Here is a 72,089-nt window from a genome sequence, read left to right as displayed (position 1 = left end):
AAAATAGGCGGTATCACATCACAGTTTGCGATACAATTCTCCCGATTTGCTTTTTACTTCAATAATCATGTCACACAAAGTGGGACATAATTATAGAATGAGGGTTACAGGTTTAGCCTGGCCTGTGCTTGTAGTGTAGCGTGCATATGCAAGGCAGCGAGGGAGAGTCTGCCGTCTCAGAAAGTCATGTGTAGAGGAGCCTATGTGCAGAGGGAAGAGCACGGAAAGGGCTGTACGAGTCACAGCTCGGCTGCCCAGCCATTGTGGATGCTGTGGGTATGCCTGCAGGCTTGTGATCAGTGCAGGGTACTCTAAAAGTTGTGCAATGATAAAACTGCCTGCAGGCACATGGTCCTCTTCATGTTCTTTGAAGCTGGGACTCCAGTGATTTGCTGCCGTCCCGCACTTCAAAGAACATTTTAGAATGTCTTATCAGGCTGTTTTATCAGTGCGGGGCTCACACAGACCCTGCACTGATAAAACAGCCTGCAGGCATATTGCTTTCTCTATGTTCTTGGAGCATGGTACTACAGTCAGTTGCTGCCGTCCCACGTTTCAAAAAACATTTAGAAAGCCTTGAGCTGTTTTATTAGTGCGAGGCTCACACTGCCACAGCACTGATAACACTGCCTGTACGCAGGGAAGTGTCCAGCATTGCAAGAGTGGGGGGAAGGGGCCAAGCAATGAAGAACATCCTGCTACATTCCCCACACATGCAGTGCACGCAATTCCATATGGTCTCATTTGCGCCCACTTCCACCCACCCCTGCCCAAATCTACTTTTTTGGTTGGTAACATTAGTGGTAGATTGCATTTTAACACAACAAATATAAATACAACTGCAGAATCATTACAGATGGAGGAAACTCATCCATTAGAGCTCTGTCCAGGCGCTCTGGGGCAAAATACATACAAACCTCCTAGTTTACAGATGGCTTGCAGCAACAGAAATGATTTCTCAGAAAAGGGCATTGCAAGGAGCATCATCAGTCTTTGATACTTGGAGGCCCCATGGAAGTTACCATAAGTAAGCCAAGTGGCAAATAACTTTGTGGTGCAAAATACCTAAATTGCACTGTTGTTAGTTATGGAGCAACTCTATAGTCAGTTCTCCCAGCGGGACACCTTTCCAGTTGGGCACCCTCATTGAGGTGCCGAATGGGAGAGGTGTCCCAGTGACAGAATTCCCGGTCAGGCTCTCAAAAGAGCCTGTGAAGGGGCAGCTTGCCCTCCCATGCCCCCCCCGCTCGGTACACCACTGCCTGTAGCTATGGGTGCCAAGTTTCGATTCTCGTTACAGGGGCAGAACCAAATTTCGCGATGGGGGGCAGAAATTCCCATACTGTGAAGTGAGGGGGCCAGATCCACCCACCTTTTTAAACCCATTTGCAGCATTTATAGGCAGGTCTAAACCTACAACAACTCAGCAGCAGTTGCCTAAACTGCTGGGCTGGCTTTGCAGTATTCTGCTTTTCTTATTCCTACTTCCCTGACAGCTCGGCATCAAACAGTTTGGCCTGTCCACCACCTACTCCCAATCAAGGCTGACCACAATAAGGCAGTCGTGCCCCCTTTGAAGTGAGAAGCACTTGCTATTTTTTCAAGATGCCTATAAACACTTCACTAAGCCAAAGCCAATAGGAGAGGAGGCCAGCCTGAGTGATTCAGAATAGCATGCAAATCAATCTGGATTCTTTATGGTTGCAAAATGACACTCCTGCCCCTGTTGTTCAAAGAGAACACGCAGGGGGCAAGGGAGTGACAAGTGACCCTCTGCCTGAAGGCATAGCCTTCTTAATGTTCTTTGAAAAGTGGGAGTACAGTGATTTGTCTGCACATTGTGGTTCAAGCAACATTTACATGATCATCTGCCTGCAGGCAGACCTGCCTAATTTTGAAAATAAAAAACCCTGTGATTTCTGCAACCCAGCTTTTATAATTACTGTAAACTCGGTCTTTGCCTTTCCCTATATTGAAAAAGGGGACAACCACTTAAAAATAAGCCACAGAATTGGGTGATGTTAGGCAGATCTGCCTGCATGTTGTATTATCAAGCGGTTATGTGTTATCAAGTGCCTGGAAATAATATTTCTCCTGCCTGATGATTGGTAGAAGGTATTCCAGCCATTTGCTAATGGTCATCTTGGCACTGAAAACACAATCTAAAGTCATGAGTCGTTCTAGATGTCTTTAAAGTGCCAGACTGCAGCAGGGCTGGCTGAAGATTTGACATGGCTCGTGCAGGCCCATTTCAATCTGATGTTTGGCGGCCCCTTAGCCTGGAGCAGAGACAAAGTCTGAGGCACCCGTGGGGTGCAAACATTCTTTTTTTAAGTGTTTTACAGTTTACAAGCAACTTTTTCACTTAAGTAAATTAGAACACATAAATACAAATGAAATAATACAACCAAACATAAATTCTAATGAAGACAAAGAAATACACCTTGTGAACAGAGGAATCAGGTTAATACCACAGATTATTACAATACTGCCAAACAACGGGGAACTGAAACACTAAACTTCCACTCAAAAGCTATTAATGCATCTTTAGCAGCAAGGGTCTATTCTGAAGCCAGCTGGCTTACAAGGCAACAATGTGATAACCCTTCTACATACAGAGGAAGCCAAGGAAGGTGACGGCCTTAAGGACTCCAGCAAATGCAGTTTATGTGTGTAATGTGTGCACTGCAAAGTACGCATTTAAAGTATGGAATATAAGAAATATTTTGCAATGTCATAAGATTCCTGACTGCCAACATGGGGACAGTTGTTGGTGGACTCTCCCAGACTTGGGCTCCTTTCAACTGAAAAGGTTGAAAAGCCCTGAGACCTCTTGTGGACTGCAGTGATTTACTGGCGTCCGACGCTTCAAGGAACATTTAGAAGGCATATACTTGCAGGCTGTATTCTCAGTGCAGGGTTGTGTGCAATGTGGTGTCTGGGAATAATATTTCTCCTGCCCGATGATTGGCTAGAGATACATTAATCCCAGCCATTTGCTAGACGTCCCACACGGATAACATCCTGCAGGCATGAGGCCTTCTAAATGCTGTCTGAATATCCATGTGATATATGAATTGTGCCTGCGCTGCACGGTTAAAAAGGCCCAGAGATAACCTCTGTAAAACATTTTTTGTTAGCTGCAACTGCGCCTTATTTAGGCAATTGCCATGTTGCAATTAACTGATCATCCCTTTAAAAATAAAGATATAAAAATTGCTGATCATTTAGGTTGGATTGCTAATGAATTATTTTTTCCTTAGCAAATTCAGCTAATCAATTTTGCAAAACTAATTTATGCCTTGGGTCATACATGTCAAATACACACGTAGCTCATTTCCTAACAATTCTGCAGTTGACTGGGCATCACTTCTTCTCCTTAAAGGAGGGGACAGGGCATTCTCATTCACCTTCCTGTCACTAAACCATGCAGTGTGAGGTGGTGGTCCCACCCAGGCAGATTTCTTAATGCATATAATGCAAGGTGCAGACAATATAGCCATCCCTTCTTCAATGTCAATTTGAGTTTAGCAATTCTTTCCTTGAGAAGATCATTGAGTCTCTCACCTACACCGTTCGCTTGCAGGTGATAAGCAGAAAAAAACTTGTCTTTTATACTGTGCAATAGGCTATTCTGTTCAAATGCTTAATTAGCAAAACGGGGCCCATTGTCGAATCTCAGAACCTCACATACTCCCCATCTAGGAAGGACTTCTTGGACTAAGAACTTTGCAGTGCAAGTGGCATCAGGGTGTGTACATGAAGCAGCTTCAATCCATCTCAAAAAGGAGCACACCACCACTATCATAAACATATATTCACTACATACTTGCAGCAGATCGACATAGTCGATATGTAAATACTGAAAAGGACTGTTCGATTGAGGAATCACTCCTCTGATTGTTCGCAGTGTGTGCCCAGAGGTAAACCTTTGACATAGTGTTCTGTGAAAGTTGCATTTAGAAAGTGTTCTGTAAAAGTTGCTTTTAGAAGTGTTCCCAATAGCCACTCTGGAAAGTTGAATTTAGAAGTGCGCCAAATAGCCTCTCTGTGAAAATTGCATTTAGAAGTGTTCCCAATAGCCACTCTGTGAATTTAGCAGTGCGCCCAATAGCCTCTCTGTGAAAGTTGAATTTAGAAGTGTGCCCATTAGCCCCTCTGTGAAATTTGAATTCAGGAAAGTGTTCTGTGAAAGTTGCTTTTAGAAGAGTGCCCAATTAACCTCTTTGTGAAAGTTGCATTTAGAAGTGTTCCCAATAGCCTCTCTGTGAAAGTTGCATTTAGAAAGTGTTCTGTGAAAGTCGCTTTTAGAAGTGCTCCCAATAACTTCTCTGTGAAAGTGGCATTTAGGAAAGTGTTCTGTGAAAGTTGCATTTAGAAAGTGTTCTGTGAAAATTGCTTTTAGAAGTGTCCCCAAAAGCCTCTCTGTGAAAGTGGCATTTAGAAATGTGTTCTGTCAAAGTTGCATTTAGAAAAGTGTTCTGTGAAAGTTGCTTTAAAGTGTTCCCAATAGCCTCTCTGTGAAAGCTGCATTTTAGAAGTATTCCAAGTAGCCTGTCTGTGAAAGTTGCATTTTAGACGTGTTCCCTGTAGCCTCTCTGTGAATCTAGAAGTGCTCCCAATAGACTCTCTGAAAGTTGAATTTTGAAGTGTCCCCAATAGCACCTCTATGAATTTAGAAGTATTCCCAATATCATCTCTGTGAAAGTGGTATTTATAAGTGTTTCCAATAGCCTCTCTGTGAAAGCTTCACTAAATCTATTCCCAATAGCCTCTCTGTGAAAGCTGCATTTTAGAAGTGTTCCCAGTAGCCTCTCGGTGAATTTAGAAAGTGTGCCCAAAAGCCTCTCTGTGAAAACTGCATTTAGAAGCGTTCCCTGTAGCCTCGCTATGAATTTAGAAGTGTGCCCAATAGCCTATCTGTGAAGGTTGCATTTTAGAAGTGTTCCCAGTAGCCTCTCAGTGAATTTAGAAAGTGTGCCCAATAGCCTCTCCGTGAAATTGCATTTAGAAGCGTTCCCTGTAGCCTCGCTAGGAATTTAGAAGTGCTCCCAATAGCCTCTCTGTGAAACTTGCATTTAGAAGTGTTCCCAATAGCCACTCTGGAAAGTTGAATTTAGAAGTGCGCCCAATAGCCTCTCTGTGAAGTTGCATTTATAAGTGTACCCAATAGCCACTCTGGAACGTTGAATTTAGAAGTGCACCAAATAGCCTCTCTGTGAAAATTACATTTAGAAGTGTTCCCAATAGCCTCTCTGTGAATTTAGAAGTGCGCCCAATAGCCTATCTGTGAAAGTTGCATTTAGAAGTGTTCCATTAGCCACTCTGGAAACTTGAATTTAGAAGTGCGCCCAATAGCCTCTCTATGAAAGCTGCATTTAGAAGTGTTCCCAATAGCTACTCTGAAAGTCGCATTTAGAAGTGTCCCCAATAGCACCTCTATGAATTTAGAAGTATTCCCAATATCATCTCCGTGAAAGTGGTATTTATAAGTGTTCCCAATAGCCTCTCTGTGAAAATTGCATTTAGAAGTGTTCCCAATAGCCTCTCTGTGAATTTAGAAGTGCGCCCAATAGCCTCTCTGTGAAAGTTGCATTTAGAAGTGTTCCAATAGCCACTCTGGAAAATTGAATTTAGAAGTGCGCCCAATAGCCCCTTTGTGAAAGTTGCATTTCGAAGTGTTCCCAATAGCCTCTCTGAAAGTTGAATTTAGAAGTGTCCCCAATAGCACCTATATGAATTTAGAAGTATTCCCAATAGCCTCTCAGTGAATTTAGAAAGTGTGCCCAATAGCCTCTCCGTGAAAATTGCATTTAGAAGGGTTCCCTGTAGCCTCACTATGAATTTAGAAGTGCGGCCAATAGCCTCTCAGTGAATTTAGAAAGTGTGCCCAATAGCCTCTCCGTGAAAATTGCATTTAGAAGCGTTCCCTGTAGCCTCGCTATGAATTTAGAAGTGCTCCCAATAGCCTCTCTGTGAAACTTGCATTTAGAAGTGTTCCCAATAGCCACTCTGGAAAGTTGAATTTAGAAGTGCGCCCAATAGCCTCTCTGTGAAGTTGCATTTACAAGTGTACCCAATAGCCACTCTGGAAAGTTGAATTTAGAAGTGCGGCAAATAGCCTCTCTGTGAAAATTGCATTTAGAAGTGTTCCCAATAGCCTCTCTGTGAATTTAGAAGTGCACCCAATAGCCTCTCTGTGAAAGTTGCATTTAGAAGTGTTCCAGTAGCCACTCTGGAAACTTGAATTTAGAAGTGCGCCCAATAGCCTCTCTATGAAAGCTGCATTTAGTAGTGTTCCCAATAGCCACTCTGAAAGTCGCATTTAGAAGTGTGCCCAATATCCCCTCTGCGAAAGTTGCATTTAGAAGTGTTCCCAATAGCCTCTATAGGAAAGTTGCATTTAGAAGTGTCCCCAATAACCACCCTGAAAGTGGAATTTAGAAGTGTGCCCAATAGCCTCTCTGTAAAAGTGGCATTTAGGAAAGTGTCTGTGAAAGTTGCATTAGAAAGTGTTCTGTGAAAGTTGCTTTTAGAAGTATGCCCAATAGCCTCTCTGTGGAAGTGGCATTTAGAAAAGTCTTCTGTCAAATTTGCATTTAGAAAAGTGTTCTGTGAAAGTTGCACTTAGAAAGTGTTCTGTGAAAGTTGCTTTAAAAGTGTTCCCAATAGCCACCCTGAAAGTGGAATTTAGAAGTGTGCCCAATAGCCTCTCTGTAAAAGTGGCATTTAGGAAAGTGTTCTGTGAAAGTTGCATTCAGAAAACGTTCTGTGAAAGTTTCTTTTAGAAGTGTCCCCAATAGCCTCTCTGTGAAAGTGGCATTTAGAAAAGTGTTCTGTCAAACTTGCATTTAGAAAAGTGTTCTGTGAAAGTTGCACTTAGAAAGTGTTCTGTGAAAGTTGCTTTAAAAGTACTCCCCATAGCCTCTCTGTGAATCTAGAAGTGCTCCAATAGCCACTCTGAAAAGTTGAATTTAGAAGTGTGCCCAACAACCTCTCTATGAAAAGCCGAATTTAGAAATGTGTGCAATAGCTCCGTCTGAAGGTTGAATTTAATTGTGGGCCCAATAAACTCTCTGTCAAAACTGAATTAGAAGCATGCCAAACAGCTTCCATGTAAAAGTTGAATGTACAAGTGCGTCCAGTAGACTTTCCGCGAATGTGGAATCAGAAAGGTAACAGCATTTTTGTGGGTGGGCCAGAAGCACAGCCCATTCCCCATTCCATTTCCCTACCAGGCAACGTTATAACGCACGTTCCTAGAATACTTTGTCATTTGGGTAAAGTGTTTTGACTGCATTATATTTTGATTTCTTTGTCAATTCAGAAAGACTTGTAACTGCTTTGTTTGTTTAAGAGTTTTCCTTATATAATAAGCGCAACGAGCAAGCACTCGTATTTTGTTTACTTTGCAACTTTGCTGCATTTCTTTTTGGAACTACTGTTCCCAGGTGCCCTTGCCGCCTACATCTAGACACGTCAGGCGCTTTCAGCGCCGGCGCTTTCAGGGGCAAGCCGGTCTACGCCGGTCCCGCCGGCCTCTTCATTAACCCCCAAGACACACGGTGTCCATTAGAAAGGTAACAGCATTTTTGTGGGTGGGCCAGAAGCACAGCCCATTCCCCATTCCATTTCCCTACCAGGCAACGTTATAACGCACGTTCCTAGAATACTTTGTCATTTGGGTAAAGTGTTTTGACTGCATTATATTTTGATTTCTTTGTCAATTCAGAAAGACTTGTAACTGCTTTGTTTGTTTAAGAGTTTTCCTTATATAATAAGCGCAACGAGCAAGCACTCATATTTTGTTTACTTTGCAACTTTGCTGCATTTCTTTTTGGAACTACTGTTCCCAGGTTCCCTTGCCGCCTACATCTAGACACGTCAGGCGCTTTCAGCGCCGGCGCTTTCAGGGGCAAGCCGGTCTACGCCGGTCCCGCCGGCCTCTTCATTAACCCCCAAGACACACGGTGTCCATTAGAAAGGTAACAGCATTTTTGTGGGTGGGCCAGAAGCACAGCCCATTCCCCATTCCATTTCCCTACCAGGCAACGTTATAACGCACGTTCCTAGAATACTTTGTCATTTGGGTAAAGTGTTTTGACTGCATTATATTTTGATTTCTTTGTCAATTCAGAAAGACTTGTAACTGCTTTGTTTGTTTAAGAGTTTTCCTTATATAATAAGCGCAACGAGCAAGCACTCGTATTTTGTTTACTTTGCAACTTTGCTGCATTTCTTTTTGGAACTACTGTTCCCAGGTGCCCTTGCCGCCTACATCTAGACACGTCAGGCGCTTTCAGCGCCGGCGCTTTCAGGGGCAAGCCGGTCTACGCCGTCCGCGGCGTTCAGGGCAAAAACCGCTGCTCAATTCTGCACTAAACGTAAGTTTCCTCCGCACAGGCAACCATGGGGATGCTCCCTTTTGACAAGCTCACATCAGACTTTAGTAAACTTGCGCGCATTAACCTGGTCAAAAAAGCGGTGGACTCTGTCCTTGACCGTAACAGTCAAGACACTAGAGAACAACTCGCCATTAAAAGGCCCTCAAAAAAGGAAAAACCGTCCACTCACCCCCCAACAAAGCTCGACCTAAAAATTTGCCTACTAAACACACGCTCCCTCAATAAACACTCACAATGTGTTCACGACAAGATTGTTGACGAACAAATAGACATCTTCTGCATCACTGAAACCTGGCTTAAGGACCCCATCGGCCTCACCTGCGACACTGCAGTACCAGAAGGCTATTCCATCTTCTACTCCAATAGAGAAGGACAGGGGGGAGGGGTTGCAGTCATTGCTAGAGACTACATCCACATGTTCCCAAACAGCATAACTTGCACAGGCTGTGAAACACTTCACCTTAAACACACTCCCACGGCCAATAGTAGCCTAAACTTGATAGTACTCTACAGGCCTCCCACGTCCATGCCAGACTTTAATGATGAAATAACTCACCAACTTAACATGCTTAAAGGACCCAATACAGCCACTCTAGTGATGGGAGATTTCAATCGCTGGTACGATGATCCCAAAGACAAAGAAGCTAGAAAATTACAAAAATCCCTAAACAACATTGACTTTGAGATCAATAATCAAGAGCCCACAATGAACAACGGCCACCTTCTTGACTGGGTCATCTCTAACAATCTAGAAACAAGAGAGTTCAAGACGGAAGCATGCATATGGTCCGACCACTACAGCATATCCTTTCACATCAGCTTACCCCTTCCTAAACCTAAAATCCCCAACAGCCCCATTCTCTCGACCTATCGGAATTACAAAAACATTGACAGGAACCATCTCATACACTGCTTGGCTGAGGTTGAAAAAAAGCAAGCTGAGAATGACACGTGAAACCATGCTAGTAAATTTACTTAGTCACCTCGATAAACTTATAGACCAAGTAGCTCCCCTCCAAACCAAGTCAACCAGATCTATCCAAAAGAACCAACAATGGTTCTCCAAAGAACTAGCAGAACAAAAAAGAGATAAACGAAACAGAGAAAATGCCTGGCTTAAAGACCTCTCGTCAGCCAATAAAGCCCTTTGGAAAGAAAGTGAAACAAAATACAAACACATGATAATCATAGCTAAAAAAAACTTCTATAATGAACAGATTTCCACAGCAGCCAACTCCACAAGCAAATTGTTCAATATTCTCAAATCTATAGAAAAACCAAAAGCTATCACCCCTCCTTTCTTACCTTCACAAGAAGAATGCAACACTACTCAGATCGCCTTCTTCAATAAAATTGCCAAAGCCAGGGATTCAATAATTAACTCTTTGTCTAAGAAACAAATTATAGAGACCCTGCCAGTCTAGATTTCAACACCAGGTATTGAAACCTTTAAATTCACAGAGATCAACAGTAGTGACATGATTAAGGTATTGACAACAATGAAACCTACGACTTGTGCAGAGAACATCATCCCTCCCAAAATAATACTGGATAACATTGACATATTCGCCCCCACCTTGACAAAGATCATAAATGCCTCCTTCAGAGATCAGAAAGTACCTGATGCCATCAAAAAGGTTACAGTAACCCCCCTGGTAAAAAAACGTTATAACGCACGTTCCTAGAATACTTTGTCATTTGGGTAAAGTGTTTTGACTGCATTATATTTTGATTTCTTTGTCAATTCAGAAAGACTTGTAACTGCTTTGTTTGTTTAAGAGTTTTCCTTATATAATAAGCGCAACGAGCAAGCACTCGTATTTTGTTTACTTTGCAACTTTGCTGCATTTCTTTTTGGAACTACTGTTCCCAGGTGCCCTTGCCGCCTACATCTAGACACGTCAGGCGCTTTCAGCGCCGGCGCTTTCAGGGGCAAGCCGGTCTACGCCGTCCGCGGCGTTCAGGGCGAAAACCGCTGCTCAATTCTGCACTAAACGTAAGTTTCCTCCGCACAGGCAACCATGGGGATGCTCCCTTTTGACAAGCTCACATCAGACTTTAGTAAACTTGCGCGCATTAACCTGGTCAAAAAAGCGGTGGACTCTGTCCTTGACCGTAACAGTCAAGACACTAGAGAACAACTCGCCATTAAAAGGCCCTCAAAAAAGGAAAAACCGTCCACTCACCCCCCAACAAAGCTCGACCTAAAAATTTGCCTACTAAACACACGCTCCCTCAATAAACACTCACAATGTGTTCACGACAAGATTGTTGACGAACAAATAGACATCTTCTGCATCACTGAAACCTGGCTTAAGGACCCCATCGGCCTCACCTGCGACACTGCAGTACCAGAAGGCTATTCCATCTTCTACTCCAATAGAGAAGGACAGGGGGGAGGGGTTGCAGTCATTGCTAGAGACTACATCCACATGTTCCCAAACAGCATAACTTGCACAGGCTGTGAAACACTTCACCTTAAACACACTCCCACGGCCAATAGTAGCCTAAACTTGATAGTACTCTACAGGCCTCCCACGTCCATGCCAGACTTTAATGATGAAATAACTCACCAACTTAACATGCTTAAAGGACCCAATACAGCCACTCTAGTGATGGGAGATTTCAATCGCTGGTACGATGATCCCAAAGACAAAGAAGCTAGAAAATTACAAAAATCCCTAAACAACATTGACTTTGAGATCAATAATCAAGAGCCCACAATGAACAACGGCCACCTTCTTGACTGGGTCATCTCTAACAATCTAGAAACAAGAGAGTTCAAGACGGAAGCATGCATATGGTCCGACCACTACAGCATATCCTTTCACATCAGCTTACCCCTTCCTAAACCTAAAATCCCCAACAGCCCCATTCTCTCGACCTATCGGAATTACAAAAACATTGACAGGAACCATCTCATACACTGCTTGGCTGAGGTTGAAAAAAAGCAAGCTGAGAATGACACGTGAAACCATGCTAGTAAATTTACTTAGTCACCTCGATAAACTTATAGACCAAGTAGCTCCCCTCCAAACCAAGTCAACCAGATCTATCCAAAAGAACCAACAATGGTTCTCCAAAGAACTAGCAGAACAAAAAAGAGATAAACGAAACAGAGAAAATGCCTGGCTTAAAGACCTCTCGTCAGCCAATAAAGCCCTTTGGAAAGAAAGTGAAACAAAATACAAACACATGATAATCATAGCTAAAAAAAACTTCTATAATGAACAGATTTCCACAGCAGCCAACTCCACAAGCAAATTGTTCAATATTCTCAAATCTATAGAAAAACCAAAAGCTATCACCCCTCCTTTCTTACCTTCACAAGAAGAATGCAACACTACTCAGATCGCCTTCTTCAATAAAATTGCCAAAGCCAGGGATTCAATAATTAACTCTTTGTCTAAGAAACAAATTATAGAGACCCTGCCAGTCTAGATTTCAACACCAGGTATTGAAACCTTTAAATTCACAGAGATCAACAGTAGTGACATGATTAAGGTATTGACAACAATGAAACCTACGACTTGTGCAGAGAACATCATCCCTCCCAAAATAATACTGGATAACATTGACATATTCGCCCCCACCTTGACAAAGATCATAAATGCCTCCTTCAGAGATCAGAAAGTACCTGATACCATCAAAAAGGTTACAGTAACCCCCCTGGTAAAAAAACGTTATAACGCACGTTCCTAGAATACTTTGTCATTTGGGTAAAGTGTTTTGACTGCATTATATTTTGATTTCTTTGTCAATTCAGAAAGACTTGTAACTGCTTTGTTTGTTTAAGAGTTTTCCTTATATAATAAGCGCAACGAGCAAGCACTCGTATTTTGTTTACTTTGCAACTTTGCTGCATTTCTTTTTGGAACTACTGTTCCCAGGTGCCCTTGCCGCCTACATCTAGACACGTCAGGCGCTTTCAGCGCCGGCGCTTTCAGGGGCAAGCCGGTCTACGCCGTCCGCGGCGTTCAGGGCGAAAACCGCTGCTCAATTCTGCACTAAACGTAAGTTTCCTCCGCACAGGCAACCATGGGGATGCTCCCTTTTGACAAGCTCACATCAGACTTTAGTAAACTTGCGCGCATTAACCTGGTCAAAAAAGCGGTGGACTCTGTCCTTGACCGTAACAGTCAAGACACTAGAGAACAACTCGCCATTAAAAGGCCCTCAAAAAAGGAAAAACCGTCCACTCACCCCCCAACAAAGCTCGACCTAAAAATTTGCCTACTAAACACACGCTCCCTCAATAAACACTCACAATGTGTTCACGACAAGATTGTTGACGAACAAATAGACATCTTCTGCATCACTGAAACCTGGCTTAAGGACCCCATCGGCCTCACCTGCGACACTGCAGTACCAGAAGGCTATTCCATCTTCTACTCCAATAGAGAAGGACAGGGGGGAGGGGTTGCAGTCATTGCTAGAGACTACATCCACATGTTCCCAAACAGCATAACTTGCACAGGCTGTGAAACACTTCACCTTAAACACACTCCCACGGCCAATAGTAGCCTAAACTTGATAGTACTCTACAGGCCTCCCACGTCCATGCCAGACTTTAATGATGAAATAACTCACCAACTTAACATGCTTAAAGGACCCAATACAGCCACTCTAGTGATGGGAGATTTCAATCGCTGGTACGATGATCCCAAAGACAAAGAAGCTAGAAAATTACAAAAATCCCTAAACAACATTGACTTTGAGATCAATAATCAAGAGCCCACAATGAACAACGGCCACCTTCTTGACTGGGTCATCTCTAACAATCTAGAAACAAGAGAGTTCAAGACGGAAGCATGCATATGGTCCGACCACTACAGCATATCCTTTCACATCAGCTTACCCCTTCCTAAACCTAAAATCCCCAACAGCCCCATTCTCTCGACCTATCGGAATTACAAAAACATTGACAGGAACCATCTCATACACTGCTTGGCTGAGGTTGAAAAAAAGCAAGCTGAGAATGACACGTGAAACCATGCTAGTAAATTTACTTAGTCACCTCGATAAACTTATAGACCAAGTAGCTCCCCTCCAAACCAAGTCAACCAGATCTATCCAAAAGAACCAACAATGGTTCTCCAAAGAACTAGCAGAACAAAAAAGAGATAAACGAAACAGAGAAAATGCCTGGCTTAAAGACCTCTCGTCAGCCAATAAAGCCCTTTGGAAAGAAAGTGAAACAAAATACAAACACATGATAATCATAGCTAAAAAAAACTTCTATAATGAACAGATTTCCACAGCAGCCAACTCCACAAGCAAATTGTTCAATATTCTCAAATCTATAGAAAAACCAAAAGCTATCACCCCTCCTTTCTTACCTTCACAAGAAGAATGCAACACTACTCAGATCGCCTTCTTCAATAAAATTGCCAAAGCCAGGGATTCAATAATTAACTCTTTGTCTAAGAAACAAATGATAGAGACCCTGCCAGTCTAGATTTCAACACCAGGTATTGAAACCTTTAAATTCACAGAGATCAACAGTAGTGACATGATTAAGGTATTGACAACAATGAAACCTACGACTTGTGCAGAGAACATCATCCCTCCCAAAATAATACTGGATAACATTGACATATTCGCCCCCACCTTGACAAAGATCATAAATGCCTCCTTCAGAGATCAGAAAGTACCTGATGCCATCAAAAAGGTTACAGTAACCCCCCTGGTAAAAAAACCCAATCTAGACCAAAGGGACCCGAACAACCTTAGACCCATAACTAATTGCAATTTCATTCTCAAAATTATGGACAAAATTGCCACCATGCAACTTCAGACATATGTGGAGGAGTCAAACGCCCTCCACCCACAACTATCTGGCTTTCGACCCGCCCACAGTACCGAGACAGCCATGCTAGATCTCCAGACCATAATGCTCGGCATTATTGACAAGGGTAAGACAGGCCTTCTTGTTTTACTCAACCTCAGTGCCGCTTTTGACCTCCTTGATCACAACCTACTCCAGGATGCTTTGAAAAAGTCCACCAATTGCTCTGATGAAGCCATCAGCTGGATAATGTCCTTCTTAAAAAACAGAATATCCAGGGTGCACTGGGGGGACAAGTTCTCTTTAGAAAAAGAAATCCTCTGTGGAGTCCCCCAAGGGGCAAGCATGTCACCATTGCTGTTTAACATCTACTTGAGGTACTTATGCCTAGTTCTTGACCATGTTAATACCTACTTCACTAACTATGCTGATGATACGCAGCTGGTATTTGAACTAAGTGGCGATTATCAGAAGGACAGTGAGCAACTCAACACGATTTATAATTACGTGGAGCAATGGATGGACTCCAATTGGATGTGTCTTAATGGGAAAAAAACGGAGCTCATGATTTTTGGCTCATCATACGCCCGAGCTAAGTTACCTACATCCTACGCATCCTTTCAGATCAAAGACACACCTACACCAGTATTAGGCAAGGTCAAAACCCTCGGTATGATGCTTTAAGCATCCTTAGGGGCAGAGGCCCAAGCACAATACGTTAAGAAAAACTGTGCTTACCACCTCCGTCTAATAAAAGCCATCAGACCCTTCTTATCAGAGGAAAATTGCGCGACCATAGCTAGAGCCACCATCTTGTCGCGCCTCGACTATGGCAATGCCTTACTTCTGGGTGCCTCCAAACGGTGCCTACAAAGCTACCAAGTTGTACAGAACAACGCAGTAAGAACTGTGAAGCTTAAATCTAGAACAGAGCACATCAGTGACTCCAGAAGGGAGCTTCACTGGCTAAAAATTGAAGATAGGGTGCACTTCAAGACCCTAACTATTGTCCATAAATGCATTCACGGAAAAGCACCAACATATCTAAAAACGAGAATCAGACCATACGTTCCAAATAGAACACTGAGATCATCTCAACTCGGCAAAATTGCAATAGCCCCACATAAACTTAAAAGCGGCCTAGGCAGAGCCTTTCCGTCCCTCGCAGCCAATCTCTGGAATAACCTCCCGGACCACCTAAGAATAGAGCCTAATTACATCCACTTCCGCAAATCGCTAAAAACCCACATCTTCAAATAAATTACCATACGTCCAAATTTCCAGCTGGAGTAATCTCTGCATGTTTCTGTCCCGTCCTTGCTGTTTGTTCTTGTCCGTCTGTCTATCGTGTTCTTGTCTCTGCGCCCCGAGGCTCGCGAGCTACCGGCGCAATACAAATATTAAATAAATAAATAAATAAAATAAAAAGAAGTGTGCCGAATATCCTTATAGTATAATACCATGCCGGACCGAAACGACTAATCTCCCTAATAACCACCCTGTGCAAAACCGATTAAGATTCATGCCTAATACCCTCCCTGTGTAAAGCTGAATTAAAAAAGTGCACCTATTAGCGTGCCCTAATCGAACTCACTAGTATCATTTAGCATCTCCGCACTTAGTCCAAAGTTAAAGTGTACACGACACCAGTGAGGTTAAGAAGCGTACCTAAATATCCTAATTATTAGTATGCCTAAAAATATATCTGTGTAAGGTAGAATTTAGAACTGTGCCCAATAATCTAATATCCCCACTATGCAAAATTCAATCTAGAGATAGACTTAATATCCTCTCTATGTACAGATGAACTTAGAAGTGCACCTAACTAATAACTAGTAGCATAACATCATCTGTGTACAATTCAACCTAGAAGTGCACCGAATGGTCTAGTATCGTCTCTGTGCAATTGAACTTGAAGTGTGCCTAAAACTGTGCCCCACAGAACTTAGAGCTACAATTAGAAAGCCCTCCTAAAATCCACCTAAAAGCGCGTACCAAGCATGAGTGCACCCACTTCACCAGAGTTCATCGGAAACGACCACCGTGGACTGCCCCTACTTCCCGATCTGCCTTCCCTCCCGTCCTCCCCTTCCCAAACCACCCTCCTTCGCACTCCCTGCCATTGCCCTCTCCAAACACCAAGCCAGAGGGGCACGATGGTGAGCCGACCACCCTAAGACCACTCCTCCCCTGAACACCACCACCGACCAGCCATCGTTAACCATGCCCGCTCCCATCACTATCATACCTGGCAAACCCACTCCCTGCCTTGTCCTCACACCCCTGCCACCTTCGCCCCCGGTCCGCACCCTTTCCCCTCCCTAAAAACGGCATGCCTAGCCCTTGCTAGAACTGAAGATGCATCCCTCTCCCCCTCTGACGCCCCTACCCTCTTTCACACCCCAATCGCAACAAGGAAACTAAAGAGGAAACGTTCCTGGTCCTCCTCACTCTCTCAGCACTCTTTGCCTCACCTGTCTCGACCCACCACCTCATTCCCGCAATCACCTCCTTCCCCCGCGGCTTCACCCTTCCTGAAACCCCTCTCCCTCGATTTCTCATCAAGTGCAACTGAAACTCCTAACCGTCCACACCACACCTTCAAATCCCCTGAATCAAACCAAATCATCCTAACACACCAAGCCACCCAACCCCGCCTGAATTTTTCTGGCCGCCCACTATTCCCATCGACCATCACCCACCCTACCCCCCTCCCTCCTCCACTCTCTCCACCACCACCCCATCCAACTCCAGCACCGAGACCAACCTCGCCTGCCGATGTGAACTGCATCCTATTTAATGCCCGATCCGTAGCAAAAAACAGACACTGCATCTTCAACCTCCTCGCCTCTGTCAAATCAGACCTTGTTTTCATCACCGAAACTTAGTTCTCAGACGACTACGCCCCAATCGCTAATGAAGCCTTTTTCCCTGACTACTCCCTCATCTAACTGAACCATCCCTCCAGAGGAGGGGGAATAGCATTTGCCTTCAAGTCTCTCTTCCACGCCTCAATCATCGACAACCAACCTTCCATTCCTGCCTGCAAATCTCTCCTCGTTAAACTATCCATCTCCCCATCGCTCCCACACAGCTTCCTAATAATCTAAAGGCCTCCTGGCAACGATGGACAATTCACAAACAACCTCTGCGACTCTATTGCCACCCTTCAACTAAACCATCCCAACCTCACCCTTCTTGGAGATTTCAACATATGGCTCGACAACCCCACAAACCCTATGACACACTCTCTGGTTGACGGTTTAGATACAATTATCTTCCAACCCCGCATAAATGGCCCGACTCACTATAAAGGACACACTCTTGATGCCATCTTTACCTCCAACACTCTGATTCATCTAAAACCACCCACCCCTATCATCTGGTCCGATCACTTTATTCTCTCATTCACCTTTCCCTCACCCGACCCCCTTCCCGTTCTCGAATCTGAACCTCCGAATCTAGGCAAATGCTGGAAAAAACTAATAATCACACCGGCCCTAGCCGAGGCACACCTCCAGTCTCCACCACCTACCAACCCTCTCATCAAACAACTAACCCCTGACGCCTTTGACTTATGGCTCAACGCATCTCTGATGCAGCTCGCACCCCCGTGCAAACCATCAGCCCGCCGTGGCCTCTTCCCCAAATGGTTCACCCCTGAGTTGAAGATCACTAAACAACTATATAAATACCTAGAACGCAAATGGCAGAAAGACAAAACCCAGGAGAACAGGGCCACCTTGGTCCGCCACCTCTATCAGTACAAGGCCGAAATCCGGAAAGCAAAAAAATCCCACCACAACTCACAAATCCTAAACTGCAAAAACCCAAGCAAAGAACTCCACAAAATCATCTCCGAATTCACCAATCGAGCCTGCACCACGGCTGTCCCGACCCCCTCACAATCATTGTGCGACTCACAATCCCTCCACTTTTACACCACGGCTCTCAAAAGAACAAAAACCCTAACCACCAAACTGGCTCTCTTACATCCACCAGGCAATTCTCTGCCCGTACCGCCCAGCCCACCAGCTGCGACCTCTACGCAACCAACATTTGAATCCTTTAGCCCAATATCACCAGAGAAATTTCTCAAACTTCTATCTGCCCGCAAACCATTTGGATCGCCGCTCGACCCTTGCCCAGCCACAACCCTCAAAGAGATTTTCGCATCCACCTGCACAGGAGAACATGCAAGATCCATCATAAATGCCTCCCTCTCCTCTGGTATCTTTCCCAACGCATTCAAAATGGTTCACGTCAAACCTCTAATAAAAAAACCTTGCAGGACCCTCTCGAACCCAAAAACTATCGCCCCATCTCAAACACCAGGTTCCTTGCCAAACTCATTGACCGAACCGCCTACTCCCAACTAAATGCCTTTGTCGAAGCCAACCATCTCCTAGACCCCGCCCAATCAGGTTTCAGAGCCCGTCACGGAACAGAAACCACCCTAACCTCAATATGGGATGACCTTAAAATGACGTCAGACTCCACGGGATGCGCCGCGCTAATCCTTCTCGACCTATCTGCCGCCTTTGACATGATTAATCACTCAATCCTCCTAGACTGCCTGCACTCCCTAGGAACTCGTGGAACCGCTCTTAAATGGATTCTTCATTCCTCAAAGATAGGTACCAAATAACAATACTCTCCACCTATACCTCCCAAGCCCGACCAGTTGACACGGGAGTCCCACAAGGAGCATGCCTATCCGCCCTCTTATTCAATCTCTACCTGACCACCCTCCCACCGATAATCCGTTCACACAACATTCTGTGCTGCAACTATGCCGACGACACTCAGCTAATTCTAAAACTCCTGAACTCAAAACTCAATCTCCGACCTGACCTGGCCTTTTGCCTCCTTGACATAGAACTCTGGATGACCCAAAGCCACCTCCTGTTAAACCTCTCCAAAACGGAAATCATGGTATGTGGCAACTCCGAACTCCTGCCGCACCCACTACCATGGCCATCCGCCATGGGCAACTCACTGACCGCCTCCAAATCAGTGAAAAATCTTGGATGCACCCTTGACTCTGACCTAACTCTCTTGTGCCAAGTCAACAACATCTCAAAGTCCTGCCACTACCACCTTAAAACCCTTAGACGCGTCTTTCCATATCTCTCCTTTCCCAACAGACTCTCTGCCGTCCAATCAATCGTTATATCAAGACTGGACTACGGAAACCCCCTATACCTCGGAATCCACACGTACCAACTGAATAAACTCCAAAGGGCACAAAACGCGGCAGCTAAATTACTACTTGCGCTTGGCCCAAGAGACCACATCTCCCCAGTCCTTAAGACGCTTCACTGGCTTCCAGTAGCCCGAAGGGTGACTTTCAAAACCTTATGCATCTCCCATCGAGCACTGCATAAAACTGGACATGAATATCTTCAAGACAAACTAAAACCCTATCAACCCCCACGCACCCTAAGATCGAGTTCAGCCAGCCTCCTAGTCATACCGAAGACAAACTCAGTCAGGCTAGGCGGAGCATCATTCTCAGTCTTGGGCCCCACGCTATGGAATTCACTCCCACCCCACATCCGCCTAACTGAGGATTTAACGTCTTTCCGTAAAATGCTGAAAACCTGGCTCTTCCCATAAAACCAACCCGCACCATACCATCCCAAAACAGACTAACAACAACTCAATGACATCAATACAACAAACTACTGATGCGAGAATTTGACAACTAATAACCCTTACTTTAATCTAGAAGGACAAACAGAATTAAACAAATAAAGTAGATCAAAGCAGTATAAGGGTTAATAAGAGTAAATCATACGAAAACAGTAAAGAAAGTTAAACTGCTGAAATTGACAGATTGCATGTGGCGTAAACGAAGCGAATGGCTGGGATGATAGAGCTAGAATCGATGAAGCCGGTGGAACAGATGAATGCATGAGTGGAAGAACAGACAGCTATATAGCGAATGAAGGTGGAAATCAAAAGAATAAGTAAACCGGATGAGTGCATAGAATGGATGAACATGTTGAACGGATGAGTGTGTAGAGCAGATGGGTATGTAGTGCGAACGAGCGTGTAACACGGATGAGTGCGTAATATAGATGAGTGTAAAGAATAGATGACTGTAAACCGAATGAGTGTGTAGAACAGATGAGTATGTGGAACGGATGAGTTTGTAGAGCATGTGACAGCTCCAGGTCATAGTCTGCAGGTTTCCGCAGGTTTCTGCAAGAGAGGCAAGTAAAGCGCATGATTGAGTGGATAGCGGATGAACTCGGAAGTGCAAAGCGGATGACTGTATGGAGCTGATGAGTGTATGGAGCAGATGAGCATATGGAGCGGATGTGTATATGGAGCGGACGAGTGTATAGAGCAGACGAGTGTATAGAGCGGAGGAGAGTATGGTGCGGAGGAAAGTATGGAGCGGAGGAGTGTATGGAGCGGAAGAGTGTATGGAGCGGAAGAGTGTATGGAGCGGAGGAATGTATGGAGCGGAGGGGTGTATGGAGCGGAGGGGTGTATGGAGCGGAGGGGTGTATGGAGCGCATGGATGCATGGAGAGGATGAGTGGGCAGAGCTGTTGAAGACATAGAACAGACGAGTGTGCAAGATTGAATATATAGAATAGGATTTCACTGTTGGATGCGTGAAAAGTACGAGTGCTTAAAGCGGATGAGTGTGGAGAGCGGATGTGTCCATGGAGCAGAGGAGTTTGTGGAGCAGATGAGTGCGTTGGTGCGGATGAGTACGTTGGAGGGGGTGTGTGTGCAGAGGGAGTGTGTGCCCAGAGGGGGTGTGTGTGCAGAGTGGGTGTGTGCCCAGAGGGGGTGTGTGCGCAGAGGGGGGTTGTGCGCAGAGAGGGTGCGTGCGCAGAGGGGGTGTGTGCACACAGGGGGGTTGTGCGCGCAGAGGAGGGGTGCGCGCAGAGGGGGTGTGTGCACAGAGGGGATGTGTGCGTAGAAGGGGTGAGTGCGTAACGCGGATGAGTGCATACATTTCAGAGAAGCGGCTAGAACGCAAGAATGCGCAAACCGGATGAATGTGCAGAACGGATGAGCGAAAACAGGATGAGTGTGTAGAACAGATGAGAATATGGAGCGGATGAATAAGTAGACCCAACAAGTCTGGCTAGCTGATGAATGCGGAAGTGCGGAGCGTGTGTGTATCACCTTAGCGGACGATTGTACTGACCTGGCGAATGTATGGAGTGAATGAGTGTAGGAAGCGAATGAGGGTATGGACCGGATGAGTGTAGGCAGTGGATGAGTGTAGGGAGTGGATGTGTGTACGGAGTGGATGAGTGTAGGGAGTGGATCAGTGTATGGAACGGATGAGTGCATGGAGCAGATGAGTGTATGGAGTGGACGAGTGTTTGGAACGGACGGTGGAATGGAACGCATGAGTATATGGAACGGATGAGTGTATGGAGCGAATGAGTGCATGGAGCGGATGAGTGCATGGAGCGGATGAGTGCATAGATTGGATGAGTGCATGGAGCGGATGAGTGCATGGAGGGGATGAGTGCACGGAGCGGATGAGTGTATGGAGCGGATGAGTGTATGGAGCAGATGAGTGTATGGAGCGGATGGGTAAATGGAACGGATGGACGTATGGAGCGGATGGATGCATGGAACGGACGGGTGTATGGAGCAGTTGGGTGTATGCAGCCAGCAGATCGGTGTATGGAGAGATTAGATGTATGCAGTCAGCAGATCGGTGTATGGAGAGGTTAGGTGTATGAAGCCGAGGGGAGTATGGAGCTGATAGGCATATGGAATGGATGAATATATGAAGTGGATGTATATTCAGAGTAAATGAAGGTATGCAGCCAGCAGATCGGTGTATGGAGAGGTTGAGTGTATGAAGCCGAATGGAGTATGGAGCGGATAGGCGTTTCGAACAGATGAATATATGAAGTGGATGTATACTCAGAGTAAATGAAGGAATAGGACAGATAAGTGTAGAGATGAATATATATATATATATTACTGCTGGATACATGAAAATCACGAGTGATTAAAATGGATGAGTGCAGAGAGGATGAGTGCGTGGAACGGTTAAGTGCGTGAAGTGGGTGAGTCCGTAGAGGGGGTGAGTCCGTAGAGGGGGGGAGTCCGTAAAGGGACTGAGTCCGTAGAGGGGGTGAGTCCGTATAAGAGGTGAGTGCATAGAGGGGTTGAGTGCATAGAGGGGGTGAGTGCGTAGAGGGGATAAGTGCGTAAAACAGGTAAATGCATAGCACGCATGAGGGCATAAAGCGGATGAGCACCTGGAGCGATCGAGTGCCCAGAGTGAACTGACGCGTCGCGTAGAGCCAACAAGCACATAGAACGAACGAGCACTCACACATCCAGTACTGATGAGTGCGTAGAATGGATGAGTACGTTGAACTTCTAAATGCATAGAGCATGAAGCAGTCAGGAGTGCATGCCTGGGGCAGTCAAGAGTGCATGCCTTGGGCAGTCAAAGTGCATGTGTGAGGCAGACAAGAGGCCATGCGTGGTGCGGACAAGTGGACAGTCGTGTGGTAGAAAAGAGCGCATGCGCAGAGCAGACTAGACCACGCAGGGCGAACCAGAGTGTATTTGGACCTGACTGAGGTGCATAGAATGGATAGCTGTCCACGGTATGGACTGGAACGCATAAATATTGCGTGACGTATGTAGTATGGTCTAGAATGCAAAGAACATTTGAAAGAGCATATAACTCATCATTTCACACCACCATGCTTACTCTCTCCTTTACATCACCACTCAACTAGAACACAGAGATACTATGACACCATTCGGTATAACTGTTCTCATATCAACTCCGCCGCTCACCCCACATCATTCTAAGTTGACACTGCTGGTCCCCCAGCCAGGCGTTCTCCTCAGGCCTAACGCAGCCGCAGTCGTTCTGGATAAAACCTGCCTGAACGAACACATTCTCGTGACCTCTCAACCACCACACCTACCGCTAAGAAGCAGCTACTACATGGATATCGCACGAGCTGCACACATACCCGGTGCTCACATGCACCTTTTGACTCTCTCTACTCTCTCTACTGATTTGAACTTCAGTTCCCAAGGGCGTTCAACCTACCAGCGCCTTCAGACCATACCAATGGTATATAAGGCGCTATATAAATGCAAAATAACATAACATAACATAACATACGATGCAATTTACTACATAAAAAGAAACATGTTCTAACAAATTTGGTACAAACCAATCTTCTGCAATAGCTGCTGCAAGGCTTTCCCAAGTTACATGAACAGGGTAGTGTAGTTGTTCTAGCACTACCCTTAATAAGGCTACAGGCATCAGTGGTTTACCAGTGCTGTCCTGTCACCATAATGCTTCAGGGGGGGATGGAGAACACCCCCTTGGCGTCCATAGCTCCCTCTTTTCCTGTGGAGCACTGCCTGGAACTTCCATCAACTGTGTTCTAGACAAATGATTAAACCCTTCATTTACATTCATAATCGTGAACACATTTTCCTTTACATCTGGAGTATAAAAACTTGAAATATCTGGATAATATGCAACCCTTTTGGCCTCCTCGACTGTGGCTTTGTTCCCGCATGAGGTAAAACCCAGTGATCTTAGTATGTGCTGCACATTTAACTATTGCGATGGCTACTGGGAGTTGTAGTGCTTTAATAAGCCTGTCCAATAATGCGGCGTGTTGCACTGGAGTGCCGCCCGCTCTGAGGTAGCCCCTCCTTTTCCAACATGCTAGCCCTGCATGCACGGTTGATGTCACATAGGTGGAGTCACTGTACACCTTCAATTCCTGTCCTTTGTGTTTCTCGAGCGTGGCAATAAGTGCCACCAATTCTGCAGCCTGTGCTGAAAAGTGAGACATAGTCCTGCACTTGCTACCACCTCAAATTTCTCATTAGCTCTGTGTTTTACCACTTCTGAACCTTAATGCCTTTACCCATCAACTTGATCAATTTTTGAAGACCGTTCAAAAAAGAGAACCCCCCACTCCTGCTAGAGCATTCTCCTTTACCCTCGGGACCTCATCATAAAACTCTTCGTAGTTGGAGCAATCATGCACTTGTTCAAATGCTGCCACAAACGTGGCAGGGTCAGCTACAAACATGGTAGGGTTCACTATTTTACACCTGACTATTGATTGCTGGATTAGATATAACTACCCAATATACAGAAGCCCTCCGAGATGTGAATGTACCCTAGATTTCTCCAAAACTGCAAGCAAAGCATGCTCACCAAATAAAGTCATGGAACACCCCATCACAATGTTTGTAGACTTCTCAATAGTGAATGTGGCTGCTGCCAGCGATTGTTCATAAGGAAAGTATGCACTCATAACTGGATCTAGAATCCTGCTACAATATGCCAGAGGTTTGTACCCCTGCTGTCAGAACTGTTCCATTTGTGTGCAAAAACAGAAATAACTCCTCACAATAATTGGGAATTCCTAAAACTGGAGCTGTACAAATTGTTTTTTTCAATTTCTCAAAGCCTTCCTCCATTTCCTCAGTCCATTCTATGTTCTCCTAGTTCACTTGGGATTTCTTTAAAGCCTGCAAAAGGGGTCTTCTGTATGAACTATAATCAAATACCCATGCTCTAACATAGTTACACAATCCCTGAAACTTCTGCATTTGCTTTATCATATGCGGTTTTGGTGTTTTAGCTCTCTCAGGTGTAACTTTCTTTCCCTCATGCGAGAGTAACTGGCCTATGTACAACACCTCCTCCTGGCAATACTGCAATTTCTCCTTGTCTACTTTATATCCCTTGTCTGCTAGGATACTCATTAGCTGAATTAATCGAATCTTGACTGCATCATTTTATGTCACGCTTCAAACTAAAATGTCATCTAAGTACTGCAGCACAACACTTTGCAAATCAATATTGCTTCGGTCCATCTGCAGGACGACCTTAAAGGCCTGATTCATGGAATGTTTTCCTATGGGATTGCGCCATTATAAAACACTTTCATGAATCAGGCCCTGAAGATCGATGGAGTCTCACAGTACTTTTGGGGCAAACAAGTACTCTTCAGCTTAGTCTAAAGAAAAGTAAATGACGTGAAGTCTTGAGAGACCTTATGCAACGTGATTGAGAAAAACGCATTTTCAAGTCAATCACTGTGAAATATCATGCCTCTGTGGGGATAATACATAAAATCATTGTAGGATTAAGAACTAGTGGAAACTCTGCCTCTACAATCTGGTTAATTGGTCTCATGCCCTGAATTAATCTCCACGACCCCCCTTTCAATTTTTTCACAGGGTGCGCAGCAGAATTACATGGTGACTCTGACATCACCAAGATATCCTGTTTTATCATAGCTGATATAGTCTTAATACCCTTATCCGCCTCTCGAGATATTGGGTACTGCCTTACTCGAGATAAAATTGCTCCTAGCTTCAGCTTAATCTTAACTTCTTCCAACCTCTACAATAGGCCTACGTCACAGGGGCCTGTAGTCCCTAAAGATGTTGGCTTTTTTTCCACATCCTCATCAAAAAATGCTTGGCTCTGCCGCTCTATCACCATTCGCTGTGGGATTTCCCTTCTCTCTATACTACTTCATCATCTGATGGATCATCTTTAAACATATCTTTGTCTGTGATGTCAGTCAATCTATACCCTTCTGCAATAGCAATTATCATTTTCCAGGGCCTGACTTTGTCATTGGTTGCTTCGAGCATTGCCAATACCCCTCACACTATGGCTGCCTGTAACTCTAATGGAATAATCTGTCACCCCTCTTCGTCTTTAGGTACCTGTGGCCTGAAAAATAACTCATCAGGTATCCCCATAATCTTTCCCATTAAGCCGGGTAGCCATATCAACAAAATGTGTGCCCCATAAAGAAAGACGTCTGGCTCAAATGGCATTCCTCACAGAGCTATATGCCCTGTAAATGCCATTATAAATTCGCCCACATTTAAATAATGTATTTCAGGAGTGGAACACACTCTGCCTTCATCAGTAAAGGAAATTGTCATATTTAGCTTTGTCATTACCTCTCCGCCCAGAATATTAACTGGTGTCTGCCTTGAATACAATAATGGTACAGACATGTCACACTCTTGAGACTGGTAATTCATCAGTAAACGGAACTCTACTTGTAGCTCCAGAGAAGCCCTGAGCATTCATGGAATTTCCTGATGGCAGATATTTTCCCTCTCGTATACATGAGCGAGTTGCCGCAGTATCTACTAAAAAAGAAAAAGATGTACCTCCTATGGTAACATCAACCCTTGGTCCCTCTTGAGTATTTGGTGCCACCGATAGTACTGAACACATCAAGTCACCCTGTAAGCTGTCATATTGTAGGTACATGCTTATTCCTGTGCCTGTAAAAGGACTTGCTCCCATGACAGTGAGACTCCCTATTCTAGGTGTCAATACCTGTCCTATGTGTGCATTCTGCTGTGTGTGCATGGGTGCATGCTGTGACTGCCCTTGCAGCAGATTCAATGGTGCTTGCTGTGGTTGCAAAGCCTGTTGCATTTGCAGCACTTCTGCTTGATACAATGTCTGATCTTGGGCAAACACGTTGCTATTTTGTGAGCTATAGCTAGACAATAAACTGTTCGCTCTCTTGAAAATTGCCCATTCTGCACATACCCTTGGCTTTCACATGTTTGCACAATGTGCCCAGTCATGCCACATGTCCAACATATAAGAGGGAGCCTAATAATGTGCCCTCCTTGCATATTTTGATTATCATTTTGCGTATTCTGAAACCCACCTTAGTTATTTTGAAAGCCACCCTGATTATTCAGGAAACTACCTCTTCCTCTGAAACCCATTCCTCTGCCTCATGGCGTGAACCCATTTCCTCCTTGGTCTGATTGCCGTTGATTATTTGTCTGTGATATAACCACTGTTAGCTGCATTCCCAGCCCTTCTCCGCTTGTCAGTACTGCTCCTTCTATGGCGTATTTTGACAATTTCTTCTGTACTAACTTAGCCTCCTCAAGTTTCCTAGCATCCTCCTTTTTATTTTTTCTCTTGCAACAGTCGGAATTGATGTGCAATAGTCAACTGTATCTCTGTCCATGGCTTTGCTCCCATTCCCACTAGTTTCTTAATCTGTCTCTGTGCCTGTTCTGGCAATCCCTGACACAGAATGTGGTAAAATACTGGCACTGATTTCCCCCATGGCTCACTTGTTTCCAAGGTCCATCGTTCCTGAATATTTTGAATGTAAGCAAGTGGATCTTCGTCATATTTCATTTTACATGCCATAATTGCACCCATATTGGATGTATCATGATACTGTACCCTGAGCGCTTCCCAAACAGCTGCCCTACAATTTTTAAATGGCGCTCCGTCATGAGCTGTGTTCTGTGCTGTTACACTTGAGTAACCGGCTCTCATCGAAATGTCATCAGCCCTTTCACAAGAATGGCTGCTAAGAGACGCTTAATGTGCCCTATAGCTGGAGTATTTCCTCCTGTCACCTTTTCTAGTACATAAATACATTTTCCCGCACACACGTTAAACTAGGGAGTTTGCATCTTAAATTATCCTTGTCCATTTGGGGCCAAGGGATATACTGCGGTCTTGCCCCTCCAATAAGGTGAATTGCGTGAACTCAAATCAATAATCGGCTCACATCGTCTGCTTGTCCATAGTGGGGACAATGGTTCCTGATTGCCTTCTACCAGGCAATGACCTCAACCTGTTCACATATGGTGGCGATTCCCCCCTTTCCCCCCTCTCACTATGCAATCGTCCTTTAGGTTGCTTTGGGAACGCCATGGGGTCTGGCGTCCTATCTTTAGGTCTGTCTAAAATCCAACCATCTCACTTCCTTGTCTGTCTGCAGACATCCTTCGGAACCGCATGCACTTTCTCCCTCCTCCCAATGGAAGGTTTCTCTGTCTTCGTTTGACATATCCAGTGCCCAACTAGTATGGCTTTGTCTTTCTCATCCTTGTTTAAAATCAGCCTGTCTAAAGGCAAGGCTCTATGCTCAATACTAAATGGGCTTCCTTGCTTGCCTCTTGACTGGACACCTATAGATTGATCTTCTTTTCCCCTGCTTTTCGATTCACTTTTTGTCCTCACCTCCTGATAAGCTTTATCAATCCTATCCCCAATGCTTCCTATCTCAAAATTCTCATCTAGGTTTACCCTAGAAAGTCCTGGCAATTCTCCTTGCGACGGGAGAAACTCTTCTATGTTGCCCCATGATATTACTGGACTCGGTTCCATCAGCTGTTTCTGAATGCGATCAATGTCGTGTATCTCCATTTTTTTGTCTAATTCCCTTCGCTTCTTTGCTTCCCATGTAACGCTGTACTCCCCCTGTATTTTCTCTTCCCTTCTTTCATACTTCCTTTGTTCCTCTGCCCTGTCTTCCTTTCTTAGTTGTTCCTCCTGATACATCTGCTCTCATCTTTGTCTACTCTTCCTTTTATGCTCATCCTCTTTCAATTGTTTCTCTCATTCCCTGTCTTTTCTATCCTGTTCATCTTGATCTTCTCGTTGCCTTACTTCCCTGATACTCTTCCCATCAAGCTTGAGCAATATCTGTCCACCCATCCATTGATTGATTCTGTACGAGTGTAACCTTGGCAGCTTTATTCTTTTCTCCTTTCCATCCCTTAATTTCCCGTTCTATATCTAAGAATACATTTGGTTGTTCGCTTTTCTCCTCTTTGTCTTGTAAGACCTTAAAGATCATATCCTTTCCTTTAGTCCTGTATGGGCTCTCATCACTGCTACAAGCAGGCAGTTCATGTATTGGATTACTATATCGTGTCGCCGCTTTCAGTTCCCTTAATGGATTCAATCCTTCATCTTGTGTACTATCCCCATTTACTTCAGTCACGGTAAGGGGAGCAGAAGGCTCAATACCTTCCTCTGTACACTGATTCAGCATCCAATCCTCAGGAGGCACATCTTCTTGTTCCTCCTGTTACATTTTCCAGAGCTTTAAACTAGCTAACCTCTTTTGCAATTGTTTTTTCCTGTGTATGCATCATGCAGGTATGTGGTCATGTGTTGCACAACTGCTTTTGACAGTGATCCCCCTTCTGGCCATGGCATGAACATTTTATCTGCTGCACCCTTTACCCATTCTACACTATACTGTTTGATCTGGATGCATGTTTTGGCAGTTGCTTGCAAAGATGCATCAGTGGAGTAACATCCCCCATTGTAACAAGTCTCAATTCACTGTCAGTACTTACGGTTGCTTTACACAAAATACTTATCAGAAAAGTAGCAAATATGAGCTTGCACCACCCTCGCTGCTCAAAGCCTCTACTTCGTAATCACTTCAATCTACCTATTCAGTCGGCGCTGACAATGACTAAAAATATAGATATTAACTTTTGATCTCTACTCAACACAGCATATCTCGGTCGCTCTTCGACACTTCACTTTTTCAATACACCAAATACACAAACAGACAAAATAGTCAACTTCAACATATATCTCCTCAGCACTCTTCGCTGCTATCTCTTGCCCCTAAAATACTCTGATAGGAGTTTGAATCAACCCCTCTTACAGACCTTGTCCATGTGCTGCCTAAGTACCCACTTCAGGTTTGAAATGAGTCCTTCTAAAAGCTCCTTGAGCTTAGAATTCTGGGCTATACAGATGCTCCTCATCTAGGTGCTCTTTGTCATATATTCACCAAACAACCCACCATTACTTTCTATCACCATTCGCCTTTCAGCTCCTGACACCCGGGATCATCTCCTCCTCCAATCGGCCACAACGCCTTTGATCCGCTCAGCGCCTGTGGAAACCAGGAAGGATTTTGTGAAAGAGGCACCCATCCCACCTGTATCAGTCTGCTTGCAAGATTTCTATATTGGCCGCTATCCACAGCAAGCCTTGTGATCCTCCAGCTAAATGGCAGAGGACTCCTGATGTTCCAAAGTTTTAAAAGCCTACTAATTGATGGGTCTTTGTAACCATCCTCTCTCTGCTACCAAGTGAACCCAAGAGGGTCCCATAAGACGAGGTAACGCTGTCTGAGATGGATGGGAATGCAGATCTTACTCATACATCAATAATCAGACCGATTCAGGAAGTTGGCAAACATTAACTGTTTTAATAACTCGTTTTTAAAACAGGGAGTACAATGGGCATCAATGGATGCCGCACAGCTCACTCAACGAGTTCTTGAAAACATTTCATAAAAAACACAACTTTTTACTAAAAATTTGTCATGGGTGACTTCATACTACGTGGCAAAATAAGAAATCCATAAACAACATTAAAGCGCCTCTATGCTCTACGCAATGAGGCGCGCATAAATTCTTCCAATTTTAACTATGCCTGACAAACAGAGTTTAACAGAGAAGAACACAATAACCAAAAAATATGCATCTATCGCCCATACCAAATGGCTTTCTAATCAAACTGCAAAGATTTTAGTACCCACTTCCATCAATGCTGATGAGCTAACTAATGAAACTCTGGACAAACTAGGACATGACCCCATTTCCTAAGCTCCTCAAGCCATGCCTAATGAGAGAATCAGTGATGATCCAGGGCCCAAGAGTCTTCAGGACCACGAATTCCTCACTCTAGAGCAAAGGCGCAAGGAGATTGAGAAATCGCTGGCCAGTTATGCTGCCCTGCCCTCATCGCAAACTGGCTTTAACAAACTTTCCTTCGAGAATGAGAGCCCGAAATGGCCAACACAGAAAGTTGGCACTTCTATCAATCAGGCTCTTCCAACATCACTTTTGAAGCCTGGGGTACAAAATCAGCCCTTCCCATTGCATAATGCTGTTGTTGAGCACTCTAGACAGTTGCAACAAAAACCAACAAGGCGATATAATACATCTGCTCATTCTCTGCCAACACACCATAATCTTATTTGGCAATGCAGAGACGGTTCATATCTAACCTATGATCTCAATAGTGTTAGCATACTGAACATCTTCAGTGATTTATTTTTAAAGTATTTTATTGCCATTTATAAGTGCCGTTGTTCATACATCAACTGCGTACATCATGGCGAAAATGTCCGTACATTCCTTGCAACGTTTCAGTACAAACAAAGTAACAAACAAATAATTCTTCACTTTTCTGACATTGGGTTGCCATCTGTTTTTTGTGCTCGTAGTGATATAGACAGTCTTGAGGACTTAGGTTCTTCGGACATAGCTCAAGTCACATTTTTACATGATGATGACTTGACAGTCGAAACACTCTGGATCCTATCTGGCATAGTCGTAAAATACTGTATGGCAAGCAAGACCACAATTATACAATTGTGGCTTTATACTAACTGAAGATACATCTCCTCATATAGCAACTATGCAATATGGGCAATTGCACACACAAACCATGGCTCTATATCAGAATCTTCCCTTAAAGTCACCTGCTCCCAGGGAGCCTTCAAGACAATCCGACAGGTAGAAAGTATGCATACATCTAGATATGCCTCTCAGTTACTAAGCTACAACTATAATTAACAACGTGTGCCATCTTTCTTGCAAACCTGCAGGTTGGCTAGTTGGAACACGAGGGGCTTCAAACATCTAACCTCTGTCAATAATCCATTGAGCAGTTATCAAATCATAACTTTACAAGAGGTTTGGTTGACCGAAACCCCTGTTTGGGATGACTACACAGTATCCCCGCTACCAGTCAAAAGACCAGTCAAGAGTAGGCACACTGCTGGCCTCTTAATTGCAGTCAAAACTAATCAGGGCATTTATTTGGAACCATTGGCCACCCCAAACATGTTAACCCAACTAGTCAAAATTAGAACTCTCTCTGAAACGTTGTCCTTCATGAATCTTTATTGGAACCACTCCAGTATTGATCCAGAGTCCTTTCTCCGAGACATTGTGCTCACTCTAGATCTTATCCTTCATGACTGCTAAATAAGTAACATGATTTTGGTGGGCAACTTCAATCTTCATCTTCTAACCAAGAGGCCACATAAATCTGTTGACCTTGTGCAGCACTGGCTGACACTGATGGATGAGAGACAGTTCTTACTGCTTGATGGAGCCATCAAGGGAGACGTTCCACTGCAGAGCACTTGGAGGAGAGGGCACCATGCATCCATTATTGACTACATATTTACAAATATAAATATGTATGCAAGTATTGAACACTTTGAAGTTGTTCCTCAAAAATTCAGCGATCATGAACTGCTCTCAATTACTTTGCAATGGTCCTAACCTCTACCACTAACCCAATTCTACAAATCTGCTCTTAAACTGTCTGGTAGCAGACTTAGATTTAAATGGTACCCAGAATCACTAACTCTTTTTCACTTACACTTGCAAGGTCATTATGAATCAGCAGACCATGAAATAGTCAAATCCGACGTCCTGTATGTGGCTGTGTTACAGATCTTCAAGAAACAAATGTCTATTCTCGCTAAACCAATTTATGGGCACACGCACACTTATGATCATGAATTGTACAGCAGAAAGACCGAAAGCACCACTCTCTAAGACATTTAGCCAATTTGTCTTTTGAATCCAGAATTCTAAAATCCCAAAAGCTCTGAACACATTATAAAAATGTTCTCAAATCTTGCAGAGCCTTAAGCAAGATGCAGAACAGATAGTTCATGCTCTAGCCTCAAAAAACACAGTGTCAATCTGGAGTCTGATAAAGCATGCCTCCCATGACACCCAAGTCCCAATGCAAATCAACTCAGTTCAAGAAGATTTATAGGCACAATACTATCAAACATTATATGCTCCTCCGCCCAATACCCAATGAACAGCAACACAGGCAGCATCAGATAACACTTCTATTCAATTTAATAAAGATGATATCCTCCAAATCAAAAGACTGAGCGCCTTAAGAGCTCCTGGACCTGACGGGCTATCTGATATAATGCTGAAAGCCCATCCTGAGGCCTGAGCTTCTATTCTTTCAAATATCTCTGCCAATGTGATATCCGAAAAAAAGAATTCCACCATCATGGCAAAAATACATCATTTTCCCTATATTTAAAAAAGGCGATCGGGAGCTGTCCGAGAACGATAATCCCATAGCACTGCTCGATGCCCCAAGGAAGCTCTTTGCTCGCCTGCTACTGAGGGACTTCAACCGCTGGATAACTACCCAGCGGCTACATGATAGATTCTAAACAGGCTTCGTCCCAGGGCAAAGCACTGGCATTAATCTGCTATCTATGAATGCAATAAAGTTGCATGAGCAACAAGCCAAACAACCCTTGTATATGGCTTCCGTGGATTTTGAAACAGCGTTCGACTGTGTATTGTGAGAATTACTGGTAGACAAATTGACAAGAGCAGCCTGTACGCACTACATTGAGGCTTGGATTTCGTAGCTACACTCCAATACATTGTTCCAAATATGCTTATCCTTAGATGTAAGACTATCCAGATCAATTCCCAAATATAGAGGCCTCAAGCAGGGCTGTTTTCTGGCCTCGGCATTGTAAATTTTTTTCATTTCTGATATGATTCACCACCTTTTGAATGTTGTATATGATTCCCCCAAAATTGGCTATTGTGCAATACCTTTTCTTCTGTATGCAGATGACCTAGTCCTTCTGTCTAAGACTCCCAAAGGCCGTCAAAATCTTCTAACAGCTTTAGAGCGCTATGCCATTGCAAATCATTATATTATAAATCTAGCTAACACGAAGGTCATGAACTGCGCAACTCACGATCATATCAGCAAATGCTCCTGTTGGTGGCACTTGCAAAAATCTCCTCTGGAAGTAGTCAGTGAATACGATACTTGGGTCTCAACAATAATGATAATCCCTCTGATTTGCCATATTGTGTAGATCAAAGACGCAAAACAGACCTTCTGGTTAATGCTGGAGGGCGTATTTTGGAAGCAGATACTTTGTGTACCCACCAGTCAACCCATGAGTGTAATTAGACACGAGTTGGGATTGTCATCACTTGGAATTTCTTTTGTCTGGAAATTATGTACCCTGAATATAAAATGCTTATTAGCCGATGAGCCTCAATCCTTGTTATCTATCTTAGCTTCTTATATGAATTCCACCAAAGATCACTTCATGACGGTTCGGAAATAGCAAGTTGTTACAATCATGGCATGACATATCAATCTTGCTACTTAAAACTAAGCTGGATTGTGCAAAGAGAAAACTGTGGCTCTATTATTAGATCCAAACACGAGAACAATGCATGACCTACCAACATTTCAAGCATGGAAACTTCAGGATCAAGAGTATTCATGATACTGAGCCTTACCTGAGGAAATTCCCCTGTCCAATTCACAGGAACTTATTTCTCCCACTTGGTCTAAACTTGTGGACAACCAGAGAAGTCTTATTAAACCAGAAGATAATTCCCAGAGCGGACAGTTCATGCAGATTTTGTCACAACTCAAATGAGTCTTGGACTCTCAAGCACTTGCTCGTTCTCTGTCCATCTTTGTCCTCAAAGAGAATATCCTTTCTGCAACCCCTCTTTGAAGGCCATTCTAACTTAACCTGTGATTTCTTGTGGTTGAACATTTTCAATGGAGAGCGTGTAAGTGTCAGTATTGCAGCTGCGACATTTTTTTGTCTCTAAACTTGGGCTAGTTATTTAGCTAGTGACTTGCTTTAGCATTGTTCCTAATTTTTTCTCGCCCCTCATTTGGATTTAATCAAAGTCACTTATAGTTCATTATGTGCTGGTGGCTGGTAAACCTATCTTGGAAATATGAGGGACATTTCTGACTACCTTCTGTCCTATAATCACTTTTAGACTCTATGATCTAATGTAATATTACTACTGGAAATTATGCAGTGATAAGTATTGTAATAATATGTTTTAATCTGTTTTTATTCATCAGTTGTAAGTGCTTTTATCTGTGTTTTTATTTCTTAATGTGCGTTTTTCTCTCTTTGATAATCTGTGATTGTAATCGAAATTGTAATAAATTGAAAGGTGGATTTTCTCAAACATAACAATACAAACAAAATATTGATCTTCACTTTGTGACTAAATGTGATGTAAGACAATCCCCAGAATAGCCCAGTCAAAAGGTATTGTTTGCATGGAAAAGCATTAGGTCACATTCCATTGGCTTGTGAGATTGATTTTAATGTAGTTGATGGCCATCCAGTTTTTGATGGTCAACAAGCAGCTCTTGACATTTCTGCCGAAGCATCTATATCTCCTGAAACCTTTCTAAATAGATAAGTATCATCAAGATAATTCAGGAAGAAAAACCCACAACTAGGGATGATGTTAGATAAAGGGGGTAGATAGAGATGTATAAGTTGTGGGAGAGGGTATCACCTCGAGGCACCCTACATACTATTTGGAGTTTTGGGGGGCAGAGGTATAGTTGTCCAATGTGACAGGTGTAAGGTAACTCCCTTAAAGCTGTGAGAGATGGGTCATTAGGTTGCAAGGATAGGAAGGCTGAAGTATGCGTATCCTCCAAAATAGGCAATGAGCAAGGGGAGAGTCCCTGAGGAGGTTAGGACTCGATCACACTTTGGAGAGAACCATCCTATCATTTTGTGTCTAAGAAAATTACTTTTCTGTTTGTGTTGTGCATTCTTGCAATATCCCCTCCAATAGAATTAGTCAACTACAGCATATGGTCTTGATGTCTTTTTGGAAACAGGTAGAAGCCTATTACAGTTGTTACGGATTTGGGACTAATGACTAGGGATGTGTGAAATTGGGCAAATTTGCGTTTATACCTCTCCTGAAATCACACATTTCGCAACTTTCACTTCTTCAGAAGAATCTTGTGAAATTATGACTCAAATGAATGCAGTACATTTGATGTAGCGTTTGTATATTTGTATATTTGATGTAAACAAAGTCAGCAAGAATAGGTTTTGCAGTTTTCAAAACCTGTATGAAGAAACTCAGCGGAGGCAGTGTTGCTGGAGATTTTCTCAGAAAACTAAGTGAAACGTGTACCCTTAGTGTGTTGAGAAAAGGATGTTTATTTGCAGATTTCTTCAAGCAAAGATCGTTGACAACTCAAGTAAATTGTTTCTAGCCATATAGCTAGATATTTGAGTTGTCTGTTTACTTTGTGGGGAACAAAATGAAGTTATTCATTTGTTGCATATTTTTGCAGGACATTAAATGAAGACTCTCAAAGAAGAATTCTCAAAACATCTTTGTGCAGAATCCCGAGATGCAAAGGAAATATGCAGAAAAGGTGCAACAAAAAGATGTGCATGATTCACAGAAATGCAGATCTATTAGACAAGTGACCGTGCAGAACATGTGCAAAATAAAGCCAAAATATGTGTATAGAAGGAGGAAAGCCTACAAAGCAGACACATTAAGCATGCAACAGGGAAGAGAGCAGCACAAGTGGATAGAAATGCCACAAAAACCCAAACCACAAAGGTAAAGCAAATGTTTTGCTCCAACAAATGCCAATACGCACTTGCTCCAATCCCAAATTGGAGCAAATAGCCTATAAAAAGTGAGTAAATGATTGCCAACCAAAAAAGGTTAGGCATCCTAATCAGAACACACAGCATAGCATAAAAGGCCTGTGCATTCCAGCAAGTACACTTTTCCAAAATGGTTGATCCAGCGGACATCATTCTGCGGCTTTGACTTATCAGTAGGAGGAGCAAGATCAACAGAACAAATAGGAGAATCTCCATGTTGAACTCATAGAAGAGGAGGACATGTTGGCGCACCACTGCCCTGCTAAAACCGGAGAGCTACATTCGTGATAGTGGGGCCTATCTGCACCTACCCTACAAGGACATCCCATAATACCACTGATCATTTTATAACACAGCTCGGTTCATTTAGTGTGTAGTGCCATTGACTGCACCCATGGGACCATCATAAAGTATATACACAGCTGCTTCTGGTTATAGCACTTGTTATAACATAGTTACGCTATCCTTGCAGTGACGATTTCTAATTCCTGCAATCTGTTGGCCCCAATGGTATTTCAAGCTGGGTTGCCACAGATGGGGAACTCGGTTGTTGTGAACCTAGATTTGGAGTCGTGCTCCAACAAGAGCTGGTTACCATGGCTACCAGATATACAATCAGGGACAGCGCAATTATGTTGAGCACTGCAATGCTTTCTGAATGTTGGCCCAACAGGATATGGACGTGCCTCTTTGTATTGGGCTGGTGGGCATTGTTTATCTCTGGCAGCAAAAATGTTGTTGCTGGTCCCGCTGGCCTCTATAACTAGCACCAGCCGCATAGCAGTGACAATTTTGGCTACTCCGTGGAGACCCTCCCAAAGAGGTTCCTAGATGATTGTTGATTGGGTTCTGGTGGCAAGATGGGGCTGCCTCATCTATTTTGCTCAAGTGTCTAGGGACTGTTGGTGCATAGCCTCCTTTGCACTCATTTGATTGTCTCGGGGCCAGAGGTGTGAATACTGGTATGCTTGCAACCCATGAGAAATGATGCCTGCAACTGTCCTGGTCCTTTGTTGTCACCTGCAGTACCCACCTGAGCTAAGGTGCATACTTCAGGACCCACCTGTGTGAATGTTCAGTCAAGACATGCTCTTCTTCACCCTTGTCCCTCTCAAGAGGTGGCATGTCTGGATCCAATTCCAAAATGTGGGTTTCATGGCAGTGTAAACTCATAAAACCATCTTCAACATAATCACTCAGCAACTCAGAGCCTGGAGCTCACTCAAAGCAAACCTCAAACCATAACGTGGGACAATAAATGCTTTTGTTTCACTTGTAGTCAATGTTATCCACCCAAAACAATGTTGCATGCTTGAAACTGTTTAAACGCAGTATTAAAGATGTTAATTTCTGTGATTTCAGGAGACCTGCATTTGCTACAATATTGCAGGTTCACATTCATTGTCTCCTAACTGAGTGTTGCATTGCTGGGATAAAATGTCACAGACAATAAAACGTAATCAGGACTACCTTTAACCTCTTACTGAGTGTTAATCCAGTAGACTTTCAGCATTTTTTTTTTAAAGGACAGGTGAGGTTCTCTTTATATATGGTCCAAATTGAGTAGTTTTTGGGCAGGTTGAAGCTTAGGAAGCATTTCTTTTACTAAGGTCCAAATGTATGGCCATACAATATTGAAGTATGTGCAGTCCTACTGCCTGGACAAAAAGTATACGATGGCCATTGCTTAACAAATAACTCATCTTTCTTGTATGAAAAAAACACATTTTAGCAAACTTGGACCCCCGTGAATGAAAGGGCTGGAATTGTGGTGCAGCAGAATAGAATAGCTGATGGTGAAGGAAGATTCGAGAAGGCTTGCCTGGCCCAGTGTCAAGAGTCGAGCCGCCGAGAGCCTAGTTATCTACTTGAGAAGATACATGAACGTGAGGAACAAGCCGAGCTCCTTTTGTGATGTGTAATGGAAAAACAATAGTGCAAAGGTTTCTTCATTTAATAGTTTTAAATACAACGAAGTAGCTAAAAATGCAGTCTCTCGTCACATGGTCAGATGAAAATAGACTTTGGGGCAAGTTACACCAGGACCAGAAGATAAGGCCCTGAATTTACTCCCTTTTATTCTCAGGCATAGTGAGCTTTCACAAGGCTGAGTTTAAACACATTAATTGAATGGCAGACCGTAAGAGTGATGATGGATGTTGGGCTAATTGGGTGGGGAGGCATGACCAGGCCAACCCCCCAGCATCTGGGGTACCAGCTTGCGTGCTGCTAGCGAGTGGAATATTCCAGAAGGGTACAAGAGTGCCAACCAATTGTAGATGGCCATGTATCAAGGAGCCCTATAGTTTGAGAATCCAATAGAACATTGTGTATTTTCATGACACGAAAGATGACTTGCACTTGGGGTGGGTTTAGTGTGAAGGCTGATTTTATCGATGGAAGGGGAGGCAAGGAGCCATCAGGGGGACAAGTTTTGGGGACTATAATGACTGACTCAGATAGCGAGGATGCGAAGGGAGCGCCAGCTCCTTCCACTGGTGTGTCACTCGCTGTAACTGTTACAGTTGGTTCATTAGTGAGGAGTAACCCACGTTCACATTGCAGACGATTAGTCCATGGGTTGTTCGAACAATGATCCAGCAATTTCATTACCATGGAGGTTTGCTTTTCAACCTTCATGTCAAGATTTTCAAACAATTTAGTCAAGGATAGGAAGGACAGATTCATAGCACTGAGTGTGATTTCAACAAGTGGTAAGGAGGAGGCCTGGGATAATGGACCTGTGCGCGGAGTAGGATGAGCAAAAGATAAAGACAGAGCAGAGGAGCTGGGGCTCCAGTTGGGAAACGGTTTGGTAGACTGGGACAAGTCAATCGGACAAAGAGGGACACGTGAATTAGCAAGTAACCCAGCCGCTAAATCATGAATAGAATGACTCTCACGCATTAATGCAGTGTTAGTTTATACCATGACAGGAGGACACTTGAAGCCAGTTTCAGATGAGACCTGGGGGGTTACGTCAACTACAGATTCGGAAGAAGGAAGCAAAGATGTCGGGTTTTGATGTATCTGAGCTACTGTCACTGAATCACACAAAGGAGGTTCGGACAAGTCGCTTGGTGGAATAGTGGGCAGGGTCTCTATTGATTGAATGGCACAGCTGGGAAGATCAGGTTCTAAATGGGGGTCAGTAAAAGAAAAGCCGGTGGCCAAGAGCGAGTCGGGGGGATGACAAGTCAATTGGTGAGTTTATGCTATTAGAGTCGGATTGAATGTCATGTACTGTCGAGGGAGGGGGACGATTTTCCACAGCTAATTTTGTTGGAGCTTTGGACGTATGCTCCATGCTGCAGAAACCTCTGATGTCCGTTGTGAGGGAGTGCATGCGAGGTCGCATGAGAGCGGTGCTTTATTGTAAGGGTCTAGGAGAATTGACATCCCTTGTCGGCGTACGATTTATTTGTTTTATTAATTTCTTGATTTCATTAGGAGGGGGCATGGCCAACTTCAGGGAGTAAGTGATGAGAGAGAGGACTGGAGGTAATTCCCTCAATTGTGTGTGAGTGCTAGGTCTATACATATAGGAATACAGATATTAGTTGGATAGCCACCATACATTAGGTTCTAGTCCAAATCCCAGCTTGGTGGACAGGTACGGGTGAGAATGCGAAGCTAGGAGCTCGAAAGCATGGAAGGCTGTTGTTCATACCAAACGAGTGACAGTAGTTTCCAAATCTATACAGTTATGCTTGAAAAATGATTCCGGTAAAGGTTTTTTCTTGGAAATTTGAATGGTCAAATCATATACAATACCGGTGAAGATCCTGGGAAGGGGATGTAGTAATGAACACTTGGAAAGATCTGAGGAGCAGCTCCGGACAGCTCCACAGACACATAACACTCAGCACACTTTGCATTCATTCCGCCCAACACTGGAGCTTTTGTAGAGCACTCCCACCCTGGCAAGGATGGGTAAGACTGCATTCAACAAATGCTTTCTACGGTTTGCGCCCCGAGATGTTGAGGAAAAGCTTGGGCTTTTGTCACAGGTTTGCGTATTCGCCTGTGCCATGTTTCCTAACACATGCATGGGGAAAGGTCAGCAAGCCGAAGATCAATAATACACTTAGAAAAAGTGCAATATATATTTCTAGATTGAAGTGGATAAAAACACAGGCATCAGGCTCTTGCTTCATTTAGGAAAGTTTCTTCACATCTTCCCTGGGCTTCCTGCATGTTATTGGCTACCTGTAAAACATAGGATACTATTAAAAAACATGTGTTGTGTTCATAAAGTGGTACATGGTCACCACAAAACCCCCTTATACAGTTCTATCAACCATCAAGGCCTTTGCTCAGGGTGTGTACCTCTTGAACAATCCCAAGTATCATAAAGCAAGAATGGGAAAACAAACGTTCAAACTAAGGACTTCTAATCCGTGGAACAACTTGCCTTGCATGATAGAAAAAGTAATGAATTATTATAATTCTGAAATCTCTGAAATATTTCCTGTTTAGGACACTAGATGGTTTATCTGATGCAGTGGCCTGTTCTTGACATACCTCATTTTGTCACTCTGCTTGCTATTGCACCAGTATGCCTTTTTGGTGAAAGTTTGCACTTTACAAAACTACCCTATTTACATACATATAAATTGCTTTCAGTTTTAAAGGGGCAACCTCACACCTCTCCGGTATTGCAGGCTTTAAGGTGACTTGAACCCTGCTTCTTGGTCTTAGATAGAGGTGGATTTTCTGGGGTTCCATACCTGATGGCTCACTTTATTGTATAATCTTGGCTGGTCAGAAGGGAGAGCTAGAAAGAGCTAATTGGGACCTGCCTGTCTTCCTTCTTGTTTCTCTCTCCTGACCTTTCTAAAATCATTGTAGTATACATGACCTCAACGTTTGTTGGGACCTGTTTATGGCTTACCAGGCCGAACGCATGCTGCCTGCACTTGTTAGCTAAGTGCTGCTTATTTTCCTCTACATGGAACTTCATGACATAGTGTTATACCACAGCTTTCACCTTGGGATTTGTATCCCCCTGATGTTCCCTGATATCACGGCCTGCTGTTGTTAGCTCTAAACCATTTACTGCTCTGTATGCTATTTCTTTTCAGGAGTCCTTTCTCCTCCTTTATCTCCTTTGTCTCACTGCCACACTGACATTGCTACCTCCTCCTTCTTCTTGGGTCTCACCACACCTCCTGCACACTGGCTCTTACCAAGGTCTATTGACAGCCATGCAACATGGATTCTGTGTGTTTGGGGGTTGGGCAAAACATGTCATGACATTATCCAGTCATCTTTCAATTCTCTCCATTCTCCTGTCATCGCATATTCTATTACTCCCTTAGCTCTCACCTCCTTCTCTTGCTTGCTCTGGTTAACACTCTGATGTTACCACCTACTGCGTGTTTACCAGCTCCTCCTGTCTATTCCTTCTGCATTTTACCCCATTGTCCTGTCCTCTCTTGCCCCTAATGTGTCAACCACCTCCTAGTTTAGCATGCCACCATTTCTTTGCTGACCCCCTCATCCTAGTCTCCACTGCTGCTATTTTTCCACTCTTCTCTGGCTCTTCAGTTGCTGCTTCTTTCAGTTTTCAATATTCCCAAACATGAGTCCTCTGCTTCTACAACTCAAACTTATAAAGTGTACTGGGTGATTTTCTTCTGTGCTCCTTCCTTCTCCTGTGTGACATTGTAGTGATGATCTGCACCAGTGAATTTTCTTTTGGTGTGTTAAGAGATTGGCAGTTATCCCTGAGTGCAGCTGATGCTGTGATACTGTTTTGAGCTCACGAGGTTGACCAAGTCTATAGTTGGCATCCCCGCCATCTTTGTCTTCATTCATTCTCCCCTGACCATCCGTGGTGCTGCCTATGCTCTGCTAAGCTCTTTCGTGATTCCAGTGTGTGATTTAGAACCTGGAAACACACATTGTACATTTTTAAAACATATTGCTTCAAGCACCATGCAGCAAAATCGAAACATATCTCTGGAATAAGGATTCCTGGGCATTGAGGTGTACATAGGTGTCAGGATTTTGCAGTTTCTGTCCTCTTTTAATTTTTAATTCAAGTGGATCTGTTCTGGATGGTGACCTCCTCTGCGATTTAAACTTCAACCACATATGGCAGCAATTGGGCTGACCAAAATGCTTTTTCTGAATCATCAAATCCCATGGGATTGCCCCCTATTCGGGACCAGGCTTTGTAATTTATCAGGTCCAAATTGAGAATGTCACTGCCTAAGTAGAATGTAGCAGGGACATCACGCACGACCCAACAATTATGTTCACCTATAGAAATTTTGAGCATACACCTGCTAGGCAGGAGGTGTTTGGAATTGGGAGTTTCCAGGCCCATTTCCCACTTATCGGTCAATTTAAATGTGGAAATGGCTGGATCTTTTGGGAGCTTTGGCTTCACTGATGAAGCTCTTTCCGCTGTTCACACACAATCGGGCGAGAACTGGCTCCTTCCCCTCATTTAACTGAATAGGGAGGAACAACTGTTCTCTAATTTTCTGAATGTCAGCAAAACTTTGAGCTGGTTTCTCATCACTTTTGGCCATAGAATTGGGATTTTCAGATTGTGAATCAGTATAAAATGTCAAAGTATTTCCCCAGTGTGGAATGCCACTTAAAACGGGAATGAAGGTTGATTTTTAGGAATGGAGAGGAGTTCCCATCACCAGTTTGTTGTCCTACAGAAATTACTGTCACGTCAGGTATTTGATTGTTTTGGAAAGGAAACTCAATATGATCAGATTTTTGTTCAACCATGTGGCATGTGCCATTTAAACTAACATGGTTTTCACTCTGTTTTAACTTTATTGGCCTGTTAGTCTGAATTCAGAGTACCTTGTTCACACAGTCTATCAGGGGAGACAACCTGCAGAGGATGTCATTCCCTAGTAGAGAGGGCTTTTCCTCTGGAGTCATGACTATGACCAGGTGTTTCACCTTGTGTCGCCCAATTTGTATTTACAAATTCGCAGTCCCCTCAACAGGAATTTCATTTCCGTCAAAGTTTTAGAGTTGTCCAGGCTGAGGGGTGAGAGGGATCTGGTGTCTCTCCCCCCTTCCTGAATTTAGCTGCTCAAAGGCCCTTTTGGACAGAAGAGTGGCTTGGGATTCAGTGTCCACCAGTGCTGAAATTGCACATTGCCCTTGCACGTGAACAGGGGCATACAATCTCCTCTCCTTCTCCTCAAGAGGGCAAAGGTAATGAGCATTTTGGGCAAGCTGGGTGGTCAATTTTTTTATTTTGGACTCTGACACAGTGGCATGTTGGACTATTTTCTGTGTCAGAGTCTGGGGGTCTGTAATAAAAATGTGACATCCTTAAATAGATGGGATTTCGGAATCCCCTTTTTTTCGACTTGCTCTGTGCTGCCTACTTTTTCCTGAAGGCAGTCACTAAGACCAGTTTTTGGGGCGGATCCCTCCTTCACTGTTTCTTTCTTAGAATGGCAATTCTGGGGTTCAGGGGTGGGTGGCTCTGAATCAGTCCCCACACCTCCCCAGTATTCATTCGGATCTCATTGGACCCATTTGTCTTTGGGAGGAATTCCCCCGTCCCTGAAGGAGAAGATTCTTTTGCCAGAATCCTCTAAGGATTCTTCCCCTTCAAATTGGAGGACACTAACCTCCACCACAAAATGGGCCTTTTTGAGGTCTTTATTTCTCCTACCCACCCTCTGTTCCCTGGGGTGCAGATTTCCAGGGGCATAAGATTTTAGTTCTGGTTCTGCGGTATCCAGGGGCTTTTCAAGGGTGAGGAAGGAAGCTTCCTCTATCGCTCTACACTCCCTTCCCCCGTGCCTCCTCCTCGGAACCAGTGAATTATCGGGGTTCTCTCCCATCATTGTTCTGGGTTGCCAGACCCTTGGTTTGCACGGTTCTGAGCTGCCATGTTCATCTGAGGGTTCTGCTGAGCCATCAACATGAGACCCAGATCCTGTGTGAGGTTCTAGACCTGGCGCTCCAGTTGGGACACCCGTTCCGGCTGGTACTGGGGTCTTTGTTCGTACCTAGGGTGTTCACGGGAAGGGTAACTATCCCTTCTCCCGGAGTACCCTAGGTACTGGGGATTTCGGCAACCCTCCAACCTTGGACTCCCCTCTGCCGGATTGGGTTGTCTGGGCTCCTGAAACCAGGGAATGAAAGGAGGGTTGTCCTGTAGGTTGGGGTTTTGAGGGTACCGGGGAAAGAAACTTAACCCAGGATTTGGGGGATTACTGCTCTCCTGAGGGAAGTTAGGAGGGAAGTTTCCTTGGGGAGTACTTACCTGGTGGAACCCCCCCTTGGGCTGGAGGAGTCCATACATAACACAAAATAGGTTGGTTGCCCTTGTATCTGGGACATAATCAGGAGAGTTAGGGACCCATTGGTGGGATTACCACCCTGACTGCCCCCTGCTGCTGATTGGCCAGAAGGCTTTCTTGGCCTCTGATTTTGCTGGTTTTGGGTAGCTATATCCAAAATGGGGGCAACCTTCACCTCCGCCACCTTAGCAGCAGCAGGTTGTTGGCTGTTTTTTTTTAATCTGGTTTTTATTTTCTGCAGGTTTTTGGACCTCACAGATGCGGGTAACCTGCTCTATTACCCTTTCCAGAGATCTTTTATCATGGAAATCCCTCACCAGCTGGGTCATGATATATTTTGGGAGCGCATGAAAGTAGGTAGTGATAAACTCTGTGATATCTGTGCGCACCCTCCTATTGGTTTGTGCAGACATGTTTTAGCACCTGCAAAAATTCTCGGGGGCTTGATCTTTCCCGCATTGCAGATTATAGGCTGCTTTGTGAGACTCTTGGGGGTTTCTATGGGCGGAAAAGAGTTTCAAGATGGCCGCCCTGCAGGTGGACCATCTTGAATGGTTTTGGTCTTCTAGTCCAGCAAAGAACCTGGAGTACTCAGGAGAGAATTTCCATTTAGCATACTCTAAGCAGTCCTTGCAGTCTTTAAGGTGAAAAGCGTCCATCATTTGTTCATAGAGTTCCAAATGTTCCCAGACAGAATATTTTACGTTTTTGTGGTACAGGGTTATGAAATTCCTGATGGCCTTGATCTGTCTAATGGGGTCTTTCACCATAACTCTCTTTAGTTTATTTGCCTTCTTTGGCTGCATCACCTGAATCCACTCACCCTCAGACTCAGAGGTGCTACTGTTCGAGGACCCTACATGATCTTCTAGGCACTCCCTGATTCTGTGAGCTAGGGAGGGGCTCGCAGATTGGTGGGGCCTAGTTTCTTCTCCCCTGTGGCGTACAGGAGAATAGATCCCCGTACTGGCCTGATTTGATGGAGGTCTTCTCTTTTTGGGCCTCATGTCATTCTGTTTTTCTATAAATTTAACCAACTGGTCCCTTTGGATGTAGTATTTCTGCAGATCTAATTCCTCATCCATTTCTGGGGGGCGCTGACCTGTCAGATCCATCATGCTAGGCCTGTTGAATTCTGCCGGCCACATGGTTTCTGGCTCATGTAAACCAGTAGACATGGAGTCAGCAGTGTTCAAAGTATTAAATGGTTTGAGTCCCTTAGTACAGAGGTCATCATGCTATGATCAGTGGTTACCCTGTCCCTCTCTACTTGTTTGGATCCCTCCAGTTCAGATTAAATCTACCGCCCTCTTTCTCCAACCTCACTACTTTCTCCTTCACAGCCCCTACCTCTTGATAATAGGCAAAGATCTGAGTCTTTTGCTCAGCTATCAAGGCTTTTCTGGCCTCTATGACCCGCTCTTGAGCTGCCACCTGCTGGTGGAGCCCTCTTTCTCCTCACAGAGGGCCTCATTGTCTATTTGTGCTGCCTGTATGGTTTGGGAACAATGAGACACTTTTTGTTGCAGGAGATTCACCTCCTGAGTTTGCGCATTTTTAGTCTGGGTGTTCTCTTCCAGAGCACCTTCTACCCGTCTGGTGTGCTCCAATAACTTTTCATATTCTATTTTGAGTTCACTTAGTTTCTGGAGGCCCAAATCTCTTTCTTGTAAATCTATGTTTAGCTTGCTTATTTCCTGACATAGGGCATCTTTCTCCTGATTTAGGGTGCCCCTCTGTTCAGCCAGGTCATCCCTTTGTTGCTTGATAGTATTTAACTTCTGGCGCTCTTGATCAAATTCTGCTTGAAAGTGGAGTCCTTTAATAATGAATTTGTGATTCTCCTCTTCCAACGTTTTGACCTAATCTTGCAGCATGGTTATTTGTCCTGCGAAGACCCTGTTATATGTTTATTGTTGAGTCAGCTTCTGTTGACTCTCTTCCAGAAAGTCAACCTTTTCCTGACACTCTACTTTTAAGGCATCTAATTGGGCCTCTTGGTCTACATTATTTTGCTGTTGGAGAGCCAAGTCCTCTTTTAACTGTTTGATATAGTTCTCAACTTGGATATCAGCATCTTGGCTCTTTTTCACTTTTTCTTCCACTAGTTTGAGTTAAGGATTGAGATTGGTTTTGCGCGAGAGTTCTATTTTCCTCAAATTTCGCCTGCATCACCCCCATGTGGAGATACACATAGGCTGTGATTTAACCTCCTCTTCTTTAAGATTTGGAGTCAAGTAGAACTCACTTAAGGCTTGTTGTAACAGGCTACCGTCCTGCCACACATCCGTGTCCATGGCAGTGACCTGTTGCATCATCTCTCCTAGCCAGACTTCCTCATCTTGTTGCTGCCATTCTCCTCTGACAAATAACTTGTGCAGAAGGTGCTCCCCAGCCATCTTGAGCTCTACTGTGGTCATTTTGGAAAGTGTTCTTTCTTTATTAATTTATTTATGTATGGGTAATCTGTATTATGTTGTTTTTTGTCTAGTTTTGGGGTTGATTTTATCTTTAATTTTATACACAGTCCTGATACTTAGGATTTTTGTTTTGGGGAGGCGCTTCTACAGCGTAACACAGTGTTATTACCACTAAAAGTATCACTACCTTGAAGGTTAGCCTGCTGTGTTAAGCTGTCACGGGTGAATAAATAATCCCAATTCCCTGCACAAGCCCCCAACTTGTGAAGGATTCCAATCGGGCGTCACCCACCGGACCAGGACCTTCGCCCTTAGCCTTAGATGTAGTGCGCGGTTAAATATTTTTTTAAAATTTTCTACGAATTCAAATTGAGCCGATACCCAACCCATCTCACACCCCCTTTTACAAATACCCCGTGTCACAATGCACAATGAACCAGGCCGGTGGATGGTAACACAATATTTATTTATTTTAAATTCAAAGAAAATCACATCGGAATGCTAGGAAGGAATGTTCATCTCTAAGTGTAAGGGGCAGGGAGTTAAAAGATTTGACCGCTAAGACTGGGAAGCTGGTTCCACCTGAGTTTTGGAGTCTGAATTTGGGAATGCTAAGGCAGTGGGCATTTTTGGCTTTGGTAGGTCTTGATGAGGTTTTCCAGGCAAAATGTAGGTGCTGTATTGTTGAGGAATTTGTGGGTGATCATGAGAGTTCTGAAGGCGATTCTGTCTTTTATTGAGAGCCAGTTGGCTGTCCATCTGGCTTGGGATATGTGGTCAGAATGTGGGATATTGAGAGCTGCTCTGAGAGCGTTGTTTTCAAGGATTTGGAGTTTGCAGATATTTTGTTTACTGGTGTCTAGATAGAGGGACTTACAGTAGTCAATTTATGGTAGTATTAGGGCTTTGGCCATTGTGATACAGCTATGTGTTGACAGGAATGGTCTGCAGGCAGTTATTAGTTTAGTGGTGTAGGCAGATGAAGAGGCTATGGCATTTACCTGTCTAGAGAATGACAAGGTGGAATCGAAGTAGACCCTTAAGGTTTTGGCGTTATTGGAGACCTTGATGCCGTTTCCATCTATGTTGAAGGAATTTTATTGTGGGTTTAGTTTGTTTAGGCATTGTCTGGAGCCAATGAGTAGAAGCTCAATTTTGTTGTCATTAAGACACAGACCGTGCTTGGCCATCCAGTCTTTGATGTTACTGTAGATTTCATTGAGACGGGCAGAGTTGCTCTCGTAGGTGCCAGAGAGAGTGATGAGGATCTGAATATCGTCAGCGTAATTGGTGTATGGGACATTCATATCATCTAGGAGGCCAAATCACATCCTAGTAAAGATGTTATAAAGTGTGGGGGAGAGGCAGGAGCCTTGGGGAACTCCATGGGTAATGGGCAAGGGGTCTGCTGAGGCAGTGTCTGAAAAGACCTCCATGGATCTTTCAGAGAAGGATTGGATCCATTTGTCTGCGTTGGGTGTGAAGGCGGCTGAGGTGGTTAAGTGCAAGGTTAAGATGGTCGACTAAATCGAAGTTTGCAGAGAGGTCTAGGAGTAGGAGGAGGGTGGGGTGGTCCTTGTCTTTTGCCTCATCATTGGATCTTCAGATCAAGCAAGGCTGTCTCAGTGCCATGTCTTGGTCTGATGCCGGATTGATGGAAGCCTAGAAGGTTGCATGATTCAAAGTGGTTTTGAATGTGTATGTATGCTGCTTTGTCAAGGATTTTTAGCAGCAATGGGACGGTAGTGATGGGGCGGTAGTTAGTAGGAATGTTGGTGTCTAGAGTGGGTTTTTTAATCAGTGGTTTGACCCAGGCGTCTTTGAGATTCTTGGGAACTGTGCATAAGGCAAAGGAGGTATTGATCAGAAAGGTGATGAAGGGGGCAAAGTCTTTGGCTCCTTCTTTGATTATGGAAGATGGGCATATGTCTCCTTCACATTTAGAGGGTTTGAGACTAGCAATTATGGATTCTACCTGCATAGTGGTGACAGGTGAGAATTCGAAGAGGTTAGTGTTGTTGTGGCGCTGACTGTGGAGGGCAGGGTTAGTGCCGTTAGAGGCCAGGAGAGTTCTTTTGGTTTCAATGTTGTTCTGGGATAGCGCTATTTTGTCCAGTAGTGCCTTCTGGATGTTGGCACACCAGGAGGCGTCTTTGTGACAGATGGTCTGGGGGGATGGGCGATTCCATTTCCATCAGGATTGTGAAGAATTCCTTCACATTTGAGCGGGCTTTTTGAATTCTGTTGTTAAATGTATCGGTTTTGATGGCTGTTTTGTAGTTGGTTGCGGCTGTTTTGAAGAGGGCCACGTTTTGTGGAGTAGGGTTCTTTATCCATTTAGTTTCTAGTGATCTAGTGCTTTTAGTTCTGGAGTGAACCATTTATTTATATGACTGGGTTGTTTGGCTTTCCTGGTTTTGAGGGGGCTATGTGGCCAATAGCTAGGAATAGATTCTTGTTCAACATGTTTCTGGCTCTGCATCGCTAGAGGAGGTGGGCTTGATGATGGGCTGGATGAGGGGTGGAGGGTTTCCAAGGTGATGGACGTATTGTTCCTAGTAGTGGCTGGAGGTTCTTGGTCAGGCGGTGTCCGGGTATGGGAGAGGGCTTCTAGCTCAAAGTGAATGATGTGGTGGTCTGACCATGAGCATGGGGTATTAGAGATTAAGTTGAGGGTGCAGTTTACGTTTGCGACCCAGTCGAGGGTTCTGCCTTTGCAGTGGGTGGGCTCAGATATGAGTTGGTTGAATCCTAGACTGAGAAGGGATTGTTCTATGGTTAGTGCATGCGAGTCTAGAGGGTCTTTGTATCCTAGGTTTAGATCTCCTAGAAGTAAGATTTTGAAAGTGAGTTTGGTTGGTTGAATTATATGTGTGGTTAAAGAATGAGGTACATATATTTTATCACAGTATCAGGGATGTAATATCACTAGCAACTATAAAGCAATGTATCACAAAAGGCATACAGTTCAAAAGCAATTTGAAAGTGAGACGCCCAGTGCAGTCAAAATCACACATGTAAAAGTTGCATTTTCACCTTTTTTCAATTTTAAATGTCAAAACGTTTTTTTTTTAAATGGGTGAAATACACAGAACCGGAATGCAGTTTTTAAGCTGGGGAATAGATGCACATCACAGGGACAATATAGAAGTGAAAGTGTGACTGTAGCTGGATAATTGGTTGAGATTGTCAAGGTGAACAAAATTCTGTTTTTGGTAAAATAAAGCAGTTACAAAGAGAAAATCGGTTTGGAAAGAAAGGCAAGTTTTACTTAAACTAGATTACCAAGATGATATTGTTAAAGAAAGACATGGTACACTCCAAGGTTGATTCACAACGTCAACCTTTTCACCCCACGTTCAAATTTATGTGGGAATTAATTTGATGATTCAAAAAAAATAAGGATTTATGATCTATGCAAGACAGAAATGATTAGAAAAGTGCTGCTAACGCTGGAAAATCAAGGGCAGGATGCACAGAAAATTCTAACTGTCTTAAACAAGTTACCAGGGTATGAATAGTATTACTTAGGAAATAGGATGAAGAGAAAGGGTAAAATAGGGTAGATGTGTGGCTGTGGGATGGGGAAATACTCACAATACACTCTTGAATTTGGGACAGCCAACCGGGTTCTGGACTCAAAAGGTTCTGGTCACAGCGAGGCGGCTCTCCTGACAGCAAACAGCTGGGCAAGTCTGGTCACTGGGTGGCAAGGATACAGCAGGCATGCAGGTAGTGGGCAAAAAGCTTGTCTGGTCACAGGATACTTCCCAAAGGGTACCACAACTTTTCCCCTTTGTTTTGGGGATTTTAGTGGGGTTTCTGGATCAATGGCCTTGCTGGGATAGGGTCATCAATGCTTTGGCCTGGCAGTAGGGTCTGGAATCTTGCAAAGGTGGATCTTTTTTTTTAATTTTTTTTTATTTGTCTTTGGTAGTAAAAATGTATTTACACCTTTACAAAAATGTTATCAAATAAATATAAACAGTTTACATATGAAAATGTCATTGTTCATTGTATAAAACAAACTATAAAATCACAACATAGCATAACTCAAGTATGCAAGTAATGCAAGTCATTATACAATTCATCACACAATTTTTTTAACACAATCGTAATACAGTTGTTATACAATTTCAATTTCTAGCGCCGCTTCACTAAATTCATCGCTTGACACATCTCACATGCGGGCAAGAAACACCCAGTTAACATATAGTCGCCATACTACTAGAATGAAATATTTACCGGAAGCAATTAGAATTCTACATTCAATAAAATAAGAAAACAAAGGAACAACAAGACAAAACAAGTGCTAAAATCACCTTATTAACAGTCTCAGCAGTGCCAGCATCCCTATATGTGATGTTTGGGTGACTAATTCGCATTTGGGTGCACTTCATCCTTTGAGGAATGCAGGCTATCATTTAATAACTGCAAGACGTCCTCAATTATGTTCACAAGTCTCACAGTCGCCAACATGATAGAATTACTTTGGCCCCACATACAGCACAGCCAAACCATATTGCGTTCATAGCGAGAGTTGGATCCCAAACAGAGGAGCCTTTGTGGTTCAAAATACACACAATACATAAATAGAGGTTCATGGGTTTCAGACTCCTTAGCACTAACGCAAAACCTACAGTGCTCCCAAGACCCGGATTCTTTATACCCTGACCAGTTCCTAATGCGAGAGCCCGTATGAGTAAGGTCCAGACGGAATCTCATATAGGTCCTTCTGGCATTCTTGTCCGGAAAACACAATATGTAGGGCAGACGTGGAGAGAGGCCATGTCTAAATTTGGCAAACAAGCTAAATGGTGAATAACCTGCAATTAGGTCAGAATTTCGTGCCCATGCGTTCCTAAAGAACCTTAGTTTGGATTTCCCCGGGAAGTCAATTAAGTCTTGCTTCGACATGTTCAGAGAACTTAGAACTAGGATCATGCGTTTTTGAAATGCAGAGATGGATGCCGGATGGTCTGCATGAAGCATTGACCTAAAGTCCTCATAAAGAGAATTGGCTGGTGGCAAAAGCATTTTGCTATAGGTGTTGAACATACGCCATTCATACTTATCAGCCAGTGGGTATAGGCCTAGTTCATGTAGCAAGATAGCATTAGGCAGATATCCAAGGAGACCTAGGACCCTTTTCCAGATTTTGCACTGGAGTAGGTTCAATGAGGGGCCCAAGTTCAACAAACAAGCATCCAGACTGTACAAGAGGATGGACTCTACTTTCATAGAATAAAAGTGTATCAGGGGCATGAGGGAGTACTTGCAATGCCTAGAGAAGATATTTCTCATCTGGGCAGACAGATGGTTCAGCTTAGTGTCTAGAACGGTTCGCTATTTGCCGACAGACATGCCGTTTGATATATGATAGTAATCTCAGCCATAATGTTGATGGGTTTGAAATTCACGATATACTTAAACCTCTGGGGTTTCTTCTTCGTCATAAAGGCTACAATATGAGATTTATCCAACTTAATTGTCAAGTTATTAAGCTCACAATATTCTTGGAAGATGTTTAATTTGTTCTGTAGCCCAAAAAGTACCTTATCAAACAGAATTACATCATCGGCAAACGCCAACCAGTTCAGGTGCAGCTTGCCCAGACTGACCGGAAAGATGTGTGTTCCTTCCCAAATCTTCTCGATGTCTGCCAGGCACAGATTAAAAAGTACCGCGGCCAGGTTGCATCCCTGCTTCACTCCGATTCCCGTGGGGATGCTGTCAGATAGAAGGCCCTCTGTGTTGATGCGAACCCGGTATGATGTATTTTGGTGGAATGCCTCAATTATTGCTACTAGATGGGAAGGAATTCCATAGGACAGCATCTTCTGCCAAAGACGGTTACGCACAATACTACCAAACGAGGCCGATCGGTCTAAAGATGCCTTGTATATCGTTCCATTGGCCTGATTGTGTGAAGATGATAACAAGTGGGCAAGAATCGACGCGTTGAGCTGTGTACCCATAGCCCTACGGAAACCCACCTGTGCTTTGGAGCGAATTCCAGCGGCAATGATGTAATCCTCCAATTCACACAGGACTAAGCATGCAAAGATTTTTGCCCCAATTAAGGCAATTGGCCTAAAGTTGACGGGGTCATTGAGGGCACCATATTTGTGAATGGGTATTACTATTGCCATGAGCCAAGAGGCAGGTTTTTTGCCCGTTTTGTAAATTAGTTGGTATCGAGGAAGTAGGTACAAGCCCAAAAATGTGGGTCATCTTTAAAAACGCAGGGAGGCAACCCATCAGGCCCTGCCGCTTTTGAGAACTTCACTTGTGCAATTGCCCAAATTATGTTTTTGAGGACCCAAGGGCAAATAGGTGGGAACTGCAACTGCAATGTAACAGACTCCAGCCTTCTATACTGTGCTGGGAGTTCGTATTTCTTTTTAAAGAAGGACTGCCATTCAGAACCAGATATGGTTGCGACCATACGCTTGTCCACCTTGCCAGCAGGATTTCTTAAAATGGACCACATTTCCCTGAAGTTTCGCTTACATAGATGTTCAATCATTTGTTGATTTGCGAGGTTGTGAGCTGCGTGACGGATCTCCTTCACTTTTTTCTTATACCGGGACATGATAAAGTTTCTTTCCGTCTTGTAAGAAGCTGCATTAATGTGGAGGCGTTTTGCCATCCGAAGCTCATAGTTTTTGTAGATTTTTAGGGTAGCCACCACTGCCAAGAAAGTACGTTCAACATTGGGAGAATCTTTACCAAGACATTTCTTTGATAGTCTCACCAGGTGCCCATGGATCATCAACAGATTCAGTTCATTGACTTTTTCCATGACATCCACAGATAACTGGTCATCATAGGGCACCATCAAGTCCCTATTTACCAGAAACACCATTTTTTGACAAATACTGGGGTGCCATTTTACGGACAAGGCGTGCCTGTCACTTTCCACCAGTACCACCAGCACCGCAATTTCACGCGGCTCAACTCCAATATGGAGCCTCGTGTTCAACATACGATGGTCACTCAAACCCACCTTCAAAATTGAAATGGGGTCAAGCAGTCCTGAGCATGCCACCGATGCAAGCACATAATCGATTAAAGACGAGGAGTTCCCATGCTGCCAAGAGGCATTGAGGCTATGGGTCGCGAGTGAGATTGGGTATATACCCCAAGCTTAAAAAAACTAAGCCCATAACTTTCCTCTCCTACGTGCCTGCTGTGCATATAGATGTGAGTGATAAGCCAACGGCTTGTTTCCATCTACATCCAGACATGAATTCAGGTCTCCACCAATTAAAATGTAATGCTTAGGAAAAACAATGAGGCATTACCTAGCATCTGGTTTAGCTCTGCTAAGGCTGAGTCCAAGGAAACAGCACTGGGGTTCCAGTAGATTGAAATCAAAAGAAATGCTTGGAACTTGCTACCTGTGAGCAACATTTCCACCAATATGAATGTATCCGACTTGTCCAGTAAGTGTGACGACACAGTCAAACTATTTTTGATAACAATGGCTATGTCACCACTAGGTCGACCTAACTGGTGCCGTCGCGCAGGAGCACTAAATGATGTATAACCATCTAATACAATTTCGTTCAAGGCCATTGTTTCCTGCAATAATACAATTTCAGAAACGTGGCGAGTCCCAACCCGTTCATGCCAGGCTGTGAGATTTCTCACGCCACAGCAATTCCAGGATGCGATGGCAAACCCTGAAGATTATAAGTTCGAGGTTTCTGCTTTCATAGATGCCGCCACTTTGATCAGGGGCTCCAACCATGATAGGCCACTTAACGCCTGCGTCAGCTAGGCCAATTGCTGTGATAATTCCTTGGTATGGGACTCATATGGGGCCAATGCAGGAGCTCTGATGGACTCCTTTGGTGCGGGCATGACAAAATTTAGAAACGACCATGCACTCTCCATATTTCCGAACAAATAGGGAAAAAGACCCAAAGTTTCAAAGTCATCTGTAAAGTCCAAAATTAATTTAGTAATTATTTGAGATTGGACTTTACTCAGCACTCTTTGATTGTTGTGAGGTGCTAATTTTACCCAGTGTAGGTCCTTGGATGCCAGATTTCTTAATGAGGGGATCTGAAAAAAGGAGTTAATCAAAAATTACCTGTTAATCCGTGCTAGGCCATTGATGGCCGGGTTACTTACCCATCCAAGTATTTGTTTCATATCCTTGGGGGTCTCCAAAAAGGACAACGTGTCATTGGGAAGCTCCACTAAGGACACCTTCCCAGGTGTTACCTCCTCATCCTCGTATGTGTCCTTACTCGCCAAGGCCGAGAGTACCTACAAGTCCAAAGCCCTTGTAACATTCTCCTCATGTGCTGCTTCAGCGAGAAGACCAGCTTCCTGTGAAACTGGACCTTTAGTCCAACCCTCACTGTTAGGTGCTGAAGGCAAGATCCCATTTTCTTTTTTTGGGAAGTTTGTACGTACTGCTTCTTCCTGAGGCAGATCCGCCACCTTTTTACTTTCAATGCTTGGAAAAAAGCTGTGTAACTGGGGTTGTGACTTGCCAATAGGTGACCTGGGAGGTTTTAAGGTCGACACCTGCACGTTGCCACTTTTCAGTGCCTTAATCTGGAGGTGTTTCTTACTTTCCTCATTCAAATCGAGGAGGTCTAGTGCTAGATCGTCCATGCTCGCACCAGTCTTACAACTCACGGCGGGCAAGGCTTCCTTGGAAACATGGGAACAAGTCTACAGCTTACCTTTTTTTTGCACTTTTTTCTGATTAGTTTTGGTGAGGTTTAACCGTTTTTGAGCCCTCAAAAAGGACTTCTTCACCTTGCGAGAAATGAACTACCTTTTCTCTTGGCCTATGCTTCCCACATCTGGCTCACTCATCGACAGGGGATCCTGAGGCTCTAAAATGGTCTGGGAATCAATGATATCAGTCAAGGCAGAAGGACTGTCCGGCGGAGAAGAGAGCCCGATAACGGACCCTATTACTCCACCTGAGGACTCCGAGGTCGCAACAGATTGAGATTTGGTGAGTACGTTAAACAGCAGTTGTTCTACCTGGAGCAAGCAATCGTGATGGAGTTTGGCTACCTCCAAAAGGTCGATAGCCTCAATGCTGCTATGCTCTGTTCCCGACTTGTTTACCCCTTGCAGCACATGCAAATACAGTCTTTGCGGCAAGTAGGCATTACATGGCACGTTGTCCGTTTGGGTTCCTTGAGACCGTAACTCAGGAGTGGAAGCAACTGGAAGGCAACGGCGACAATACTTGCCATCATTTGTTCAAATTGAGAAAAGTAGAATGCTTTTGATTGCTCCTCAGCCAATATAAACCCTTCCAATTTTGTAATTTTTTCTTTCATAAAAGCAAGAGAGCCCTGCATTTCCCTTATGGAACAGTGGGTTATTTTGTGACCTTTGTCAAGAAGATTAAGTATTTGCGAGATCACTGGAAAGTTAAAAGGGTCATGCGGAAAGATATCAGAAGGGGAATCCCCAGGTGTCGATGATGACCTTGCATCCCCTTTAGGGGCCTCCAGTCCGGCAGGCAGGAGAGACCCAATTGCCTCTGCATAACTAGCGTGGTGGCTCCCCAGAGCTGAAGACACTCCCCCTCCCAATCCCTGGGTTAGTATGCCTGGGGGATCCATTCCAGATTTGCTAAGATCTCTAAAGCTGGGTTCATCAGGGAGATGGAAATGTACCTGTTCACGAAAGGGATGGGACTTAGAGGCAGGTGAAGAGGACTGAGAGAGAGCCATACATGTTTCCCTAATTCGCTCCTAATCATAGGTGCAAGCATAGATGTATCAGAGACATGCGCAAAGCCTTCCTGGACTTGCATTGGGGTAGAATTGCAATTGTGTACATGGGGGTAATCACAAGTTATCTGCTCATCATTCGCATTGGCATCTTGGACAGAAAATGTTGGTAGGATCTGGCCAGGGGGTACCACCTTTATTGGGGCCTCCATTCCGGACGCCAAACATACCCGTGAGGGTAAACCGGGTGCCCCCTCTTGATTAGGTAGTGCGGGCACTTCACGTGTAGATATCGACATTGATAATAGTGATTTTATGCTGGGAGGTAACAAGGGTAAGGTGCTATTAGACAGTTTGTTTGCTAAATTCTTCCCAGAAGCCTTGGAGGAGATGCCAGCCTTGTTGCCGCTTCTCAGTGCGCGGCTCATGGTCTACTTCTAGACTACAGGTGATATCAAGTGAGTTTACTCAAAGATAGTCACCCACCCACCAAGGTTAGCATAACTATAGCTGTGCACTGGTACTACGTGAGCGATAACACCCACCCTTCAATAATTGCCACCACAAACCAGCTTTCCAGTTACAAAAGTCACCACCCCAGCAGCTCCGCTCCCAATTTTATAGATTGTACAAGGTAGAAAAGAACAAGCACAAGATGCTCTAGTTTCAGCAAAATGAAAATACTGTGCAGCTCAGGGACAACTTAATGCCCCCCAGTTACCGTTTTACTCATTTATAGTTAATGAAAGTGAAAGCAGTCACTCATAATCCTTAGTGGCATGCGTCCATACATCTCAGTGTCAAAATTGGGTATACTTCGTAGAATTATACTTTAGAGTAGCACTCACAGGTTCAAAAGGGCTGTGGAGTCCCAAAGTCATTCTTTATGCCAAATACGGGTCTAATACTCAACCGTTCATGTGCATCAATCATGCGAGAGGAGTCCTACCTAGTCAGGTTCAAAGACCTAAAGCCTGCAGTCACCTAACAGGAAGGAACTCTAAGTTGCATGCTCAAGAGCAACTCCTAGGCTTAGCAACAGCAACACACACAGCCTAGCAAACAACCCCTGTCAGGAGTGCCTGAATCAAGCAATTGCAGACAAATAAACACAAGTCGGGGTTCAAGGGCCCAGTGCCCACCGTCACCCTTAGGGGGGATCTCTATTAATTGCGCTATTCCAGAACACCGGGGATTCAGAGGCTCAACACCCACAGTCACCCTCTATCTGGTAGATAGAATCAGACATTTAAGAGATGATGGGCCTCATTACACGGATGGCGGTAAGGATTTACCGGTACCGGTAAAATACCGGTACCGGTAAATCCTTACCGCCTTACTACCAGGTCCCTTTGCGTGTTGGGGGATTTAATGCCTGCTTTTTGCAGGTGTTAAAATCCAACCCGCAAAGAGACCTCGGAGCTAATTACGGCACAGCAAAATTGCGGTGCCGTAATTAGCGCCTTCCCCATTCCCATAGAGCCCTATGGGGCAGAAATGGGAATGGGGAAGGGCAATGGTGGAAGGGGGATTTACCGCCCCTCCAACCTTGGAATGGGGCGGTAAATCCCCTTTCCACCAAGGCGGTGCCGGTATTTTACCGGCATGAGCCATGGCGCTAATAGCGCCATGGCTCACCGCCTACCGTGTAATGAGGCCCGATATCTTTGTCACCCAAACCCAAAACATTAATCAAAGTGTGCCATAAATCGTGACACAGAACAGGGTTCAAAGGCCTAGTGCCCACAGTCACCCTTTATGGAAGGTCTCTAAGTGTTGCGCAGTTCCAAAACACAGGGGTTCAAAGGCTCAACGCCTGCAGTCACCCACTGTGTGGAAGATGGTATCAGACACTTACGAGATGGTATATACCAATCATACAGACCTAAAACAAGCCTCAAAGAGTGCCATTTAGTGTAGCTTAATGTCGCGAGTCGTAGATCGTGAGAGGTCGGGATCACTGGCACCAAGGGCTCTCTTGGCTCAGGGCAGAAGCTGCGCACAGTGCGTGGCTATCCCTAAGGGCCCTCTTATCTACAACAGCCTTAGATACTGGAGCCCCGATGTGCATAGAAGCAACTCCAGAACAGGATGCACAGAACACAAAACAACATCTTAGTCAAAGTGTGCTTTACGGTCAGCAGTACCAGTCAGGGATGGCACATCTGATGAATATACAGTAAAATCCCCAGACTAGTCGTGCTACTCCTGACTGCCGCTTTTCCAATCCGTGATAGCTCCACAACTTAAGGCGCCAAGATAGTTCCACTGACAAAGACTTGAGAGGGTAACAAAACCCCTAAGGCGTGTGAAACAGTTAAATCCTGCATTCGTAATGGAGGACAGGTGTAGACAGATGTAGAGGAGGCAAGCTCAATTTTCCAACTTTAAGTCGGCATAAGTCTTACCAATAGTCAGCGAGGGACCCCACAGCACCACTGCTCCACCAAACACCAAACACACTGCTGGCACACCGGGCCGTGATCCGCGCATGCGCTTTTCTTTTGTAGACCACTGGGCAGTGACAATAGAAAGAGAAAGAGGACTTTGATGAAATATGGTCCCAAGTCCAAATAGTCAAGGAACTTCAGGAGAATCAGGCAGACAGGTCCTTCCTCACCAGCAACACCAAAGACACTGCTGGCACACCGCGCCAAAGGTGGATCTGGAATGTCTGGATGCAGGCGCTGGAAATTTAGGAGAGAGTGTGTGCAGAGTGTGTGTCAGCCTCTCTTATTTATAAGACAGCTGACATCATAGAATTTATGTTTGGGCAGAACTAAGCTAGACCGAGCCCTTGGGAACCGGATAGTTCAGCCTGTGTTGGTCACCTCCCCAAGGAGGGGACTCAGTTCAGGGGTTGTGTTTTATAAGGTGCAAAGCCATCCTACATTCCTTTTTGCCAAAAAACAATCTTAACATAAATCATACATTTGTAAAGTTGCAGCACTTTTGCCAATTGCATAGGCAGATTACATATTTCACACAGAGCATGGCAGTCCAACTTCCAAATTTGTAGGACTTTGTTTTGTCCGTCTAATAATTTTTCATCATTTTCAGTGAGAAATGTCATACCTAAAATTCTATAACTTTATTCATGTGTACTTATCATCATAAGGCATGTTAATCTTGAATTTCAAAGTGGCACCATATACCCTTACCTCAGAATATCCAATTATCTGCCATTTCCGTCCCTTATATTCCAGTGAAGGCTACCACGTCTTAATTTAAAGCCACCAAAATTGTATCTAAACTGTGAAACCTTTGCATTTCTGCATTGTGCTATTGCGGAGATAAAAGTCTCCAAGTTTTATTAATTAATAAATTAGGCTGATCTTAAGGTCCGTGTATGACACATTTCTCTTTAAGAGCACGTGCTATAGATTGAGAACTGCATTAAGGAAGTGTTTAAGTGCCGTTTTTAAATGCAATTACGCTCTTTCAACAACATCCAAAGGAAAATGGGTGACCTTAAGCAGGATGCTAGTAAACAAGTGAGTAAGCCCAATTGTGCTTGAAAAAGAAAAATTACATCACAACCATGACTATTGACTGAATTTAAACTGGCCAAAATGACAACAAATTTTAATAAAATAGAGAGTTCTGAAAATAAAACGATTTTAAAGAGTGATCTAAGCATGATCTCAAAAGAGATTGAATGCTCAGCACTGGAAATCATGGACAAACTAGTAGTCACATTTCCATGTATTGGTAGTAAATTGCTGTCACAGATGGTAAAACCAACTGGACTAGGCTCATGTAAAGACAATGTACAACCGTATGATGACAACACTCGTCCATACCCTATGAGTGATGGGGGACAGAACCCTATGTGGATGAACACGTGGGCGAAAAATGTGAATTGTTAAACGCAGGAGAAAGGTTTGAAATTGATGCAAATTCAGGTCTAATAGTCATAAGAAAAGCCTGCTTAGCAATTGATAATCAGATTCCTGATAGACAGATTGTGGAGAAGACTGAGGTCATAACACCTGAATCACTAGACGAAACAAGCTTCGAAAGTATGAACAAAGAAGAGCTATTTCAAGCACTAGAAAATGCCCTAACTACCATCATAGAAAGATGTTGGTCCATAGAAGATAAGTTAGCGATTCATTCACTATTATGCGACATTAGTAAAAGAAATAAGAAAAATATGTGTGATAAAGGTGTGAAAACCGAAATAGAAACAGAGAATGAATGTGCATGTGACTGCAAAAAAATAAATGACCAGATAAGATTGAGTAAGTCTGGTGAAAGAAAGAATGAATATACAGTGTAGGAATATAAATCGTCAAGAATGAAGGGTATGTGTGATAAAGAGAAACTGGAAAATCCAAATCTCAAAAGACACACAAAGAAAGCGAGAAGCCAGGAAAAAGAAAAATAAATATGGAGAAGCAGCGATGTATAGTTCAAAAAAGACAAAAACGATTAATAATGGATGTATAATTGAAATAGAAGACACTATTGAACTTAGGAAAACAGATGAAAATTCAATCAATGAAATGAGAAAATCCATTGAATCGAAAGTGCAATCTATATATAAAGAGCCGAATTGTATAGGCGATCATAATGTTGCAATACATGAGTATCGGCCTAATGATAGTAATAAAATGCTACCAAAGAGACAAAAGAAAGTTAATGAAACTGATACTGATATTAGAGATTTTTTCATGAAACCTTCAGTGTCCAATCTAGATAAACCAAGTACTGACTGCCAGGGCCCCGTTAAGAAGATAATACGCCCTAAAAGAAAAAAAAACAGATAAAATCGGAGTGTGCAGATGATATTTTGAGTGATGTACACAAACTCTATGAAAGTACAGCAGGAATTAGTGATGATCAGGAAAGTGCAAGTAATATAAAAAACATCAAAGGACAGAGGGGTGAGGAGAAGCCAAAGAATAGCTTACAAAAAGTAGAAAAAGGTATAAATGGGGAACTCTTTTGAATGAAAAGGCTCCTGGCGAAATGAATAACATGACGTGGGCCCTCCAAATTGAAGAGATAGATACTAGTGAAATGCTGGTGCTCAATAGACAACAAATACTCAGTCTATGTGCGGCAATCATACCATTGAGGATGATTGTTTCTGAGGACCTGAAAATAATAGATCAAGCGGTTAGCCCCACAAGGATTATCATCAATGTATGGTGCCACGAGAAGACAATACACAAGTTTATACTGAGCCAAAAAAAACATTTTGAGAACATTGGCTACACATGTAATGAAAAACTAATTCCGAGGGAAAAATATGAAGTGAAAAGAACCAAACAAGTTGAAAATAAGGGAGACAAAGTGAAAAACGAACAATGGGTGACTAAACCAAATCAAAAGAATGTAGCAAAAGTGAACTCAAATCCACAGACTGATATAGAGATCCCTGATGGCTATTGGCAATGGCGCCCTATTGCTTTCAAACCCCACTTTGAAAACTGCTCCTGATGATCAAGAGGTAATATTATCCTGGAATACTCGAGGAAATACACACTATACTAGTGAAGACTGATTCCTTGCGAATATTGCCAGATTCAGAATAGTGGCCCTCCAGGAAACGTGGCTAGTAACTGAATGTGAAATAGATGGACGTAGCAATCATATCAGTCCTGCAACTCAAGGTATGAGAGGGCATCCGAAAGAGAGGATTAATGATCTCCATTAAATCGCTGTGGAGAGAGATCAAACATGAAGAATCTAACAAGATGATATTAGTTGTAACTGTATCATGTACCTTACCAACTATAGATACATATATTTTTGTAAATGTATATAACCCGCCTGGGCGAAAATACAATAGGGAGAATATATTAACGCTAACTAAAATTCTGGTAGAATTTGGAAACAAACTACCAGTTATCATAGTTGGAGATTTAAATACTAAGCTTAAGTTTGAGTCTAAATACATCAATGCTGAACCTAAGTCAGAACCATTCAACATGGATCGTCTGAAAAGGGAAGATAAAGAATGGATCTCCCTAGGATCTCCCTATTTAGCAAATTTCAGCTATTCATCTTGAATGGTAATACCCATGGAGACACAGAACTACAACCTTCTCGTATGTGTGGAAATAGTATGAGCACTATTGACTATATGATTGAAAATAAAAGAGCAAGAATGTCAGTATGTGACATGGCATTTGGGTGCAGGGAAGAAAGCGATCATCTGCCTCTCTATCTCTGTCTTTTGGACAAACATGCAGACATCAATGAATACCAAAGGAATGGAGATATAGAGGTAAATGAGGCAGGAAATCGTATAAAATGGAACCCTCAAAATATAGAGAAGGGAAGGATATAGCTGCACATCTATTGGAACATTTTATTGATAAATTTGAAAACAGCCCTCTTGACAATATGAATGAAATGCTTAGTGACTTTGAATCTATGACTGAAAATATTAAAATTTTTGTCATGAAAATAAGAACTCATAGGACTATTGGAGAAAAAATCTGGTACATCATAAGGGATTTCATAACGAGATACATAAGGAAAAGAAAAGGCTCAGAGATAGGGCCTCATCACGAGTTTGGCGGTAACCCTTAAATGCGACGGTAGTGCTATTACCGCTGCATTTAAGGGTCTGCCAAATCACGGGTTTGGCAGATTTCCCCCCAGCCCTGAGCTGGGGGGGAAATCCGCCGAAATTTCGCACTCAGACCACCGGCGGGAAATTCGACGGCGGTAAGAGCGCGAAAAATTCCCCATTGAGCGCAATGGGGAATAGGGAATTCCCGAATGGGCTCAGTGGGGAATGGGCAACACGCGTTCCGCCAAACCCGTGATCCGGCGCTATTAGCGCCGAGGGGTTTGGCGGTAGGTCTATTAACTCCAGCGCTAATAGCGCTGGCGTTACCGCCCAACTCGTGATGAGGCCCATAGTATTCAAAGGTGCATAAAGGAAAGGCTATAAATGCAACAAATAAAATACAGATACTTAAAAGGCAGTATAAGTATTGGCTGAAAAACTACCAGAAAAAGAAACATGAAGAAACTTAGTTGGTATTGGCACAAGCCTCGAAAAATAGAAACAGTAAAGAAATGTGGGATATTATAAACTGTAAAAAAGAAACTACTCTCCCTATTAACTGTGTGCCAGAAAGTGGATAGGTCATCTATGTTAAAAGCACTTTGGGAATGCTAATAAGCGAAGAAAATGGAAATGTGAATGATGCTCTGATGTGGAAAAGCACAATGACTGTTACTTCATTGGTAAATATAATAAGAAAACTGACCAAGTCAAGAGCAGCAGGACCAGATAGTACCTGTAACGCCCTGCTACAGCAGGCCCCTGAACTACGGGCCAGGGCATTACTTATTATATTTCAGTGGATTGGAAGAAATGGTAAGCTGCCAGAGTCATGGAAGAAAAGTATCATATTACCCATATACAAGAAAGGCCCACGTAAAGACCCTGCTAACTACAGGATGTTGGCTATTCTAGATATCCTGGCTAAAATATTTTCTAATATTCTGTTAAATGATTTAAATCAATGGATTGCTAAATGTGGAGTTCTGCCTGACAATCAATCTGGATTTAGAGCCGGATCTTCAACAACACATAAAATTGTAAATTTAGTAACTGCCATAGAGTATTCGCGTAAGGTTCGTGGGCTGTCTGTATATGTTGGGTTTATAGACTTTTCAGCGGCATTTGATACTATCACACAAAGCAAGTTATGAGCCATGCTTAAACATTTGGGAATACCGCCTGGGCTATTGTATATGATACAACTGCTCTATACTGATACGTCGGTTCGAGTTCGTCTTGACCTAAAAGGTAGACTATCAGAAGCCATACCTACCATAAGTGGAGTTATACAAGGCTGCAAGTTAGCGGCCATCTTATTCAACCTGTACTTGGCAGATTATTTTTAATTAAGTTAGTAATAGTCAGACTTTTGATATCAAGATAGGCACAGTTAAACTTGGTTGGCTAGGTTACACCAATGACCTTGCTTTGATTAACTATACACCTAAGGGCCTTCAAGTAAAATTAGATGAATTGGTAAAGTTTGCAAAAGAGAATGATTTGGTTATTAACATTGAGAAAACAAAAGTAATGAAGTATGACTCCAAACATCTGATTAGAAACCAAAAGACAAAATGGATGATAGACACGAGACAGCTTGAAGTTGTGAACAAATATAAATATCTGGGCATGGTTATGGATAACAAGCTCAGCTGGAAAAAAACATTGATGTGAAACAAAGCGTAAATGTATGATAGCCACTATGGCACTAAGCAAATTTATCGGTAACCAAGGAAACTTCTCTGTGAACGCTGTTGTCACATTATATTCAGCCAAAATTGTATCCTGCTTATTATATGGTGCAGAAATATGGGAAAGCTGTTTTAAGAAAGAGCTGAAAGCATTTGAAGCCAAAGTGCTGAGGATACTGTTGAGGATGCCAAAAACCTTTCAAACCAATACATATTGCTGGAATGCGGACTGATAAGTGTTGATGGTGGCCATGCTATATGTGAAATTGAATAGACTTACTAATGGCACATTTGTGGTAAAGGTTATGGAACAATATGGTTGTTCAACCACCAAAATGAACTTTGTTACCATAAATCGGTTAGGAAAGGTATATGATAAGTGGACAAAAAATGACAATGATAGCTGGTTGCTGTTATCTATTGCGCAGATTAAGCAGAAATTTAAAAAAAACTGATCTGTGAAATAGATTATGAACAGATGATAGTAAACCTGGAGGTAAAAGTAAACAGTAGTCCATTCTTAAACCAAATGATGTCCAGGGAAGGTAAACCCAGCTATCAGTATGTGTTTCCGGAGTGCAATACGATGCGTTGGTATCTAAAGTTTAAATTTAACATCTGTAATATATTAGTAATTCTAGGTGCGAAAAATGGTATTCACAAAGATGCTAGATATTGTAGAATATGCGGGGAAAATACATTGGAAACAGCTTATCACATAATATATGAACGCGAAAGCCTAGATGAAATACGCAGGAAATATCTAATGAAATACAATAACAATATGTTTAAGTGCAATATGTCTGAAATCTGGACGAGCCTTATGGCCGGAAATTATGTGAACTTAATTTATTATCTGATGAAGTTTTATGTGATGATTTTAGAGATTTTAACAGAATTATCAAATGGTGTACTGATGTTTTTACAGTGACATTTGAACTTGTGATTGATGAAGATGTGTGACTTTTTAGAACTCTCTGGGAAATATTTAGTGATTTCATGCGCTCTATATGTAAAACTATAATTGTTATATGCATATTAAATATTAAATAATTAATAAATTAGTCTTTTGAGCCAAAATGGCTGACCTTTGGCCTCCAATTGGTACCATATTTTTCTTCAGGCTACCATCAAATGTCAGCTTAGCCCAGGGCTGCCCTGGAGCTTCCCGAATTTGAGTGACTGGTGGTTGTCACGTCCCAGATCTATTGTCTCAAACTGAAGCCCAGACAGAAGTCTGAAACCCCCACACCCGCCAGCTGTCCCTTGAGTCATAGTAGAACCCTGTTTGGCAAATTTTTCGGTATAGCCAATGCCTTTATTTCTTTATTTTAGTTTATTTTGTTCTGGATCAGCAGCAAGCCTGTTGAAATAAAACCTCCCATATCTGTTTCCCAGCAAAAACCCCTTTACATTGCTAGACCAAGACAAGGCCTTCTTTCAACATTACACTTTTAAAACAAGCATTTTTCCTTATTTTCAAAAGCTCATTTTAACACATGGTGAAGTCTGCTGGGCTGACCATTTCAAAAGGTTTTCTCTTGCTTCTGACTTCCCAACATAGTTTTGCGGCCCTAGTCCGTTTCACTTATATAGCAATCTGTTTAAGACACAGGTCCACTGAAATTGACATATGCCCTTAGCTAGGGTTTCGTTTGAAGCAGTGGTTTTTGACATTTTGTAGCCCAAAACTCAAGCGTTTTTCCGTGCAGATGTAAGTAAAGCTTCTGTTGATTTCCTGGATCTGGTCTGACACAGCCTGTCATTCAGGGATAATGCTCTCTTCTGCTGGAGCACAATCTGAATGTGGATGGCCATAGCTGGGTCTCACTGATAAAAGCAGAGTAATGTTGAACAGATGAAAGGAGCATCAGAGCGGCATCATTTTAAATGTAAAATATTTCCTTTTTTCAATGGGAAACTTTGGGCTAGCCGCAAAGCAGTGCAGCTTTTCACTTCGCTTCTTTAGTACACACAAGAACACACTCTGGCAGCCTTTCTCTGGGTGCTCCCTGTTCCAAATTGCGCAATGGTGCTTGGCAAAACAGTGCAGCCATCCTTTTGTAGCTTCAAAATGCAGTTTTGATGCGAGGCAGTGATGCTCAAAGGAGCCAGCACAGCCATTTTGCTGTTAACTGCTGAAGTGCAGCTTGGTTATGGATGGGAATTCTGCTGAGTGGGTCAATTCATCCCACAATGCACCACACATTTCCCAGGAGGACCAGGCTGATAATGTTTCCTGTACACTCAGGAAATGGAGCATCGTGTGGCTGTGATGACCAACACCTCCAGTAGGAACACGACTCCCATCGAGCCTTGCCTGTATAAGGCAAAGCATCCCTAACTCACTAAGTACAACATACCATCAGGACCACCTAGAGGGGGTGATGGGAGAGGTAGGAGTGGCACCACTCTGAGATGCAGACAATGCAGAACACTCAAATTACTGTTACTTGCACATATTACTCAGCTGTGTTTGTAGGACGAGTTGATGTTCATGTCATTTTTCTTTGCTTTTTACCTTATGTTTGCTGTAATTCACATTAGTTTCCTGTGAGGGTTAATCAGAATGTAACAAACATTCTGATTGGCCCTCACCGGGGCTTTACCTGACCGGGAATCCCTCAGCCGGGATTCCTTTCCTTTGTTCCCGGCGGGGGGGCGTGGCAGCCCCTCAGCCAAAGAGGGGCCTATAACTATGGGCCTCAGGGCATTACCTGACTTGCTAATGCCCCTGCGACTGTGGGCTTATTGCTTAATTAATGTCTGACTTTAAGTCCAAAATATCCACCGTTTTTCACATGCATCTATGCAATGAATGTTCTTAATGATTCCCATTATCTCCATGATTTACACACTTAATAAGGTTATAGAAATGAACAGTGACTTCTTGTACTGTGTGCCTGGTATGCATGAGCACTTGGTTGCAACATGTATGTTTGTATTATGTCCAGTTTCATGTTGCCGCTTGGCATGTGCAATGTGTGCATGCGGCAGGAGGGCAGGCATTCAGGATGCATCACCAGTGTAAACCGGCAGTCCCATGCATGTGTCTCTTTGTTGTTAATACATGGCCATGGTGGTTACAACTAGGTACTTTGGCAGATATGTACACTAGCATTATGTATTGCCTGGTCATCTCTATGAAAATGGCATGTCAGAAACAGGCTCTGGCCGTTGGCCTGATGAAGTCATGATCATTCATAGACAACGACCACTGACACAGTCCGCAGCAGGCACACATGCATTCCTACGTGAAATAAGGTGCCACTACATCATTCCTAGAGCCTATTGCTTCATCCCCCAGTCCATCAACTACAGCATGTTGGACAGGCAGCTGTGATTGCAATACATGGCATATCTGTATCTTCACACAATGTCTGAGTTTAAGATTGTGTAGCACAGAACAAATGACTGTGGTATTCTGTCTGGTCATAGGGTGGTATAGTAGCACTCCCCCTGCGTGGTCAAGTGCACTGGGCACTTCCAGCATGCCTTGAATATTCCAAATATACACGCTGTAAGATTCCTGGGGCCTTTGTGTACATATTTTTCATGTTTTTGCCCTACTGTCACTGGGTTCCTGAAAGGGGGTCAATAGGTGTGTCCCCAGGAGATACCCACCGTTACTTGTGGATAAAAGAGGCATCACTTGATATGTGTTATCATATTTACATGTGGACATCTGTTGTGGGTTATGTGCACAGACTTATCAAGCAACGTAACCATGTATTGTCATACTGTACTGCCGCAAATTGTTGAGCTACAGCATTTTGAGTATGGAACCTGGGACGTTTTCATCAGTTGAATCGAACATCATCTGTACATACACAACATGCCAGTGTCACTTCTTTCTATACAGATGTTCTGTGGTTTCTGGGGGATAGGGTCACATGGATTCAACCTATGGCACCAACCACCACATGGAACCATACAATGCCCTAGAATTATATCAGCATTCAGGCACGTATATCTACTTCAATGGAATGTCGATGTGTTGCCTGGCTGGAGCAAGGATTACCATTGAGGACCAGGAGATCCTAGATGTAATGCCACTGGTCCTCTGGAAAGAGACTGTGATAAAAAACAAATGCAAGGCTCGTATTCACTTTACTAGTGGTGGTAAGACATGCCCTCACATAGTAGGCGAAGTGAGTGAGACTGCTCTCCCACTGTCTCAGCATTTCAATCATTACATGTGTGGGGAATCGGAATACCATGTGGTCCTCCTCCGGTCAAATCGGAAAATCCTCCTTCTGTTGCTCTTTTCATTTCTCTTCCTGCTCATGAGGCGTCGCTGCAGCATGATACCCACTGGATATGCCTTTTTTGGAAAGGTGCAGCTGCTTTCAGGTGCTGGCTTTTGATGCTAGTTTTTCTTCTGATTGGCGCGTGAAAGGTCACTTGGTTTGGTGGGTGCATTATTTGCTCACTGCCACTGTTTGTGATTGTTGCAAATGGAGCTATGCATTCTTGGAGCAAATCTGGGGCTTGATTTTTGTGAATTTTCTTTCTGGGACATTATTGCCCACTTTTGTCTGCCAGGCCACTCTTGCATGACTAATTTGGTTGGTGTCCATGTTTCTCGCACAATGTCCCTGTTTTTTGTGAGTGCATCTATGAGATACTGATTTCTGAGAATCGTGGCCATTTTTTGTTTTTGCGCACATGTGTTAAGCATTTCTTGCGCATCTTAGATTTATGCCAAAACACATTCTTGAGAATCTGCCCTCTAAGATTTAAATGTTGTGGGGGGGCGTGGCTTGATGGCTACGTGAGAGGACGCTCCTTGGAGGAGCTCCCGATGATCCGATTTTGGTCCTGGGAAGAAGTGATGGTTTTCGGCGGACTTTCGAGCCCACGGTGCATCCAAGGGTGCATGAAGGTGGGGGGCACACAGTGAGTGCCCTCCCCGCCAGCGAGACTGCATATCCACAGAACTAGACTTCGAAGACGGTGGCGTTCGCGCATTGGAAGGGCAGCACCCAAGATGGCCGCCCGTGGACAAAGGGCCATAAATGGTCCGTGGAACTGAGGAAGACAAAGCCGGCCGGAGCGGGGGCGAGCCCAACCAGAGGGACGCGTCGCATGCGTCTCTCGCCTGTGGCAAGAACATAAGTGCGGGCCCCCACTGAGGAGGCCCTCGATCGTGGCGTGCCAGCAGAGCGAACCCGAGTTTAGCAGAGCCTTGCTGTGAAGGGGTCACGGCGCCGGAGACACAGCTGGGCGCGTGTGCCCAACCGACACAGCAGGATGTCCTCCAAGGTGGTGCGACCCCGGATCAAGCAGCCCTCGATGGAGGCCTATGCTAGGTCGCCCCCGGGCGCAGAAGGGGGCAAGAGCAAAGAAGCCCCTGTGGCAGCGATGGACCCACCGGGTACTATCCAGGAGGTGCTGGCAGCAATTGCCGACTTGAAGGTGGCTTGGGAGACGAAGTTGGGCCTGGACATGAAAGAGCTGCAGGAGGGCCTAGACCTTAAGATCGGAGCGGTCCGAGAAGAGGGGAACCTGTTGCCTCAGGACGTGCGAACGATCGCGGAGCGCACTGGGGAACTGGAGAAGGAGTTGGCCCCGACCACGGAGGTGTGCAATGCACATGCTAAGGAGCTTCATGCTCATGATGGGCAATCTGGAGGACAGAGCAGAGCAGGCAGAGGGGCGCGCCAGGCGCAACAACATTCGCATAGTGGGTGTTCCGGAGGGAATGGAAGGATCGAACCCCACGGAATACGTTGAACCATGCTCTTGCAGGAGATTACAGGCGGGGAGCTGACCCAGGGGTTCGCGGTTGAAAGGTCGCATAGGGCCATGACCAGAAGACCGGCCCCAGGAACCCCCCCGTGGCCGTTGATCGTGAAGATCTTGAACTATCGTGACCGCGAAAAGATCCTCGAATTTTTCCAAAAAGGAGATACGATAGAGAGGGGGTCAGTGAAAATAACGGCGTATCCGGACTATACGCTGCTCGTACAGCGGAGTCGAATGAACTTTGGAACGGTGAAAATGAGGCTTAGAGAAGCAGGCCATCGCTACATGTTGCTCTACCCCGCTAGGTTAAAGGTGTTTTATAAGAATAGATCCCTCTTCTTTGAGACGCTGACCGAAGCGATGGAGTGGTTGGATATGCAGGGTCGACCTCAGGAATCGGATGCCCAGACAGAAGCGGCTGGAGATAAGTAGCACGCTGCAGAGGCACCCGTGAGGCCATAGTTACGACATTGGGACTGGAATATAGTACGATATTGTGCTTGTGGGGAGGAAGTCATGGTATCTGCCGGCGGGTCCTGTTGAAGGCACCTCTCCTAAATAGATGACTGGGAGCTCCTGGGGAGCACCCTCTGTACCCAGTACACTTAGTTAGGTCACTGTTAGATAGGTGACACCCCGCGGGGTCCTTGTCCTCGGATACGAGACAGGTCCAGATGTGGGTAGGCCTGAGATCCAGGGATGGAGCTGGGCTATTGTTGGGGGCTGGCGGGGAGGGGGGAGAAGTGTGCAGTGGTGTGAAGTTGGGGGGCGGAGGGGGGTGTTGTTTGTGAATAGAAGGGAGAGAGCCAGGAAACGAACTAGCACGGGGAGCATTATGGGAAGGGATGGGATGGGGATAGTCCGACCAGATGGCATCGGGTGATCTCAGAATTGTGACCTGGAATGTAAGGGGCCTTAAGAGCTACCTGAAATGCAATAAAGTAATGTTGTATTTAAAGAGGATGTGTGTAGACATAGCCCTGCTGCAGGAGACCCACCTTACTAGGGAAAGGCTGGAGGTGGTCAGGAGAAAATGGAAGGGCAATGTTGTGGGGGCGGCGTACTCGGCGTACGCCAGAGGGGTCATTACTTGGTGGGTGGCGCCTCATGTGCCGTTTTGGGTGCTTGATTCTACGGTGGACCCGGAGGGTAGAATGGTGGTGGTGAC

This window comes from Ambystoma mexicanum, chromosome 5q (genome assembly GCF_040938575.1).
Source record: "Ambystoma mexicanum isolate Mex_15411 chromosome 5q, UKY_AmexF1_1, whole genome shotgun sequence".
NCBI lineage: Eukaryota > Metazoa > Chordata > Amphibia > Caudata > Ambystomatidae > Ambystoma > Ambystoma mexicanum.
This window is presented reverse-complemented; position numbering follows the sequence as displayed.